Source organism: Triticum urartu, chromosome 2A (assembly GCF_056163025.1).
Source record: "Triticum urartu cultivar PI428250 chromosome 2A, HENAU_Tu73, whole genome shotgun sequence".
Classification (NCBI taxonomy): domain Eukaryota; kingdom Viridiplantae; phylum Streptophyta; class Magnoliopsida; order Poales; family Poaceae; genus Triticum; species Triticum urartu.
The window spans coordinates 747739612-747811700 of NC_141874.1; the positions used below are offsets into that span (position 1 = coordinate 747739612).

At 45.2% G+C, this 72089-nt stretch overlaps 3 protein-coding genes and 1 pseudogene across 4 annotated transcripts; all 4 read left to right on the forward strand.

The window, feature by feature from the left end:
* Positions 1-11389: 11389 nt before the first annotated feature.
* Positions 11390-13135, forward strand: LOC125534519 (isocitrate dehydrogenase [NAD] catalytic subunit 5, mitochondrial pseudogene; annotated as a pseudogene). The gene is made up of 2 exons (XR_015615303.1): positions 11390-11528; positions 11817-13135. The product of XR_015615303.1 is annotated as an isocitrate dehydrogenase [NAD] catalytic subunit 5, mitochondrial pseudogene (transcript).
* A 9833-nt stretch (positions 13136-22968) lies between these two features.
* LOC147987649 (uncharacterized) lies at positions 22969-25833 on the forward strand. The gene is made up of 3 exons (XM_087542466.1): positions 22969-23727; positions 25431-25488; positions 25715-25833. The coding sequence occupies exons 1-3, from the start codon at positions 22969-22971 to the stop codon at positions 25831-25833; spliced, it is 936 nt and encodes a 311-aa protein (XP_087398592.1).
* Positions 25834-43051: 17218 nt separating this feature from the next.
* LOC147987650 (uncharacterized) lies at positions 43052-43908 on the forward strand. The gene is made up of 4 exons (XM_087542467.1): positions 43052-43162; positions 43309-43491; positions 43673-43725; positions 43812-43908. The coding sequence occupies exons 1-4, from the start codon at positions 43052-43054 to the stop codon at positions 43906-43908; spliced, it is 444 nt and encodes a 147-aa protein (XP_087398593.1).
* Positions 43909-53095: 9187 nt separating this feature from the next.
* Positions 53096-59526, forward strand: LOC125540312 (uncharacterized). The gene is made up of 7 exons (XM_048703917.2): positions 53096-54844; positions 57481-57571; positions 57682-57839; positions 57928-57979; positions 58097-58179; positions 58419-58512; positions 58734-59526. Exons 1-7 carry the CDS (start codon positions 53438-53440, stop codon positions 59324-59326), a joined length of 2478 nt encoding a protein of 825 aa, XP_048559874.1. The 5' UTR covers positions 53096-53437; the 3' UTR covers positions 59327-59526.
* Positions 59527-72089: the final 12563 nt, after the last annotated feature.

Genomic DNA, 72089 nt, shown 5'->3' on the forward strand with positions numbered 1-72089 from the left:
TACAATGCTCACATGAGCATTTGCACGAACACGTTCCATGCAACCCAATGGAGGAAGGAGCATAAGATTTGTACATCTCTACGGCCTCGACGTGGGCAGGTCCCATCCTACTGGAATCCGGGTCATCTCCATCAGCATGCCAAGTCCAAGTCGCCGCAAGAAGCTGAAGCTGCACTGCGCAAGCTGAGGGACAGAAGAAGTGCAAGCCATGGCAATTCGTGTTGAGCACGTGCGGCCATGGGAGGTGCAAGCTTGGATGCCGGCGAGAGCTGAACAGGGTCAGGTGAGGAAGTAGGCAGGCAGAGGTGGGAGGTGCGCGTCGCCACAACCCTGCCACAACCTACGTTGCCGCCCTCACCCTACCCTCAACTGAGTTTGGCAACGACGTAGGAGCCGTGCAGTGGCTGGGACAGTAGGTGCCGTTCAGGCGGGTCGTGGGAGACGAGCTTTGGAGAGGATGAGCAGAGCATAGTGTCGGCAGCACCTCATCTCTCGCTGGGCTCGTCACCAGCGTGCCGATGAGCCACGATTGTCGCCGTCGTGCCGAGGAGCTCGCGTGCAACGGGATGGACGCCAGCGCAAGAAGGAAACAAGGGCCGAGCAGGTGCTGGATGCCGGATCTAGAGACGGAGGAGGCGACGGTCGGATCCGGACCGTGGGCGGCGCGGCGGAAGGATCCTGTGGCGGGGGAGGAGCGGCGCTAAGACTAGATCCCGGCGAGTGGGCGGCACGATGGCTGGATTCGGGCGACTCGCTGTCTCGGGGGGGGTGGATCCATGCGCTGGGCGGCTACGGCAGTGCCCTGCGATGGAGGACGTGGGCAAGCGATGTAGACACGTGAGAGGCGCGCCAGAGCCAGGGGCGGTTGGAGGCGCGCCGGAGCTAGGGGCGGCGGCCGAAGGCAGTCTGGTGGCACGCCGGAGATTGGGGCGGCGACGTCTGGAGGTAGGGGAAGCGGGGGGCGGCGGCTCTGGGAGGTAGGGAAAGTGGGGAAGGCGGCGCCGGGAGGTAGGGGAAGCGTGGGGAGGTGGGAGTGCGCTTTTTATTTTCTGCACCGCTTTGGGGGAGTTCGGGAACACCTAATCGGGCCTATATAGGGCCTGATCGTGATTCAAATAACTATTTTAATCCTGGGATTAGACTAGTGTTGTCCTATATATATATATATCACGCACACACACACACAACTTCATTTTAAAATAAAACCAGATAACCGAGTCTTTAGATGGCTAATCTCTTCATAGAAGTTCAGTTGTGGCATATTGAGAACATCTTGGCCTACATACAAAGTAAGTATGTTAGTAACCTTATAAGATAAATATGAATTACTCCCTCTGTCCCATAATGTAAGAACGTTTTTCAAGCTATAAGATAAATATGAATTACTCCCTCCGTCCCATAATATAAAAACGTTTTTCAAGCTCCGTCCCTTGATGGAGCTTGTATATTATGGGACGGAGGGAGTACCTATTACCAACAACTTCGAAACCACAATCTCTCCCATGCTTAGTCTTCTCAAGTAGAATAACAGAGGCGGAACCAGGCTAGCACTGGGCCCCGGGCCTACTTCAGCGCTATAGTGATGAACAGTGTGAAACAATGCAAAACCGCTACAGTGAACGAAGGAACAAATCCTCACGCCCCAGGCCCAGCCCCCCCCCCCCGGCCTGGGGCCTGTCTGCGCCACTGCAGTTTAATGATACTTGCTACCAAGTGAAACATCAAAAGCTAAGAAATATCAAGATGTCCCACAAGATTACTAATAACAGAGAGATTGTTTGCATATAGATCACTGAATTTCTGCTAACAAATAATGGCTGAAACTTTACTTTAAAATGCAATGCTCAAAATGTAGCAAAAAATCATTTTGTTCTTTTCCAAGAACATGCAGGAGAACCGCGTGTGTAAATATATTAAGAAGAGAATAGCACATCAACCTAATGAAGGCCGGCAAGAGCAACGACGCCACAAAGTTTTAAACAACTATGAAACAAAGGAAGACACGACCTGAAACTAAACATTGTTGTCTCTTCAGCAAATTTTTATGGACAAATTGAGCTATAACTTATAGGTAGCAGAACATGACTTTCCATATATTTCAAGTCTTGTCAGAGCACAACAAGAGAGCAATCAGTCTCAGATTGATACTTGGTCAGAAGCAGCAGAGAGGCACTCCAGGAGTGCTATACAGTAACTTCGATATGTTCCTCTCTTACCAACACAAGGTTTAAGCTCAACTCACCCCAAAGAGAAAAGTGAACTATAACCTTTAGGCTACAATATACATGCAAATGTATCTCAGATAAATTGGAATTATGTGCACCGGGAGCAGAAAACTTCATATTGAAGTTATGTTTCTACAGAGAAGAGACACATAAAAAAAGATACATCAGCGTGCATCTCACAATGAGGCGACCACTTACATCATGTTTTTGTTGACAAAAAATTAAGTGTACAAAATCGAACATTGATAATAGTATCATTTTTACACTTTCACCATTAGTTATGCAACCCAAGAGTGTGTCTGTTCATTTCCGCAAAGAGCATTATAAGGATCACAAATTTGACAAGCATGGGCTGAAGTGTTATAACTGAAAGTAAATAAAAGTAATAATGATGATGTAAAGATTTGTTATGTGCCCTCAAGAACTTATTTGCTGAAGCAGACATGACTCCTAAAAAAATCTGATTACCTTTAACCTTAGTTTCAAAAAAATCAATAGTAAGATGTTTTAAATCGTATAGTCTCAACTAATGCTGGTTTCAAAATGTGATATGGACCATTAATGAAGCCGCAAGAATATGGAGTAAAATAGATTTACTGGTTTCAGTGAAGCTAAACCTAAAAATGAAGTCCATTTATTTACTAGAGTTACAAATTGAGCGTGAGGCCTTACCTTGCCGTCGGCTTGGAGGTTGTGACCTCCCACCAATACTTGTTTATTCCTTATTCCACCCCTCGTTGTTTCCTTGAGCTCCTCCCCCCTTTCCCTTTTCCTCTTCATCATCCTGCAACAAAGCAACAGAGTTTGAGATGCATCCGAATTTCACAAATAAAAAGTAACTTTGGAACTTCATATAATAATTCTTCTTTCGATGTAGTAGAGTCCAACATTTATACAGATACAATTAGGATTTGCATAATTACTTTCTTCCATGTAGTAGAGTCAGGCATCTTGCAATCAAACATCTGCATGTTTCAGTGATAAGGTAATAAAAGATTGTTAATTATAATAGTATCATTTTTATGGGGATTATAAGTGTATTATTGCAAGAAGGAGTGCAGGATTAATTGAAGTTTCAATCACCGGATTTATACATATATTATTCAACCCATATATTAGTAATAGCATGAGACTTAATATACCAAGTATGCATTACCTTTGTTGACTTGTCAGTCCATTCATGTACTTTCCAACAGAAAAAAGGATCCATCAACTTCAAAGTTCAAGAACTAAGGATCCATCAGTGTACTAGAACATGAAGACCATGATTCTACCTGACTGATCCAACTGATCGAGCACCTCCATCTCGGTGTAGGACATATCTGTTCTCCTTCATATGTTTATACAAAACATTTTTACATTTCATATTATATTTTTATTAGGTCTTAACTAGATTTCATTGGTACCATTTTTACTCATTATTTTTCTTATTATTCTCTATTGTACCTTTAGAAAATAGTAATATTGCAAGTTTTTCTTAATATGTCATGTGCAAGGCTAATGCACAAAATCTATGTTTGTCAAAGGACATTGTGTTATTTTTTCATATTTTAATGTGGGAGATTATGTGAACTCAAGTCTGCATTAGACAAAGTATAAAGAAATATGACAAATTCAAATTATCTATAACATATATTTTGAAACTTAGATGTATTTTATATTGTGTATATATATAATTGTGTCTATTTAACTATCTATAAATATCTTGATGTGGGTTCTACAATACACGGCTACCAAATACCAAAATAGAGGATCGTTGAATGAAATTGTTTATCTTAGTTTTAACAACTAAATTTTCTATGGTGTGTCATTGCAGTACCTCAAATCCTATAATATCTAACTGGAAAAACTTGTGTGGTTTCTTGCATGTTCGTGCACTTGGATGATAGCACAATAAACTTGATCTATTTGCAATAGCACACCAGTGCAAACACAAAGCATGCTAGAGTTACCAATATGATAGGTACAAGGGTGTCCCAATATTTTGATGAGATGATAGTGAACTCAATTGGAGGAGACTTGACTATCCAACTACAACAGTCACTTGGCGATGCACCTATGCAATCGCTAAACCAACTCTGATATGGTTATATAGAAAATATTGAAAACAAAGTCAATTGATGATGAAGCTCAAACCCATTATGACATAAAGGATCATGGTGATTCTCTATGCTTTTATTGTACTTGGATTAATTGGGCATATGTCCAATAGTAGTTGGGACTGATCTTAATTTAGGTTAATCAATTTTGAGCATTGTTCACCCAAAAATTGAGCATTGTTGCAACTGATCTTGGCTAACAACCAAGAGAAAATGTTGGGGTGCCACCCACCATGCCTCTCTCACATATGACCTAGAATGGAGGTGCAAATCAGCAACCTGGTTTAGGTCCCGTGTCACCATGTGTGTAAGCAATGGAGGGTTCACTTTTTAGCTGACGACTCTGGTAAACGTTCCTCCTAACTCCCGATGTTAAAACAGTGGTGCCGAGGGAGGCTGAGATTGAATACCAATGCCGACCAGCAGAAGGTTAGTGGCGATGATGTCCTTCATGTCTACTATACCAATGTTGTGTAGCTTTACACGTGTGGCCATGGATCTTCCTCTCATGACCTCTATTGATCATTGTTAGTGTTTTTTCTCGAATATGCTTAGGTGTTCTCATACGATATTAATTCCATGTCCATGTTAAACATAAATACTTATGCTGACGTTGATATCACAGCGACATTGATCTCTGTTAGAATCCTAATAAACCTTATTATGATGTATTCTTGATAAAGAAAAATGCCTAAGATATTACAATTTATTCTATTAATCATGTTTTAGTGATTGTCTTTGGCTCAATTCTCGACACTAAAGGCTAATTATTTTTGGTAAATGCATCATCGCTCCTCTCATCTGGGACATTTTTCCTGCATTTTGTGCCTCTCATCCCTGACATAAGCGGAACATCTACCAATGCGCATGGCTAGGATATCTGCAAAGCTAACACTACAAATTTGTTGGAAATATGCCCTAGAGGCAATAATAAATTAGTTATTATTATATATTTCATTGTTCATGATAATCGTTTATTATCCATGCTAGAATTGTATCGATAGGAAACTCAGATACATGTGTGGATACATAGACAACACCATGTCCCTAGTAAGCCTCTAGTTGACTAGCTCGTTGATCAATAGATGGTTACGGTTTCCTAACCATGGACATTGGATGTCGTTGATAATGGGATCACACCATTAGGAGAATGATGTGATGGACAAGACCCAATCCTAAGCCTAGCACAAAGATCGTGTAGTTCGTATGTTAAAGCTTTTCTAATGTCAAGTATCATTTCCTTAGACCATGAGATTGTGCAACTCCCGGATACCGTAGGAGTGCTTTGGGTGTGCCAAACGTCACAACGTAACTAGGTGGCTATAAAGGTACACTACGGGTATCTCCGAAAGTGTCTGCTGGGTTGGCACGAATCGAGACTTGGATTTGTCACTCCGTGTAACGGAGAGGTATCTCTAGGCCCACTCGGTAGGACATCATCATAATGTGCACAATGTGACCAAGGAGTTGATCACGGGATGATGTGTTACGGAACGAGTAAAGAGACTTGCCGGTAACGAGATTGAACAAGGTATCGGGATACCGACGATCGAATCTCGAGCAAGTATCGTACCGATAGACAAAGGGAATTGTATACGGGGTTGATTGAATCCTTGACATCGTGGTTCATCCGATGAGATCATCGTGGAGCATGTGGGAGCCAATATGGGTATCTAGATCCCGCTGTTGGTTATTGACCATAGAGTTGTCTCGGCCATGTCTGCATGACTCCCGAACCCGTAGGGTCTACACACTTAAGGTTCGATGACGCTAGGGTTATAGGGAAAGTATGTACGCGGTTACCGAATGTTGTTCGGAGTCCCGGATGAGATCCCGGACGTCACGAGGAGTTCCGGAATGGTCCGGAGGTAAAGATTGATATATATAGGAAGTATGGTTTTGGCCACCGGAAGTGTTCCGGGCATCACCGGTAGTGTACCGGAACCACCGAAGGGGTCCGGGGGTCCACCGGGAGGGGCCACGGGCCCCGGAGGCCTACATGGGCCAATAGTGGGAAGGGACCAGCCCCTAGGTGGGCTGGGGCGCCTCCCACCAAGGCCCAAGGCGCCTCCTAGAGGGGAAGGGGGCAAACCCTAGGGCAGATGGGCCCTAAGGCCCACCCCAGGTGTGCCTCCCCCTCTTCCCCTTGTGGCCGCCACCCTAGATGGGATCTAGGGCTGCCGCACCCCTTGGGGAGGGAACCCTAGGTGGGGACGCGGCCCTCCCTCTCCCCCTATATATAGTGGAGGCAATGGGGTGGCCTAACACACGAAGTTCTTCCCCTGTTGGCGCAGCCCTACCTCTCTCCCTCCTCGTCTCTCGTAGTGCTTGGCGAAGCCCTGCTGGAGTCCCGCGCTCCTCCACCACCACCATGCCGTCGTGCTGCTGCTGGACGAAGTCTTCCCCAACCTCTCCTTCTCCCCTTGCTGGATCAAGGCGTAGGAGACGTCACCGGGCTGCACGTGTGTTGAACGCGGAGGCGCCGTTGTTCGGCGCTTAGATCGGAATCAACCGCGATCTGAATCACTACGAGTATGACTCCTTCATCTGCGTTCTTGCAACGCTTCCGCTTAGCGATCTACAAGGGTATGTATATGCACTCTCCTTCCCCTCGTTGCTAGATTACTCCATAGATTGATCTTGGTGATGCGTAGAAAATTTTAAATTTCTGCTACGATCCCCAACAAAATTAGTATGATACTACAGTATTTGTGTTCATACACACGCACAATATATACAAGAACATTTCCATGATACTAGCCCTGAACAATCAGTACTTCCAATCACGGTAGATTGTTGTCAATCCACATGCACAATATATACATAAAATTTCTATGCAACTAGCCTCGAACATCTATCCAACGCTACAACTTCTAACCGAAACAGGAACATCAATCAGAAACATGAACCGCTAATATGGATCATAATAAATCAAAAAACAGTAGTCACTTACATTGTTCACCGCCACTAGAGCGGGAGGAGTGAGAGCAGATGGAGCTGAGGCAAACCCGGGCGGTTAAGAAGGCATTAAATCGCTCGTCCTTGTCATTGACACGGAGGTCCTAACACGTATCATGGAACTGTCAGCAACGACAGATGACGCTGGAGAGAACTGGATTGGCGAGTCGGATGTTGCGGACCCTCACCCCTGTGATGAAACAAGCATCATCGTCTGTGAAAGTTTCACTCGCAGCCAGCGCGACCGACGCCTCCCTCGACGGACCCTCAGCAGATGGGGATAAAGTCCATTGTCCGCCTCTGTAGCTCGTCAGGGCTGCACCCCTCAAGGCGGGAGAACCAGGCAGCGGTTGTCGGCGGCGGTGGCTCGAGTGCGGTGGCTAGGATCGAGTTGGGGCATCCAGGACCATCGCTACAAAAGAGATGGGTAGTCGGAGAGGGGAGAGGGGGTGGTCAGAGAGGTGTGAGAGAGGAGATGGGGGTGGCGTATGAAAAGGGTTTGGTCATCAACAATTTTCTCCTGCGCTCCCTTAGGCATGCAGTTGAGTGCCACGCGTGGGTCACTTGAGCGTCCTGGGAAACCGCTTGGCCCAACAGCTAGCAGTGCGATGCGAGGGGGTGACAACCCATAAAAAAAGCCCATTCGAGAGCTCTGTGCAGCAGGAAACAAAAGTTGTTGTCATGACTTTGTGTAGGACGTCGTGTTGCTCCTGAGACGACTGGTGGTAGGCCGTTCGAAGAGTAGGAACAAGACTAGCGATCTTCGTGAGTGGCGACCAAAGACGATGTACTATTTGACACGTTACCTAATCTGTCATGACACCTTGTATGGTGTCAGAAACCAAACTAACATGTCTTCTCGTATGTGGTATGTCGTTAGGTCTCTCGACGATATGGCCATTGGTCTGCCGCGTTACAGGTCCCTCAGGTGATGCTAGTGCGCTTGACACAGTTGGTGGCAACAACATGATTCGATCGTGGCTAACAAAGCTATGGCGTACAATGTTAGTGGCGACAACGTTGTGGCGGCGAACGGAAGGACGTGTCTCGGAGGTGCCACGCGGTGGGCAGAACGACGACCGTTGAATGTTGACAGTCAAAGACAGCAAGCCGTTTAGCCTTTGTGCATGTATGTGACGCGACTAGCTCATAGTCATTTCTCCAAGGGGCCAGTCAGACAAATAAGATTGCCGTGGGGGCACAGATGCGATTAAGTCCAAAATAAGGCCATTTAGGAAAAAATAATACGATATGTTTGACACGATTTTCAAGCTTCGTTGTACCAAAGGGTCTACTGTTGAGATGATTCACGAGGTTAGTCCCCTACGGCCCTCTTTGGTTCATTCAAAGGAGTTTTGTAGCACTATAATCCTTATAATATCCTTTTTCTATATAGTCCACTTTGTTCAAAGGAACAGATCCTCCAGAATTACTATGGAACACTTTCCTACGCTTAAATTTTAGAGGATTCCTAGTGAGAGTAGACATATTGGATAAATTCCTTTGTAATGACAACTATGCCAGTCACATACTGTATTTCCTATAGAAAATTCAGGTATTTTTTTCTACGGTGCAACCAAACAACTTTAATTACTGATTACCTTAGGATTCTAAGTGTCATGACATCATATTTATTTGTGTTCCCTATTCATGTGTGTTTTCAAATCATGTGAACAATAGAAGCCTTACATGTGTCTGCAGGTACTCTAGTGGCTGAATGACTTAATGTGTTGTCCATTGCCAACGCTCAACGAAACCTATACTGACTCAACGGTGATTTAGTTGCGTAACTGGCTAGAATTTTGAGGAATAGGAATCTTTCGTTTTGTTTAGGGCCGCACTACGTGCATTACGTTTCGGCCACATGATGTTTAGATAAGATCCGCCACCTCGGCAGTCGTTGGATGGCAAGCTCAGCAGCCTCCGACCTCCGCCAGCCTTTTGCAACAACAATCATGTTGCGCTTGGCGCTTTGCAACACGACCCTTGTTGTGCTTTAGTCAGCCCTTTACATCATGACCGTTGTCGCGATCCAGTTCGAACCTTCTACTATCTTTGCAACATGGACGCAACCGCAATAGGATCCATGTTTGCAAACTTACCATTGTGCACCTTGTTACAACATGAGCCTATTGCGATTGCCTCCCATGCAACATCCATTCGGCAAGTCCCGGCCGACGCAGCATTCGCAACACCCGGTTGGTCTCGTTCGGCTGCATCAGTCACATCACCCCTTTGTAGGCGCGGCTATGGCGGCGGCGACGACGATTTTCAACAATGGCTTGCAGTAGATGGTGGTGTTGTAGCACAGTGGTCCACGGAGAGGGTGCGGGGTCGCGCTACTTGGAGGCTGTAGTGCTTCGTCGGATTTGGAGATGAAACAACTTCTGGGAAGAGGAGCATCCGGGAGAAACAATAGAGAGGAAGGATAAAGGGGGTGCCCTATATCTCGCCTTCAGCGAGTCCGGCTTTAGACTCGTTGAAGGGACGAGCGAGATGGGCTGGCCCGCGTGCATGGCAGGCCACAACCTCTTTTTTCTGTTTTTGTTTTTTGCTTTATTTCTGTACTTTCGTTTATACTTTAAAATATTAAATATATACATAAAATACTCTACAAAAACACATTTGAAAAATGTTGAACAAATATTTTAAAATTATTGAATGTTTATAGAAAAATTGTTGATGATGTATTACAAAATGATAATGTTTTATCATATATATAAACATGTTAATCAAGCATTTAAAAAAATGTTGAACAAGTATTTGAAAATTTTTAATCAAGCATTTTCAAATGTTAAATCTGTATAGAAAAAATGTTGACCATGTTTTAAAAAAATTATGAAATAATTTGATCATGTATATAAAAGGGTTAATCAAGCATTTGTAAAAATGTCAATAAAGCATTTAGAAAAATGTTAAACGTGTACAGAAAAATGTTGACCATGTGGTAGAAAATGATGAAACAATTTGATCAAATATATATAAAAAATAATCAAGCATTTAAAAATATAAAAATTAATCAAGCATTTAAAAATATCTTAATCAAGCGTTTGGAAAATATTAAATGTGTATAGAAAAAATGTTGATCATGCATTATTTTTTTAAAAAATTTATTTGAAAACTATTAATCAAGCATTTTAAAATGCGTAGAAAAGAAATGTTGATCTTGTATATAATTTTTTTAATCAAGCATTTAAAAATGTGTATAGAAAAAATATTGACCATATATTAAAAATGATTTTGACATATACAAACAATGTAGAATGAAAACAAAAAAATTAAGACCGAAAAAGAAACAAGATTAAACCAAATAAAAAATAAAATGGAAAATAGAACCGAAGAAAAATTAAAAAATAACAGAGAAACGTAGTAGAAAAAGAAAAGATACACGAAATGAAAAAACCCGATGAAAACCGAATAAAACAGAAGAAAATGGAGAAAGGAAAGAAAAACAGTAAAAATGGGGAAAGAAACAAAGAAAAACGGATGAAAAACATAGGAAAACAAACAACAAAAAACCTGGGAAAAATGATGAAAGACTAGCTCTTTTTCCCTATAAGGAGGTTGTGCCCTAGTAATCAACACGAATGTGGTGCTTACCCAGTGGTTAGCTTTGCTACTACTCACCTAGGAGACCTAGGTTTGAATCCTAGGTGGATCCTCGTGTGCGCTTCAAAAGGACCACGTTTTTTCCCTTTTCGAGCTTGCTTCTCGCGGAAGCAAATCCATGGCTCCCGAAGGGAAAAACGCGTTTTTTCGCGCAATTTTTTCCGAGAAGCTAAGAAAGACCGGTGAAAAACGAAGAGCCGAAAACCCCGAAAAACCATCTAAAAAGCTAAAACCGCGTGCGGAAAAATGTAAATAAAATAAAATCCGGAGGGAGCGCCCAGGGCCCACTCCCAAGTGATTGTTGGGTGGCTCCCGAAGGAGCCCTCCTCAACTAGTTGCCTAGGAAACATTTCTCTTTTGCTTAGGGCCGTCTTTGTGTTTGTGGGCTGTATCTCTTGACCTAAAAGCCCAGTTTGATAGGCTTACACGATCACGTTGGATTGCCTAAAAAAACATGATCACGATGAAACGCACTTGGAGAAAAACATGAGTCGAGAAGATTTATCTGTTGTAGCCATCCATAAATAACCCTAGCCGTCTCTCTCATCCCTTCCCTCCCTCCCTCTCATCGTCGGCCGCAGGAGCAGGATCCCATCCGCCTCCGCCGCCGTTGACACTCGCCGCGAATCTCCTTCCGGTACGTTCCTCACCGTCGCTTTCCCTCGATCCGGCCTCCCTCCTCTCAATGTCACTGTTTCCTTGGCAAAAATAGAACGAATTATTTTTTCCGCGGTTCCGATCGGGGACCATGGGGCGTGGTCTTCCGTGCCCTATTAGCCGATCGATAGATCGATCGATGATTATCGATGCATGCATGATGCGCGTTTATTCTATCCAGTTCGATCGAGTATGTGGAAATTCGCCTAGAAATCTGGAGTCTAGCTAGGTCGTTTGATTGTTGTTTTTGCTTGTTTGCCTGTTTCAGAGTCGTTCCGTGGATAGGAGGCATGGCAATGCGGAGGCTGCTTCAGGGGGTCGTTCTGCCGCGGGCGACGGGCCGGTGCGTCGGGGCGTCCTCCTTCTCCACGTCCACGGAGGCCATCCGCGCGACCCTCTTTCCCGGCGATGGCATCGGGCCGGAGATCGCCGAGTCGGTGAAGCAGGTGATCAACATTGCAGGCGTGCCAATTGAATGGGAAGAGCATTATGTGGGCACGGAGGTTGATCCCAGAACACAGAGCTTCTTGACATGGGAAAGCCTGGAGTCGGTGCGCAGGAACAAGGTTGGCTTGAAAGGCCCCATGGCCACACCCATCGGAAAAGGCCACCGTTCGCTGAATCTCACGCTGAGGAAGGAGCTTGGGCTCTACGCCAATGTCAGGCCTTGCAACAGCCTCCCGGGGTACAAGACCAGATACGATGATGTGAACCTGGTGACAATCCGTGAAAACACTGAAGGGGAGTACAGCGGCCTCGAGCATCAGGTCGTGAAGGGCGTCGTTGAAAGCCTGAAGATCATCACCCGCCAGGCGAGCCTGAGGGTCGCGGAGTACGCCTTCCACTACGCCAAGGCCAACGGCAGGGAGAGGGTCTCGGCGATACACAAGGCCAACATCATGAGGAAGACAGACGGGCTCTTCCTCCAGTGCTGCCGCGAGGTGGCCGCCAAGTACCCTGAGATCAAGTACGAGGAGGTCGTCATCGACAACTGCTGCATGGAGCTCGTCAAGGACCCTGGCACGTATGATGTGCTGGTGATGCCGAATCTGTACGGCGACATTATCAGTGATCTGTCCGCTGGTTTGATCGGAGGCCTGGGCTTGACTCCGAGCTGCAACATTGGTGAAGGCGGCATTTGTCTGGCAGAGGCTGTTCATGGCTCTGCCCCTGATATCTCCGGCAAGAACCTCGCAAACCCGACTGCTCTTATGCTGAGTGCTGTCATGATGCTGCGCCACCTGAGTTTCAACGACCAGGCAGACCGCATCCACAATGCCATCCTCCGCACCATCGCCAACGGCAAGTACAGGACGGCTGATCTTGGTGGCAAGTCGTCGACATCAGACTACACAAAAGCAGTTTGCGGTCATATCTGATTGAGCACCACCTCTTGCTCTTTCTTTCTCTTTTTTATTCCCCAAATTTTGTTTGCTATCATATTTGGCACGGTTTAGTTAAGACCGTCGAAGAATAATCGTCACATTCCTTGTTTTTGGAAAAGTTTTACCAACTTTGTAGTCAAGGTCGTCCATAATAATCATTGATTGGCAGCATCAGCGCATATAGTTTGTTCGTTCAAGTTGTTGAAGAACTGGGTTTCGATCTGTTACCTCTACTGCTGTTCCCCTCTCTTAAGTGTCTAGCAGACATTGCGGCCAGATCAAGCCTGCTCTCTAATGCCCTCCTACGTTCTCCTAGTGAATCACCAAACCGTATCCTATCCTTCCTCTCGTCTTGCATCCACTTATATAGATTTCCAAAGCAAAGAATAGTTCGTTAGCCAGGCGTATGTGTCGAGTACTGAACTTTGAAGTTAATCGTTAATAATAATCTACTCTAGTCTGTACTCAACGAACCGGGAAGCGAAAATTCGTCCTGTGCTACACAACGCCCATCCACAACGGCGGCGGCATCGGCATGACTCGCATCTGACTGCGTCATCGACAACACCTCTGATAAACTTGCAGCATGTGCATGTGTGTGGATTCCGTCTGTGATTCTGTGAGAGCATTGTTAGTGAACAGCTGAAGCTAGATCAGAGTTCAGGAAGGGACTAATCATTCGTGTGGTTTCTAGTTTGCAGCCTGGACTCTACTACTTGGACTTGAATTTGGTGGGCCTAGTTGATGAAACCGTCGGTGGACTCCTCCTCCTCCGTGACACGCGATGCGCGATGGCGCGTGCGATACGCGTCGGATTTGGCGTCGGTGCGCACCGTACATCTACGTGACGGCGAGCTCCTGCTCCGTGGAGATGCTCTGCGTCTCGTTCTCTTCGACGACGAGGACAGAGTGATCGACGCGCGGACTCTTCGTGAGCACGAGTTGGTGGATATTGGTTTCATCATCTCGTTCCCGTGTTTTTTTGCAAGGGTGATGGACAGGATTCCGGCGATCACCGGAGCGAATCCATGGCGGGCTGATGGGGGATCGGACAAGTACAACGTGACGGTTCCTGCGGTACACGGCATGGTGCGTCGCACCGCTGTACCCGACTCGCCACGCATGGGCCCAGGGAGCGGGAGGCGCCACCAATGGCGGATGCCCACCACGTGGACGGCGATCCCTGGCGCCTATCACCATGCGAGGCGTCGGAGGGGAGTACAAAAGCCAGATCTCATCTCCCCCTTGACCTAGACACTGCCCTCTCGCACTTGTGGGCGGCGCAGAAAAACCCTAGATCTGATCCCCCTTCTTCCTTCTCTTGGTGGCAGGGAAAAATCGGCGGCGATTGCAGATCGTTCGCCGAGATCGTCGCATCTCCTCCGCGCCCGCCTGATCCCATGGATGACAAGGCGGGGCAAGGTTTTCGCGGCGACCGCAGGGAGGGTTTCGGCGCTGGACGCGCAGGCCGTGGTGCGGGTTGTTTCGACCGCGGCGGCGGGCGCTTCGATCGCGGTGGTTGTTTCGACCGCGGTGCGGGGAGATTCGATCGCGGCGGTGGCCGTTTCTCATGGCGGAGGGACTCCAACAACAACAATACCGACAACAACGTCTCCGACAAGTCTGAGGCCTCGCGTTGGGAGGCGGCGGCGGCGGCTGCGACAGAGCTCCAGCTCCGGGGGTGTGTGGGTGGAGAAGAACAAGAGCCCGGCGGCTTCGGGTGGAGGGAGCTCGCACCAAGCTACAGAGCCAGTCCTGCCGACTACTGCTCCTTCGACCTCAAGGGCCATGGCCAAAAATCAGGTGCCCCCTACCAATCCCGGAGATCTCTGTCCCATCTGCAAAAATGTTGGTCATGCTCTGATTCGTTGCCCGTTAGCTTTCTGTGAGAGATGCAACAAGTTGGGCCACCTAGCTTCTATATGTGTAACGCCCTCGATGCGACTATATCTCCCACGTGTCGAGGCACGACTTAGAGGCATAATCGCATTGAAGGCATATGTCGCAAGTGAGGTAATCTTCACACAACCCATGTAATATAATAAGGAAAGAGAGTTACATAGTTGGCTTACAATCGCCACTTCACACAATTACATGAATAAAGCATTACATCATCCAGATACAATCAAGGTCCGACTACGGAACCAAAATAAAAGAAGAACCCCAAATGCGACAAAGGTCCCCGATCGACCCCAACTGGGCTCCACTACTGATCAACTAGAACGAAACAACACAAAGGACAAGATCTTCATCGAGCTCCTCCTGAGCTTGGTTGCGTCATCTGCACGGACTCATCGGCACCTGCAAGCTGGTTTTGGAAGTATCTGTGAGCCACGGGGACTCAGCAATCTCGCACCCTCGCGATCAAGACTATTTAAGCTTATGGGTAAGGTAAAAGTATGAGGTGGAGCTGCAGCAAGCGACTAGCATATATGGTGGCTAACATACGCCGACATCCTGATGGGAGCTAGGGTAAAACTAAACCAGCAACACCGCCCGATGCGCCGACATCCTGATGGGAGCTGCACATATCTCGTTCTCAGGGCAACACCGGATAGGTCAAGCTACGAGTAAAACCAGCCCTCAAGTTTTCCCGAGGTGGCCCCGCAAGCTGCCCATTTCGGACCAACACTTAGACAAGCACTGGCCCGGGGGGGTTAAAATAAAGATGACCCTCGAGAGAGCGACTCCCAAGGGAAAAGTAGGTGGTAGTGAGCCAAATGGTAAAACCAAGGTTGGGCATTGCTGGAGGAGCTTTACTTAAGGCGAACTGTCAAGGGGTTCCCATTATTACCCAACCGCGTGAGGAACGCAAAATCCGGGAACATAACACCGATATGACGGAAACTAGGGCGGCAAGAGTGGAACAAAACACCAGGCATAAGGCCGAGCCTTCCACCCTTTACCAAGTATATAGATGCATTAAGTAAATAAGATATATAGTGATATCACAACAAGTAAATAAATGTCCCGACAAGGAACGGTCTCCAATCTTCACCTGCAACTAGCAACGCTATAAGAGGGGCTGAGCAAAGCGGTAACATAGCCAATCAATGGTTTGCTAGGACAAGGTGGGTTAGAGGTTCAACATGGCAATTGGGAGGCTGGCAAGCAAAAGGTAGGCATTGTAGCATTGGCATAGCAAAAGAGCGAGCAAACTAGCATAGCAAAGATAGTAGTGATTTCGAGGGTATGATCATCTTGCCTGAAATCCCGCAAGGAAGAAGAACGAGTCCATGAAGAAGACAAACGAACGAAGTCGAACGAATCCTCACAACTCGACGTTACCGGACCCAACCCGAAGAAGCAACACCGGAAAGAAAACAAACAAACATAGTAAAAAAACCACGACATGAACATGGCATGATGCACAATCAAGTATGATGCATGTCCAGTTTAATGAACCATGGCATGGCAAAATGCACAAGCAAAAACTACAAATTAAGTGGAAGCTCAATATGCAACGAGTTGCATATTGACGGAGCACCACATCAATTATTTATTTCGATCTCGTTTATGTACCCAACAATATTAAATGTTGTTAAACATGGCAAGAGGGGAAACAAAAAGAAAACTACCTATCTAGTCAAGGTTAAATGAGGCCGGGAACAACAAACAACAAATCCGGGACTCCTCATGTGCATATATTAGGTTAGGTACTGTTCTGCCCTAAACATAATTTTAGAGTTGTTAAACATGCAAGATGAGTGCACCATGTTAAACTAGACATTTTTCTACCCCATTTACATATAAATTTTATTAAATTCGGAGCTACGGTTATTTAGTTATGAAACAAATCATTTTAACATGGCATAGGAGCAAATTAATGCAAACAACATTTTTAACATGGGTGAAAGTTGCATATTATTAATCTACACAAAATTTTGAGCAAGTTTCATATATAAAACATTTTAATCCGATGCACGGTTAGTGAGTTATTAAATGCATGAACAAAAGGGTCTTTTCTGTAAAACTGTAATTCCCCGGTTAAATAGCAGAATCGCAGAACTAGGAAAAAAAACTACACTGGGCCGAAACTGAAGGAAATATGCCCTAGAGGCAATAATAAAGTTATTATTTATTTCCTTATAATCATGATAAAGGTTTATTATTCATGCTAGAATTGTATTAACCGGAAACATAATACATGTGTGAATACATAGACAAACAAAGTGTCACTAGTATGCCTCTACTAGACTAGCTCGTTAATCAAAGATGGTTATGTTTCCTAACCATGAACAATGAGTTGTTATTTGATTAACGGGATCACATCATTAAGAGAATGATCTGATTGACATGACCCATTCCATTAGCTTAGCACCCGATCGTTTAGTATGTTGCTATTGCTTTCTTCATGACTTATACATGTTCCTATGACTATGAGATTATGCAACTCCCCTTTGCCGGAGGAACACTTTGGGTGCTACCAAACGTCACAACGTAACTGGGTGATTATAAAGGAGCATTACAGGTGTCTCCAAAGGTAGATGTTGGGTTGGCGTATTTCGAGATTAGGATTTGTCACTCCGATTGTCGGAGAGGTATCTCTGGGCCCTCTCGGTAATGCACATCACATAAGCCTTGCAAGCATTGTAACTAATATGTTAGTTGCGAGATGATGTATTACGGAACGAGTAAAGAGACTTGCCGGTAACGAGATTGAACTAGGTATTGGATACCGACGATCGAATCTCGGGCAAGTAACATACCGATGACAAAGGGAACAGCGTATGTTGTTATGCGGTCTGACCGATAAAGATCTTCGTAGAATATGTAGGAGCCAATATGGGCATCCAGGTCCCGCTATTGGTTATTGACCGGAGACGTGTCTCGGTCATGTCTACATAGTTCTCGAACCCGTAGGGTCCGCACGCTTAACGTTCGTTGACGATATAGTACTATGTGAGTTATGTATGTTGGTGACCGAATGTTGTTCGGAGTCCGGGATGAGATCACGGACATGACGAGGAACTCCGGAATGGTCCGGAGATAAAGTTTGATATATGTGATAATAGTGTTTGGTCACCGGAAGGGTTCCGGAAATCACCGGAAGGGGTTCCGGATGTTTCCCGAAATGTTTGGGTACGAGAACACGTTATTTGGGCCAAAGGGGAAAGCCCACAAGGTTTTTGGAAAGCGCAAAAGGAAGTTTTGCGGAGTCCAGGGGCCAGACGCCAGGGTCCCTGGCGTCGGGGTCCAGACGCCGGGAACCCTGGCGTCTGGCCCTGGAGTCCGAGAAGGACTCTTGCCTTTCGGGTGAAACCGACTTTGTGGAGACTTTTACTCCAAGTTTCGACCCCAGGGCTCAACATATAAATAGAGGGGCAGGGCTAGCACAAAAGACACATCAAGAAACACCAAGCCGTGTGCCGGCAACCCCGTCTCCTCTAGTTTATCCTCTGTCATAGTTTTCGTAGTGCTTAGGCGAAGCCCTGCGGAAATTGTTCTTCACCAACACCGTCACCACGCTGTTGTGCTGCCGGAACTCATCTACTACTTCGCCCCTCTTGCTGGATCGAGAAGTCGAGGACGTCACCGAGCCGAACGTGTGCAGAACTCGGAGGTGCCGTGCTTTCGGTACTTGGATCGGTCGGACGTGAAGACGTACGACTACATCAACCGCGTTGATATAACGCTTCCGCGTGCGATCTACAAGGGTACGTAGATCATACTCTCCCCTCTCGTTGCTATGCATCACCATGATCTTGCGTGTGCGTAGGAATTTTTTTTGAAATTACTACGAAACCCAACAGAAACTAGTTGGCCCAACAACCGGAAAAAAAAAGATGGGCGATGGGGGAGTTCTCACCATGGGCCAAGCCCAGTCGGTGAGGAGGAGGAGGTAGCAGGCCGGGTGAGGCCGGCGCGATCTGGGCCTTGGGGAGGCGTTGGGCCTGCTGGATCTGGCTTGACGCCAAGGAGTGGGCGACGTGGAGAGGGGCCGGCTCGGGAGGAGCTGGGCCTCGGGCGAGAAGACCCAGGCGCGGGCGACGTGGATCTCGTCCACGCTAGCGCTGGGACAAGTCAACGAAGGTGCGGCGCCGGTCTTCTCGTTCACGAAGCAGGGGATGCAGGCGACTTGGGCAGCGAGGGCGCAGAGGAGTGGCGGTGCTGGCGGGGGCTCTTCCTGGATCCGCGCGACGAGGAGGAAGACGGGGCGCTCGTGCCCGAGCTAGCGAAGCAGGACGGTGGCGGGCTGCGTCGATCCAGCCGGGGTCCAGGTCGAAGTGGCTCCATGGTGCGGCGGCCATGGCGTTCCCTGGTGAGGCGTCAGATCCGGCGGCTTGTGTCCTGCTGGGACCGAAGAAACAGGGGGGGTCGGCGACGAGTGTCGAGGAAGGAGCTCCGGCCATGCTGCGATGCGGCTCCTGCGCGAAGAAACAGAGAGAGAGGGAACTGGGTGAGAGAGAGAGAGAGAGCAACGAGGGAGAGAAAATGGAGGCGAGGTTGGCCTGGCAGGGGAGCTCGGCTCCTGGATCGAGAGGGTGGGCGCTGGTTGGTTGGTAGCTGAAATCGAGGAGGAGGGGATTCGGTGGCTGGTTCGAGTGGATAGATCGGGAGGGATCCCAGGGGAACCAGAAGAGTGGCGGCGGAGGTGGGACAAACCTCCTGGATCTTAGGGTTGGACTGATACATATATAGCAGGTGGATATTAGGTTAGGGGCTATCTCGACCCTACGATCACAAACGGACGATCGCGGATAAAATAGCTAGGGAGTCCAAATAAGAAAACGGAGACGTTTTGTAGATGTTTGGGGATGTTCCGGACACAGCGGTAACGACTGTTCGAGTCGGGTCCGGGACAGCTTTCGGACGCGCGCGAGGGGGGCTGCGGGCTGACGAGAGAGGTTAGGCCGGGCCTAGGTGGACTGCGAGGGGGAGAAGAGAGAGAGAGGGCCCGGCATCTGTTTCCAGAGACCGAAAACGTCCGACGTTTTGACCGACTATATTGTCGCTATAGTTAACGGTTCGGCTATCAAACGGGCTCCGAACGAGATGAAACTTGGCAGGCGGCCTATCTACAACATAAAAACACCGCATGCCAACTTTCATCCCATTCCGAGAACATTTTCTGGCCACTTATAAAATAATATTTCGGACATGCCGCGGGCGCGTGCAAGTGTGGTTGGGCTCAGAACGGACAATAGAGAGAACGAGGAGACCGGAACAGATGCAAGTTTTGAAAACATGATGATGCAATGCACATGATGACATGACAAGATGTAACACGCAAGCAAATGACAAGGCAACAACAGCGAATAACTGGAGGACACCTGGCACATCGGTCTCGGGGCGTCACAACATGTGTGGAATTCTTGCCATGGGAATGTATCGCTCCTATGTGTGCATTTCAAGCTAGGGGTCAAGGGTTTTTCTATGTGCATGATTATTGTTCAGCAGAACAGGCCAGGGAGAGATCATGCAACGTTATTATTACTGTGCTGAGAGGGAACCCTACTGTGAAACAGATGAACGATGCATTTTTCCTTTATCTAGGTAAAACCTGGAGGTGCTCTGCCAAATTAGTGGAACCTGGGGTGTTCCTAATGCGATTCCCGGATACTAGAGAGGTTGAAAAAGCTTGCTATAGTGACCGCATGACCATGAAACCTTGCGGGACAGTAGTGAGGGTCACTAGATGGAACCATGATGATGGTGCCAAAGGTATTCTTGAAAAAGCCTGGGTCAAAGTGGGTGGAATCCCAATGGACAAAAGATGTGAGAGGAATGTCGCTTTTGTTTCATCTCTGGCAGGAGTCCCGCTTGAGATAGACATGGCTACATTGCACCGTCCTAACTCTGTTAGAGTGAAGCTTGGATGTCGCAATGTGGATGAGATCATACTAGTGGCTGAGTCACTCCTGGGCGATCGTTTCTATGATTTCACCTTTCATGTGGAGCAAGTACTGGTAAGAGATCCAGACAAGAAAGAGCTACGCAATAAGGCCCCTGCTGATCCTGCTGATCAGAATGGTCCTTCGGGCAAAAAGCAGAAGAGATTTAATGGGAATGATGATATAATGGAGAGCTCATCAGGAGGGAGGGGAGAAAAAAATGCTCATCTGGAAAAGCAGTGTGCTGCTAATCCAATGGAGTCCCCTGCTTCTGTTACATCTGATAGTTCTGCACATGATACCTTGTTGATACACAGCATGGAACAAGAGGCCATTGCTGCTGGGATTAATTGTGATGAGAAAAATAGTCAGAATGATCCTGAAAAAGTTACTCAGAATGCTAAATGTGGTGGGGATGCACATAACATGAAAAAATCCTATGCTGAGAGTGTGAAACAGAATATCGAGGTAGTTGAGATGGAAGGTCCTTTTATGAACAATGAAGAAAATACAGTTGAGTACAGTGTTCAGTCGCCTGACTCTGCTAATGCTTACTATGGCGAGGTGATTCCCACACCACCTCTCTTACCTGAAAATATGCTCAGGTTCAGCACCAGGAATACACTGCTCAATCTGGAAAGGGTGGAAGACAGAGCAAGAGCGGCCTGCAAGAAGCGAGATTTGGAAGGTAACACTTCTGTTAATTCTTTTGCAGCTCTATCTAACCCTGAATCGATGCTTAGAGCTAGGAAAATGGGTGTTATGATACCTGATATGGAATTCTCTAAGATAGATATCCTTAGAGAACTTGAAAATGTGAGGAATAATGCTGTAGAAAAACCTACACCTCCTGATGAGGTTATGCTTCTCACTAATGAGAATGGAGAGGCCATCCCTGTTGATATGAGATGGGGGTGATCTTGAGGGGGACACTTCTGATTTTACAGTGGTGGGACCCAGGAAAAAGCGTAGTTCCAAAAAAATATAGACGCCTTTATCTAGGCCTAGAACTAGAAGTCGGAAAGCAATGGAGTCCATTGCTCATACTGGTAATGCTGCTAAAACCCCTAGCAGAGTAACCAGGGGGAGGGGGGAAGAAAACGTTCCAAATGAATGGAATCTTCTGGAATTGCAGAGGAGCAGGAAAAAAAGGGATGATGACCTGCTTCTCTGATCTCATAAAAGATCATTCCCTAGATTTTTTGTGTCTGCAAGAAACTATGAAGAAGAAATTCTCTTCTAGTTTTATTAGGAATATTGATCCTTATAATACCTTTGAGTGGAACTGGATTCCCTCAATTGGTAAATCAGGTGGTATGCTTTGTGGGGTAAAAAAGGAAAAGCTAGAAATAGTTGCTTTGTCTATGGGTACTTATATCCTGCAAGTGACTATGTTTGATGTAGTTAAGAAATGTGTGTGGGCTCTACTTAATGTTTATGGGGCTGCCCATGATGAACAGAAGGGTGAATTCCTTTCTGAGCTGGCTAGTTTTTGTAGTCACCTGACAATACCCTACATTATTGGGGTGACTTTAATATCTTAAGACATTGTGGAGAGAAAAATAAAAAAATGATGGCCTCACAATTATATCTGGCCATGGGTCGGGCCGGGCTGGGCTTGGGCCGGGCCTAAAAAAGCCCATGGCAGAAAACTGAGGCCCAGGCCCTACCATCGGGCCTACTTTTCAAGCCCAAGCCCGGCCCATCTCGTAAAAAGCCCTGAAAAGCCCTTAGGGCTTAGGGCCGTGGGCCGGGCCTCTTCCTTAAAATGCCAATATGACAAGCCCAAGCCCGTCCAGGCCCTGCTGATGGGCTCAAAACTCAGGCCCAAGCCCGGCCCACGGATAAGCCCATCGGGCCTAGGCCCTGGATTTAGGGCCGGGCCTGGGTGGGCCGACAGGGCCGGGCCTGAGATGGCCAGGACTACTCACAATATACAGACAGATTCAATGCCATCATTAACACTATGTGTTTGCGAGAGATTTATGTGGAGGGGGGAATCTATACCTGGTCTAACAATCAAGCCCATCCTACTCTAGAAAAACTAGGTAGGATCCTGATGAATAGTGAGTGGGAAGATCTATTCCCTTTGGTCACTACCAGAAAGCTGGTTAGAGACATATCAGACCATAACCCCCTTCTGATGTCCACCAATAGTGCTTGTCCTCAAGCACCTAAACCTAGAGAGTTTAGGTTCGAGATGAGCTGGATGACCAATGAGGAATTTTTACCCTTGGTCAAGAAAATCTGGCAAAGGCCTGTTAGATCCTCTAACCCAATTGATGTGCTTAACATCAAGCTAAAACGATTTAAGCACTTCTTCAAAGGATGGGGGTCAGACAAGTTTGGCCATGAGAAAAAAAGGAAGAAAGTTATTAAAGAGGAGCTTGAGTATATTGAACTTATGGAAGAACATGGTCCTCTTGGACCTGACATCCTGGATAGGCGAGCTACCTTGAGTGGTGAACTACAACCGCTCATGGTCAATGAGGAATTCTTCTGGCTCCAGCAATCCCACGAGACGTGGTTGTTGAAGGGAGACCAGAACACTGCCTTTTTCCATAGGATTGCCAATGGAAAAAAGAGAAAGAATACTATCCACTCCTTTTCATGTGGTGACACTATGATTGAAGGGACAAAAAATCTGATGAAACATGCCACAGACTTCTATAAGGAACTTTTCGGACCTGCCCCGGGGAATACTTTTCATTTAGATCCTGACACTTGGGGACAGGATGAAAAATTAACAGCTGAGGAAAATGAGTTTTTGACCAGACCCTTTAGTGAAGAAGAAGTTAAGACAGCTTTGTTTTCCATGAAAAGCAATAGAGCACCTGGCCACGATAACATTCCAGCAGAATTCTATCGATTTTGCTGGGATATTGTCAAACAGGATATTATGAATCTGTTTGCTGCATTTCATGAAGGCTCCCTGGACGTTGAAAGACTGAATTATGGGGTGATTACCCTAATTCCTAAAGTCAATGGGGCCAAAAAAATCCAAGAATTTCGGCCTATCTGTTTGTTGCGGTGCCCTTACAAACTCATTACCAAAGTGTTGGATAATCGAGTGGCGATGTTTGCTGATAAGCTCATCAGCTGGCACCAAAACGCTTTTATCAAGAAACATAATATTATGGATGGGATACTTACTTTGCATGAGGTGTTACATCACACACATATTAAAAAGAAATGTGGGGTGGTCCTAAAACTTGATTTTGAAAAGGCATATGACAAAGTGAATTGGGATTTCCTTTTGGAATGTCATAGATTGAGAGGCTTCAATGAGAAGTGGTGCGGCTGGATTAGCCAAGTTTTACGAAATGGCACTATTAGTGTCAAGATCAATAATACTGTAGGCCCCTATTTCCAAAGTAGTAAGGGGGTGAGGCAAGGAGATTCTATATCTCCCTTTCTCTTCAATCTAGCGGCTGAATGCCTTTCGAAAATGATTTTCAATGCCCAGAAAAATAATCTGTTTAAAGGACTGGCAGCAGACCTCGTTCCAAATGGTGTTGCTGTCCTGCAGTATGCAGATGACATTGTTCTTTGCATTGAAGATGATATAGATAAAGCTGTTAATCTCAAACTTCTGCTATACTTGTTTGAACTTATGTCTGGCTTGAAAATCAATTTTCTTAAAAGTGAAGTGCTGTGTGTGGGGGGGGATGATATGACTCTCCAAAAGTATTTCTGATTTGTTTGGGTGCCAAATAGGGCATTTTCCTATGAAATATCTGGGCGTACCAGTTAGCTATTCTTCCTTGAGAAATTCTGATTGGGAGTATATGGCTATTCGATATCTTAAATGTTGTGACTCGTGGATTGGCAATTCTGCCTCGTCTGGTGGGAGATTAACTTTGTTGAACTCATCCCTCTCAAGCATTGCTTATTATTATATGTCAATGTTCCTGCTTTCTAAGACATTTATCGAGAGACTTGATAAATATTGTTGTAAGTTTTTTTGGTGTGGAGGGAGGGGTAAAAAGCGTTACTATCTGGTTAAATGGACCAGGGTGTGCCAGTCTAAGAATAAGGGTGGGCTGGAGGCGAGGGGCTGTGGAAAGACGTGGTGAGGGCAAAATACCTTAAGAACAATTCACTAGCTACTGTGAAAGTGAAATTCCATGACTCCCCTGTCTGGAAAGCGCTGCTTAAAGTAAAGGAGATGTATATGGCTGGAAGGAAGGTGATTGTCAATAATGGCAACATTGCCAGGGTGTGGCATGACCCCATTGGCACTCACCAGCCTTTGGGGGTTGCTTATCCGACCCTGTTCAGTATCGCTAACTATCAAGACGATACTATTGCTCACTTTACCAAACGCGCTAGTGGAGATGTGTTCAGACGCAGGCTGAATGCAGATCTGAGCCATCAGCTTAGTGAGGTCAAAAAAATTCTTGCTGGCATTAACACGTCGGCTGGTCCAGATAAGATTGTGTGGGGCACTGGGCCCAACGGCAAATATACCACTAAATCCATGTATTCTTACCTGGAGAGAGATCTTGCTGGTTGTGACTTTAGATGGATTTGGAGGGCTAGATTACCTACCAAAATCCAGATTTTCCTTTGGCAACTCTTCCAGGATGCCGTTCTGACTAGGGACGTTATGAAGCGTCGGAACTGGGCTGGCAACCCCAGGTGTTCTTTCTGTGATTGCAGAGAAACCTATTTACATCTGTTCTTTCAGTGCCCAGTGGCAAGGATTGCCTGGCGCACGGTTGGGGCGGTGTTTGGGACCGATTTATGTCCCAATAACCTATGTCAATTTTATTCTTGGTGCTATACTCTTCTTCCTCAAGGGGAATGGTGCTTCACTATGGGGCTGGCGGCTGTATGTTGGGCCATTTGGAATCGTAGAAACCAGGCTACTTTTGAATTTAAGAAAATGGCATCTCCTTTCAAGATTGTTTTCAACGCTTGTATGCACCTATCTTATTGGGCAGGTCTCCTGAAGGGCGAAAGACGAGTGGAACTGGAGCGTGGTGCGATGATTCTGAAGGAGAATGCTAAAGAGATGATGAGAATCTGCGCGATTGCACACACGGGCGAGACCGTGGAGTGATTCAGCTGCTGGGATGCCTGAGACATTGCAGAAGCCTTCTGAAGTGATCGATTTGAGACACCAAAGACTCTGGAGAGTGTTTGTGTGGAGTTTGTTTCTTTTGTTCTGCATAACTGTGATGCCTTGGTGCGGGGTTGTATTGTGATCTGAACTTTAGTTTGGTTCGCTGCGTGTTGATGGTGCTTCAGGGTTTTCGCCTCGTAGTGGGCGTTTCGATTGCGAGCGCTCACAGCGGGTTTCCCTGAAGTGCTTGATCTCGCTTTTTCCCTTTCCCTTGTTTGAACTCGGAACTGGCTGTATTTCCGTTATTTCTTTAATGGAAAGGGGATTAGCCCGGGTCAAATTAAAAAAAAACTTGGTCTTGAATTTATGTGATGCACCAGGAGTACAATTTATTGCTCCAGTTTGGGATATGAAGCTTGTTGGCCATCACTCTAGGACTAATTGACAATGAAAAAATAGCGTGGCGTTTAGAATATGCTATTAGGTTGCTATATCGCGCTATAGCGCGTAATTAGCAAGACATTGTACATTGAATCTCATGAAATTGTACGAGGGTGAGTGCGGTGGAAAATCAAAAACTGATTATATATGTTCATGGATTTAGATCTTGGCGGTATCCGGAGACATTCTACTGTTGCCCGGTACATACGAATCCATCGCCCGTGCGTGGATGGAGCCGCCTTGCGTCTGGATGGAGACGACACACACCTAGACACCATGCTTGCCTCACGCACACATGAGCCAGATCGTTCCATCCGTCTTTTAGGTCCATCTTTAGAGTAGTTTTTTTTTGTACTTCACAATTTGGAAGCAAAATCGTGTGAGTTATCTATTAGAAGTTTAGAACTAACATACAGAGAGAAATACATGTTTAGAAATTAGATTTGCCACGAGACAAACAAATACAGCAAAGTCATCGTGAATGCAGGATTCTCTCTCAATAATTCCGACTGAACTTTTTACTTGTTCCAACTCCCAAGCACCTATAGATGTGAAACCACGGCAACAGGATCAGTGACACTAAATTAAGCTATGACAAATGAAATAGCTTGTGTCAACAAGAAGAGAAACTTCGTGCAGCTCCACGAGCTGGCTGGGGCAGCCTGGTTTCCTCCTCCACGTGTGCGAGGTCTGCACTGTAATGTACTCCTTCCGTTCGGAATTACTTGTTTCGGAAATGGATGTATCTAGAATACGTCTAGATACATCCATTTCCAAAACAAGTAATTCCGAACGGAGGGAGTATGTCCGTTACAACAACGAGGATGAGAAGGTTAACTTGGTTTTATTAGTTGCAGTGTCATTGCCTTTGTTTCCTCTTATGTTTCTATGATTAGACTTTTGGACCGGCGATTTGCAGGGTCGGTCCAGTGCCGGTGACCAGATTAACAGTGTCGTGGGCTAGGGGGTGCTAACCACATCCCCCCCCCCCCCCCCCCCCACCACCACCACCACCACCACATTCATGGCCGACGAATGGGCCATGTTTACCATGCCCCCCCAGCATACTCAAGATGAAATTCTCCAAAGACTTGACGCACACTTCAAGACATATTTATCCCTAAACGTAACCAACCCACATGTAATCATAGGTGCCGCCGGTGCCTATATAAGCAAGGGAGTTTAGTCCGTATGGTTAAGTCAGAGACATTCACATATGATTTCAATTTAATGGCCAAATTGAGCTTGCACTCTATATTCTCGAGAACGTACGATCACTCGAATCCATGATGATCGACCCATTTGGTCTTAAGCAAGCTCGATCGAAGGAAAACCCAAAGTGGTTATATGATGTCCGAGTTGGCCGAGAGTTTGCTCATGAGTTTCTGGACCTTGAAAAATATCGTCATGTATTAACGATATTATGATTGCAACCGAGCAAGGCAGGTGGTGTGGAACTATTCATGGTCGCAACTGAGCCAGTCAGGTGGTATGGTGTTAATTTGGAGCTGTGCTCGTAGAAGATGCTTGGCAGGCACAAGAGTATAAGTCTATAGAATTTGGAGATAATGTGGGATCTAGGGTGTGTGTTGTGTGCGTTGCTTGGAAACTAATTAAGCAGGAGCACCGGTAGGGAGTGTACAGACTTATACATGAGTGTATGTATGTATGTATGCATTAGTTGCACGTGAGAGTATATATGATGAGATATATAACACTTGCAGATGACTAGAATAGATGTGATAAATATTATCTTCACCTTACACATGACTAATGATATCAGACTAACTCGCAGACAATTAAGCGATACAAGGATATCAAATTTTCCACATAGAGATGACAAATGTATATAATGATCATTCAATTCAAAAGAAAAACATTCAATATATAACTAAACGCAGAGCATTTGTGACCGACAATCAGCTTTCATTTATTCCTCTTATTACTATCTGGGACTGCAATGGGGTGTGAGCTGCATGTATCGATCATATGCCGCAGCCAAGAAGCCTGGGCTCGACCCCCATGGCTTCGAGTTGGTCAGCTATACGCTCGATCTCTCGTGTTGCAGTCTCAACAATGTCTTGAACCTCCCTGCGCGCGTTGGCCAATTCCCTTCTGAGCTTGTTCCGGGCCTCCATCTTGAGGATATCTGCGCGCTCGGGATACGGGTGTAGTGGGTGAGCACCATATCTTTCGTCTAGCTCCTCTTTGTAACGCTCGAGGAGATCGGCGGTCGCCTGTTTCTCTGCGGCGGCACGATCACCCGAAGCAGCGTTGTCACCGGGGTGGCACGGGTCGTAGCACTCGGCTGGTCCGAAGATGGCGTCGTGCTTCCCCTTGTCGAGCAGCAGGAGAAGCTCGTGCGCGTCCCCATACCGCCTGGCGTCGAGGTGCGATTTCAGCAGCCTTTCCCGGGCGATCTTGCCGTCGCCGCTCCCCGTCCCTAGCCTGCGCCACTTGTCCGCCGGAAGGAGTCTCCTCACCGTGATCTCCATCTCAGTGCCAAGCTGGCGGCACTTGTCCGCTTCCTCGTTGAGGGCGGCCATGTCTCTCTTCTTCCACAGCAGCATGTCGTAGTTGGCTATGTCGATCTTGGCGTACCCAAACTCGGGATACGCCACCAGATCCTGGAGCTTGTCGCACGAGTCGTGGTCCGCGTAGGGCATGATGACCACGGTGAGCCTGGCGTCGTCCTGCTCCTCCTGCTGTCCCGGGGCCGCCGGCGCCTCGCAGGCTGCTTCGAAGGCATCGTAGTTGGCGAACTTGATGAGGTGCCGCCCGTCGGCCTGATTGGTGACCGTGACGTGGTCCTCCACGCCGTGGAGATCCGGGAAGCCGTCCGGCCCGTCCACCGCGTCCACGTAGCAGCCCTTGAGCACCACGTCGAGGGGAACGCCGTGCGCCTTGGCCACCGCCCTCGCCGTCTCCAGACGGAGACCGTCGCCCATGGGAACCCAGTTGGCCGCCGCCGCCATTGCTAGGGTAGGTAGGGTTTCAACTTCCCTGACGAACCACACGGCTGAAAATACTCACAAGCTTGTTTCCACTTTTGAAGAGGGTACGTGCCAAGCGCCGTGAATTAACCCAGTGGGCCGCGGGCTTGCACATGCCAAGCAACGCATATAGCATCATAACACGAAGGATCTCGGCCCTCTCGTTTTTACGGCCCGCGAAAGCAAACTGGGATGGGAGGAGTATGTTTGCCGGTTGCCAGTTTAATAGCCGTGAAGCTGATTCCCGTCAAAAAAAAAAACAGCCGTGAAGCTGATTGATAATTTTTCTAATGGAGATATAGTACAGTCGCAGGCACTCACGTACATACACACATAATCTTGAAATATGCTTTCCTTGCATAAAGCAACACGACCGAATTGATACAAGGTGATGAATGAACGCTCTTACAAAGTAGATCAAAGGTACTAACATGAAAGTTCATGAATGGTCACACACAATCAAGAGACACCCGAGACTACTCACTACAAGAGAAACCACACGTCTCCTTGAGAAACCATCGGACAATCAGCCCTCTCACTCCGGCCCATGGAGCGCCTCTCCAGCCTGCAGACAATGAGGACCGAGAGTGGAGACACCAAAGTCACGTGTAAAAGATAAGAAGCAATCGAGACGGTCCCACGTCAGAGCCAAAGGAGCTTTGAGACAGATCCAAGCTAGCCCGCCAATGACGATATGTCACGGCCAGAGGGTACCTAAGCTCCACGGCAGCGTCCCCAAGAGGGTGTCGACGCTACACACAGCCACCGAGACCGAAGATATGGTGAAGGAGTTTCACTCGGAGCTCTGGTGATATATTAGGTTCATGAATGGTCACCATGCATTGTCGGCACCGGCGTCGGACAATTTAGATTAGCATACCCGCGTTCTACTCATATAAGCATCTTTGATATATTGAGCATGCATATCTTGACATTATTGAGGTTATCACAAGCAATGGCGGAGCCACCAAAAATATGTTGGGCAAGCCGGATAGTAAAACAGTGCTACCAAATTAAAAATCAATACATTATTGTGGGAAAAACTTCTTATAAAACTTTGTTTTGCTCCAGCCTGGGTGGGCCATGGCCCTTTGAGCCTTGCCATAGCTACGCCAGCCCTGGTGGGCATATTTCCATGAACCTAAACAGCTGAGGTATACTCAGTGTGCGGATTGATATTCCCTTATGTACTATCACAATATATATTCCTTTGTAGGTAATAAAAATATTATTATTTGTAGAATGTCATGTAAGAATAAATCAACTATTCGAGCTAACAAATTATATTTATCCATCTAAATCACACTGATAGTGTCCTTTAGTGTGGGCTTGGAATTATCTATCTGTAAAATCTTCGCTGAATTCCAAAGGCACATTTTTACTGGTATATACAATAATATATCACCAGAGATAACAAACGACAACAGATTGCATGGTAGTAGATAGTAAAATACAAGAATAAAAAGTGTATAGGTGTAGTTTTATACACACACATATATACCATCATGGAAATGATTCTTTCTTCATATTTCCTTCTAATAGTAGTTTCGGGGAACTTTTGTAGAGTGATCTCTTTCGGTTAGACACCCTGAGGAGAAATCATGAACTTCGAGAATGCATATTTCCTCTATGATATAATAACAGTTGATACATATGAATCTATCTTTTACACACACACAAAAGAAAGAAAGAGGAAACTAGCAAGCAGCAATTGTACCTATTACTCAACTACTACTTGATGATGAGGGAGAAAGGAAGCAGGTGCCTATGGGTTCAAAGAAATCGGATGACAGCTACCAGATAATGTTACACTTACAGGATGATCTACCTAAAGAGGTGCCAACTAGGCAAATACCAATACCACCTATGTTGTTGGCGTTTCCTGTGCTCAAATTCTTCTTATGTAAAACTTCACTCCTGCTAGGTATTTGAAATTGATGATGCAAAATCCCGGGCATCGGTTTCAATATCAGTTACTCCATACTTCGTATGTGTTTGGTTTGTTCTTGATTTCAAAGGCTCGGCGTGGATGCTACAACAATGACCAGGGTAAACACTCTTTCCCTCCCAACCTGCATATGTCCCCAATGGATGTGCTTGAACATGTGATCTATACACGATTTAGTTAATGTTTGAAGTTCTTTTTTATCATAGGCCATGATTGTGCGCTTAAACCATAATTTTTGGTAGACTTAGTGCGTATTTGTGGTAGTGAGCAGCTCCCAATCTTGGTTGGGGGCGATTTTAATATTATTTGAAGACGGGAGGAAAAAAACAATGATAATTTTGACGGAAGATGGTCGTTTATATTTAATACAATCATTGAAAGCATGGATCTTCGATTTTCGATAGAAAATTGACTTGGGCCAACACGTTACCAAATCCAACGTATGAGAAGTTGGATCTTGTCCTCGCCAGCGTTGAATGGGAGCAGAAAATTCCTCTGGTGACGGTCCAAGCGTTGTCACGCGCGATCTCCGATCATACCCCACTGCTTGTCGACTTTGGAGAAGCAACCCATGTGGGTAACAAAAATACCTTCTCGTTCGATTAGCTTGGTTTGAAAGAGAAGGGTTCTTGGATTTGATAGCATGTGAATGGAGTAAAGATTCAGGAGGGAGGTCGAATGTAGAAAGATGGCAGAATAAGATTAGACACCTAAGACAGTTCTTACATGGTTGTGCCAAACATTTGAGTGGGATATATAAGGTCGAAAAGGAAAGGCTCCTTCTCCTTATTGACTCCCTCGAATTCAAAGCCGAATCCTCCTAGATATCAGGGAGTTGGAAACTAAAATGGAGGCGGAAATGAGACTGAAAGAACTGCTTCGTGAGGAGGAATTGAAGTGGGCACTAAGAGCTAAAGTTCACAAAATTGTCCAAGGAGACGATAACACTCAATTCTTTCATATGATTGCGAATGGCAAGTATCAAAAGAAGAGAATCTTTCAGCTTGAGCAAGATGAGGGAACGATTGTAGGACAGGAGAACCTAAAAATATACATCATCAATTACTATAGGCAGCTTTTTGGGCCACCTGAGGATAATTGTGTGTCCTTAGATGAGTCGAGGATTGAGGATATCCCTCAACTAGCAACGGATGAGAACGATATTTTGACCGCCCCATTTTCAGAGAAAGAGGTGTTTGAGGCAATTTCACAAATGAAAAATAATAAAGCGCCGAGGCCGGATGGTTTTCCGGCTGAATTTTATAAATAGTGCTGGCACATCATTAAGGGTGACTTGCTCCCGATGTTCCATGATTTGTTTTATGGACATTTGCAGCTATTTCACTTGAATTTCAGAATGATTGCGTTGCTTCCTAAGAAAACAGAGGCCGTGCGGATTGAGCAGTTCAGGCAGATCTGTCTTCTTAATGTCAGCTTTAAAATCTTCACCAATGTTGGAACTAACAGGCTTACGCAGATTGCGCATTCTGTGGTGCAGCCATCCCAAACTGCTTTCATGTCGGACAGAAACATCCTAGAAGGGGTTGTGGTCCTACATGAAACGCTTCATGAAATCCACACGAAAAAACTAGATGGGGTGGTTTTTTAAAGTGGATTTTGAGAAAGGGTGCGATAAGGTAAAATGGCCATTTCTTCAGCAGGCCTTGCGAATGAAAGGATTCGATCAGTCGTAGAGAAACCAGGTAGATTCTTTCACGCAAAAAGGAAGTATAGGAATCAAAGTGAATGATGACATAGGTCATTATTTCCAAACACACAAGGGTCTGAGGCAAGGAGACCCGATGTCTCCGATTTTGTTCAACATAGTGGTAGACATGTTGACGATCCTAATAGGAAGAGCTAAAGATAATGACCAGATAGACGGTCTTGTCCCGCATTTAGTGGACGGAGGACTGTCCATCCTACAGTACGCTGATGATACTATCATCTTTTTTTTGAACCTAATGATACTATCATCTTTATGGAGCATGATTTGGCAAAATCAAGAAACATGAAGCTTGTGATATGCTTATTTGAACAGTTGTCGGTGTTAAAGATTAACTTTCATAAAAGTGAATTGTTCTACTTTGGAAGAGCTAAATACGAACAAGAAGCTTACAAACAATTGTTCGGGTGCGAATTGGGGTCTTTGCCCTTCACGTATTTGGGTATACCAATTCACCATCGCAAGCTTACCAACAAAGAATGGAAGTGCATTGAGGATTGATTTGAAAAGAAACTAAGCTGCTGGAAGGGCAAGCTTATGTCATATAGAGGCCGACTAATTCTCATTAGTTTGGTTTTCATGAGTACGCCTATGTTTCTTTTGTCCTTTTTCAAGGTACCAGTTGGAGTTCGGAAAAGACTAGATTTCTATCGATCGCGCTTCTTCTGGCAGAGCGATGAGTTAAAATGAAAGTACAGACTCGCTAAATGGGATATTATTTGTAGGCCAAAAGATCAAGAGGGCCTCGGCATAGAAAATTTAGAGGTGAAGAACAAATGTCTTCTCAGCAAGTGGCTGTATAAGCTATCTGTAGAGACCGATGCCACATGGGCCCAAATTCTACGTAATAAGTACTTCAATTCCAAAACCTTATCCCAGGTGATGGTTAGACCGAAGGACTCACCATTTTGGAAGGGACTGATGAGAGTGAAATCAGTCTTCTTCAACAGGACAAAATTCATAGTTGGAAATGGTACTACCACGAGATTCTGGGAGGGTACATGGTTAGGGGAGACGCCCCTTGCACTCCAATATCCTTCTCTTTATAATATTGTTCATCGAAGAGACATTTATGTTGCAACAGTATTACAGTCCAACCCTCTCAATATTCAATTCAGGAGAAATTTAGCGGGAAACCGTTGGGAAGCTTAGCTCCATCTTGTAAGGAGATTGGTGTATGTCCACCTCTCTCAACAGCCAGATCAGTTGCACTTGAAACTAACTAAGAATGGAGAGTTTTCGGTTAAATCCATGTATTTGGATATTATAAACACTGGCCCTATCTCTCGTTTGAAACATGTTTGGAAAGTCAAAGTGCCTTTAAAAATTAAAGTGTTTATGTGGTTTGTCCATAAACAAGTCATTCTAACTAAGGACAATTATGTAGCTTCTGTGCTCATGATGAATCCATCAAACACCTCTTTCTTGACTGCCCAATGGCAAAAAAATTATGGCGGTCTGTCCACATAGCATTTAATATTACTCCTCCGAATACTATCAACACGTTATTTGGAACGTGGTTAGATGGAATAGATTCAGAAACGGCGAGACATATCCGTGTAGGAGTATGTGCTTTATTATGGGCAGTATGGAACTGCATGAATGATTTGGTTTTTAACAGAACAATAAATATTCATTTTTTGCAGGTTATTTTCCGGGCCACTTCACTGATCTGTATGTGATCGCTACTCACTCCGACGGATGCCAGGGAGCGTATGGTTATTGGGTCTATCCGGTGGGAGGTGATAGCACGGGCTATCTTCAACCGGTTTGGATGGCGGTCATGTAATAAGATGAAAGAATTCCTTATTTAACACTCTTTAAATTTCGTCTCCTTATTTGACACTGAAAACATTTTTCTTCCCTATATAACAATGAGTCTAAATTTTATGCCCTTTATGACACTTTCGTCTATTTTGAGCATAAAAGACACTTGAAAAGACCCTTTTGCCCCTCATGTAATATGTGCGTGTGCGGGACAGTAGCAAACACAACATCAGTACGGGGCAGTATCGCGCGCACACACGCAGCAGCACATACATGCACAACAACACACACGCATGCGCGCACACACAACAGCACACAGTGGAGAAGCCACGTTATACGTGTAGTGGCTTGACTACACAGGATTTTGGTACGTCGTTCCCGCATACCACGCTAGTGAATGAACGAAAATTGGAATTTGACTACACAGGCTCATGCATCATATGCTATTCTGCTTGCAATTAGTTGGGCCACGGGGCCATACAGTAAGAAGAAGGCCTAAATCACGTGATCTCCTACATGCCTCTCCAATGGCCGGGTACAACCGCCGCACCGCAGCGTATTCCCATCCTTTGGCCTGCGCTGGCGATCTCCAATCTGGCCGTGAGATGTGAGGCACGACCACCTCCGGCCGTCCGGCGAGCCGCTGAGTGACCACCGCAGGCAGATGCACGCACGCAGCACACACAGCAGCACACATGTACGTGGCAGCACACACCGAGCAACACACGCAACAGCGCACACGCGCGCGCACACAGAGCAGCACACACGTACGCACGAGCGTGCACACACGCACGCACCCACAAACACACAGCAACACATGCACGCACACGCGCATCATCAGTAGCACAGATGTGCGCACGCGCACGGCAGCACGCACCCGCTCACGCACAAACATACTACATGAGGGGCAAAATGGTCTTTTTAGACGCCATTTAGGCTAAAAATGGATAGAAGTGTTATAAAAGGCATAAAATTTAGACTTCTTGCTAGATAGGGAAGAAATCATTTGTCGATGTCAAATAGGGCATAAAATTTAAGCACGGTGTTAAATAAGGAGTTCTCTCTAATAAGATAGGGGTGGAGTTTCCTATCTTCTCTTTTGCCTGCCGGTTGTGGCTATCATGTTATTTTGTGTTTTTTCTCTATGTGAGCATTTTTTTTCCTTTTGAGACTTGAAGACTTTGTTGAACCTTTGCTTATTAATAATATGGCCGTATACATCGTTCTGATGCAGAGGCCGGGGTTAACCTTCTTTTTCGAAAAAAATGATTGTGCGCTTAAATGCTTTCAAGGAACAAGCCAGTGGAGGATATGGTTGAACACTAGCCTTTTTGCCTTTAATCTACCCTTATGAACCTCGGAGATTTAAGCATGTTAGTCATCACGCCAAGACAAATATGTATATGTATATACCTCACTGCATAATTACCTCCAATAAGGTCCAGGTGGTCTTACTTCCGATCAAGTTAATTAATGGCTCGATTACTACTCGCTATTACTTCGACTTTTTTATGTTCCCCATTCATGCATTGCACTAACAAGAAGACTCATGCACCACATTGTGCACATATCCATATGTTGGAATGCTGAAACCAATTTTTCTAATAATACTTTGTTCGTTGTTGCCCTTCACATGCCAAATTCCATCATGTATAAATATATAAATACATATGGATTTGTCATTTAGCAATTCTCAAACATACTTCTGGTAACCTGAAAGCCTTAAACATTTCCAACCACATTCTACTTTGGCCATTCAAATTCTTACTCTTGCCATAACCCCAGGTTGGTAGATTACAACATTTGTGATCCCGGGAGGAGGATCGACGGGAGGGGGCGGCGGGCAAGGCTGATTTATCGGAGGAACAAGGATGATGGTGGTGTTGGCAAAATCTATCGGACGCTCACTGTGTCCAATCACCCAAACGCACAGGAGAGGGAGGCGAGCACTATGGGTGTTTAGCGTAGCTTAGTATTCCCAGACCTCCTAGAAGAGATTTCATTATAATTATCGGTCAAAGGAGTTACTTTGTATTTTCTTGCATCTTAGATCCAAATCGGTGTACCTGTAATTGTTATGACGATGAATAAAATTACAGGTATTTCCAAAAAATGGTTCCTGGATCAGTATTCTTCTCTCTCTATTTTATTCGTTTTCATTCCTATTTTTCCTTTTTTTTTCTTTTTCCTTCTCTGTCTTTTTCTTCACGTTTTATATTCTTCAAAATTGTTCCAAAATTTCCAAATTAGTTTGAAATTTAAAAAAATGTGTTTTCTAAAATTTTTAAAAAAAGAAATCAAGTTTTGTACATGGTTTTTAAAAAATGTCCAAAATTTCAAAAACAAACTTAAGAATGTGATTTTATTTTTTTCAAAAAAAATTGGAACATAAAAAAAATCATGTCTTCTAAACATTGTTCGCTTTTTTCCCAAAATTGTTGGCTTTCATAATAAATATTCAGATTATAAAAAAATTGTTCATGTTTTCAAAAAATATTAAAAAGGAAACCTTTCTTGAAGTTCCAAACACATTTTTTAGAAGGAAACAATTTGAAATTCGAATTTTTAAAAGTGAACAAATTTTACAAACAGAAACTCTTTTTAAAATTTGTGAATAAATTTTGAAAAAAGAAGAAGATTTACTGAAATTTCTGAAGATTTGTTTTAAATAAACTTGAAAAAGGAAACAGTAAAAAAACAAAAAGGAAAACAAAGTAAAGAACAGAAAAGAAATAAACCGGTAAAAAACCGTTTCAGGAACCTTCTAGAAGATTCCAAAACTTGATTCACCGCTCGCTCGCTTGCTCGCTTCGGCTCTACTTATTCAGTAGGTCGACAAAACAGGCCAAGTGGGTCGTCGCCAGAGTTGACTTCGTTACTGCTGCGTGAGCTGGATCGCATCATGAGAACTTCACCGCTTCCTCCAGTGAAGGACAAGGACGGTTGACATGGCGGCTTCCGGCGGCTCCGATGGAGCACCCAAGGGCAGAGACCTTCCTCAGCCCTCCAGATCCAGATGCCGCTTAGTACATCTAATCTGCTTCTCACTTGTTTCATCTTCTACGAGGAATACTTTGATCTTGTTTGCTCTACCTTTTGACTTTAGATTAGACAAGTTTTATTAAATTTTGAGTATATTAACTACGCAAGTTAGAGAAGTACCTAATACTACTATTTCGCATGGAGGCAACATTATATTTATTCCTCTAACACTTAATGTTTCAATTTCTCTCAGCATAAACAGTACCCTGGGTACCAAGTTACAAAATGCAAAGAGAATATCAACAGAACATTTGGAAGTCATCACGGATAATTTCTCCCCTGAACGAGTAATTGGTCGAGGCGGATATGGAACAGTCTACAAGGTAATTCATTTACGGCATGTTTTGTTTTTAGTTGTTTATTCATACACACGATATAAACAGTTTAATGTGTCAAACAAAACAGAGTTTGATACTTGCATATTCTGTGCTTTTCAAATCTTGAACAGGGGGTGAACAGCGACGGAAAATATGTTGCTGTGAAGGTGCTCCATAAAAACACGACAGGAACAGACAATGGTGAATTCAAACATGAGTTTGAAAGTCTGATGAGCCTCAAGCATCGCAACATCATCCAGTTCGTTGGCTTCTGCTACGAAACACGACATAAGCCAGTGCTGCAAGATGGAGAAACCATTTTTGCTGAAGATATATACAAAGCGCTCTGCTTTGAATATATGCAAAATGGGAACCTTAAAGAGCATATTACTGGTATGGGGAGAGGCTTTGTCCAGTTAGAGTATATATATATATATATATATATATATATATATATATATATATATATATATATATATATATATATATAGACCGGGCACTTCGTCATCAGGTGGAGAAGAACGAACGGACATTTCCGATCTTTTGTATTCGATTCGGATCTCTATTTAATGTGTTTTCAATACCCTAACCTCCAAGGGATGAGACGCCCATGATACCCAATAGTGCCAGCCAAACCAAGCTAGTACACCATCCAGCCGGTCTATTCTGATAATATTATCAGAATAGATATTCTGATAACACTTTGGCACTGCCTGCTCAACGGAAGCGAACTGCATCTTCTTTACGTTGCACACTGCAATGCTACACGGTAGAACTGCTTCATTTTCTGGTGGTCCACCCGCGTATTCTGTGTGGAATCGGGTGTTGCGGGATGATTTAATTTGTTTATGCATGTCAGTTGACCTTTATTATTTGTAATTTACAGGAAAAACGACTAAAATCTTGGTAAATCGAGGGATTTGGCAGACGGGCTTTCTCTGTTCGTCCGTGTTCGCTTCAGATGCGATTTTTTTGTGCTCGTATGTTGTTTTTTAGTAGGAATTGTTTGATTGTGTTCGTTTTAATCGGTCCGTTCACTATAATTTGTTAATTTTTAGGAGTTTGTTTTCAATTTCTGTTATTTTGATTGTGTGGGCGGGAGAGCTTCGTCCGCTCCTCTGTTCTTGACGATTTTTTGGATTTTTGCGCGCCCATGCGTGTTTGAATATTGTAATTAGTGTTGCTATAGGTTTGAATTCATTGTATTGCGGGTATAATTGTAATTTTGTAATTGCAATTTTTAAACGAGAGCTGATGATGTTCGTCGAGTTGCCGTGTCTTCCATGTAATTTTTTGCGGGAGTATTTTTTAGTTTGTTTAGTGGTTGGACAATTTCTAGGCATACGTTGTTTCGGGAGTATTTTTCGATAGTCTACCACATGTCTGCAGTTCTACTGTTTTTAATTTTATTTGTTGTAGTTGTGGCATACGTTGTTGTGCACTGCATTTTCATTAGTAGTGTATTTCGTTGTAGCTACTTTACAGTGGTTATTGCAATTTATGAGATTTCTGTTTTCTTAAACTGAATTCTGTGTTCTATAGGATTTCATAATATGCACTTCCGTACTGCATTAGCAGTGTGGTTAATGTTTCTATTGTGGTATTAGAATGGATGGTCCGTTTTATGCTTGTGTTAGCTGAACAGTTATTATAAGAATTATTTTAAACTGCATACTATGAGAATTGTTTTTGAACATCGTATGTTAACTATAAAGTTTCAACCATTCGCATTTCCTTGTTACTGTTCAGAGGACTGCTTTTTTATTATTAGGACCACCACTACACCATGACACTTTATTCCCTACTGATGTGTGTTGGCAAAAGTCATTTTCGCTGACCGGCAGTTAGTTGAAGAAACTTCTAAGTGATAGTTGGTTGGGAAAACATTTGTACAGCGAGACGGTCGGTCGGGAATACAAAAGTCTCTGCTGTCGAACAGTCGGTCAGGAAAGATCGTATCCTCATCTGACGATCGGTCCGCAAATAACGCCGACCAACAGCAGGTGATAAATGGGCCTGCGCGCGCGGACGAAAACATTTAGCACGGCCCAGCCCGCGATTTTTTCTTTTTTCTCTCAAAACCTAGAACTACCCAGGGCGCCTCACTCGATCCCCTTTCTCCCTCATCTCAATCCACCCCTCTCTCGTACGGTGCCGCCTAGGGTTGCGACTCATGCCACCGCCGATGGCCATCGCAGGGGCCATCCCTCCTTCCACCACCAGCCACCCCAGTCGCGAGTGTCCACTCCCCCTCCCTTCCATGGCGCCACTGCCCCGACCCATGCCCAGCTCCCTCTTCCCACCTTTCCATGGCAGCAGATCTGAGGGGGGGCAAGGGCCCTTCGCTCCCAATGGTCTGAAGCGAGGCAGGCGACCTTTGCTTCCTCCGCGTCCAGCGAACTAGGAATAGGGCGGCAGGTGGCCCCATCTCTCCCACCTACTTTCAGTGACCATGAGTAGCCACCCATGGCGGCAACAATATGGGTAAGATCTTTCTCCCTCATATGGTCTCCCTCCTCTCCTTTCTGCCTGTAGTATACAGATTTCAAACCCCAGCGATGGACCCAGGCACCACATTGGCCCAGCAATTTTATCTTAAGTAAACTAACTCTGCTTTGATTCATGGATTGGTTTTGCTATGAGCAGTAGTGTTTTGCTATGATTCATGGATTCATCTCCCTTTTTGTCTTTCTTCTTCTTCTTCTTCTTAAATGTAGTATTCTGCTAGATAGAGTTCTTTCCCTTGAACTTGTGAAAGTTCTTCTGCACCACATTGGCGCTAGAAGAACCCTCTGCCCCGTTCACGTGCGAGTCCTTTACTCTTGAGTTCTGCTCAACACTGAGATGACCAATGACATCCTCAACAGAGAATTCACGTCTCAAGTGCTTGAGAGAAGTAGCAAAGTTCCTCCAACTAGGAGGGAGTTTTGCAATAATGCAACCCGCGACAAACTTGTCCGGTAACTCACACTTCGGGAGCTCCAGCTCCTTAGCAATGCACTGTATCTCATGAGCCTGGTCCAATACAGAACGGTTATCGACCATCCTGTAATCATGGAACTGCTCCATGGCATACAGCTCACTGCCAGCATCAGTTGCGCCGAATTTGACTTCGAGCGCATCCCACAAGTTTTTGGCAACACCCATATGAATATAGGCGTCAACCAACTTGTCTCCAATCACACTCAGAACTGCTCCCAGAAAGACTGTGGTTGCCTCCCTAAACGCCTTCTCCTGTTCAGGAGCAATCATTTCTGTGAGGGACACACCACCAACCCAGAACACGTTCATCGCTGTGAGCCACAAGGTGGTCCTAGTCTGCCAACGCTTAAAATGCGTCCCGGTAAACTTTTTCGGTTTGAGAATAGCAGCAAAGCCTTGAATGGCGATTCCTAAAATAAGGTTTTTGGATTGTTGGAAATATTAGCACTTTTTCGATTAGACTTATCCACGAGTTAACAGTAAGCATGACATAAAAGGTATGCATCTCATAGCGATACCTAAGCATACTAGCACGTACAGAACATAGAATCGAACCTTCTATGAGCAGCACATATACGACTAGCATATGTACGAGTAAACGAGGGATGAACAGATCATACCCTCCGGTTGGCCAGGCCAACGCAGTGGCTGCAGCAGCAGCCTCGGCGTCGTCCGTGGCCTTCTTAGCGGCAGCGTCGTCGGCCATGGTGTCGATGCAGAGGAAGTAGTGGAAGCAGAGGCGAACATAGTTGGAGACGGGTCGGGAGCAGTCGCGTCGAGACGCTCCCCAAAAACCTTATTGCCGTTCTCCCGGGCAGGATCTCGAACGACAGGGTTCCGGAGGCACCTGCTCTCCCGACCAGCCGTGCACGCGGTCGTCGGGATGGGATCGCCGGAGACAGCACAGAGTGAGGAACAGTAGATGACGGCTAGGTCACGCGAGAGGGAGTGAGTGAACCGAACTAGGTTACTTCACTAGCCAGAGCCTTCTTATATAGTCCGTAAGGAAGGAAGTCGTGGGCCTTGCCGAGGCCCACGACCGAGATGGCCCACTCCCGGCAAGGGAGTCGTTGTTCCCGGCAAGGGTCGCACTCCTAGCAAGGGAGTCGACGAATACGCGGGTCCCGGCAAGGGAGTCGACGAATCCCGGCAACACAAGTCAGCCCACCGTCCAACGTCTTGGACAGTGGCCCACATTTTAGCGACTCGTTAATTAATCCCTGATTAATTAATTCATTCGTGAGCGGCAAAAATAAGCTTCGGCTCATTCCTGCAACTCGCGGCGCGCGCGCGTCGAGGCGGGCGGCGGCGGAGGAGGAGCGCGCATGTACCACTTCTTTTCCCAAGCTTCCAATGGCAAGTGGTAGAGCAACCCTTATAAAAGGGTCTCAACTCTCCTCAACTAGCAAGGTGGGACTAAACTTCCCACCACCTGCCATCTCATACATGGTCCTCAAGATTAACTAAGGATTAGTGTCTTATATGGGCCTAAGCCCATCCATAATCCAACAGAAACATGCGTTATATCACCTCGCCCAACCACCAAGTATGAGTTCCCAAAAAAACAAATAAACAAATAAAAACACCAAGGCCTCCTTTGGTTTGCAGGAATTTTGTAGGAATTTCATAGGATAAGATTTCTATAGGAAAAATTCCTTTAGAGCCCTTTGGTTTGTAGAAATAGAATCCTATTTCTGTGGAGGAATTCTTTTTATCCTCCACATTTCATAAGAAAATAAACATTAGCCTAGACTCAATGGAAAAAAATTTATGATGTGAATCAAAGAGCATCTTCTTTCATATTCCTATTTATAGGATTTGAGATACATGTCATCTTATTTCTTATAACTTTTCTATTTCTATGATTTTTCTATCCTATGAACCAAAAAGGCCCAAGTATGAAGGCTGGTGCGCTCCAAAAATTGTGCTCCCGTCCCTGTGATGCATTCCGCGTCCCGCTCGTCGTGTTTGAGAGAGACCAGCAGGCCGGGCGGCCGGCATGGATCGAGCTTCAGGGTACGCGCAGGAGACAACACGGCAGATGTACGCGCTTTGGAGGGTCAGCATGCACCTGCCGGCCGGGGACAAGGGCGGCGGCGGCGGCAGCACCGTAACTCGGCCGGCTTTCGGTTTCGGTCCGCGGCTGCGCTAATTGTACGGTGCTGATCGATCGGCGTAGGCGCGCACGCCGTCCTGCTCCTGCTTGCTTGATCGGCTGCAATATTGTGTGCTGACCTTTTGTAATCAATTTCACAGGTGGCTGCAATATTGAAAATTGCAAACAGCAAAGACATACCTGATATGCCAGATCATCTTTCTTCTGAAGCAAAAAGCTTTCTGAAACTCTGTTTGCAGCGTGATCCTGCTGCGCGTCCGACTGCTGCTCAATTAATCGTACATCCTTGGGTGAAAGACCAAGCATCAGTTACCAAGTCTCCTGTCAAATAGTGGTTTATATTAGGAAATCTGCTTGTACTCTGTATGATAGCCCGTTATGGGTAGATGACATTATCTCTCATATTGGTTACCCTCGAGATCGAGTGTGGTGTCCTATAATTTCTTACCGCTATGATTAAATGTCAGGTAAAGAGAAGTGTTGAGTTGTTGATAATAATCTCAGGATGAGAAACTTAGCAGTGCCAGTGAGATATCAACTCGCAGGGTCTCTGCCATGTATGTTCTCGTTTACTACTGCTAAAAATATGGTAACTTACATCTCTTCCATTGTCTAACAGAACCTGCTAATCTGATTTCTACAGCACCGCATCCAATGTGCGGATGAACATGTCCCTGCCGGTCTTGCCATATACTACAACTCACACGGTTCAAGAAACAAAGTGTGTACCATGCAAATAATACAGCACACGTTACTCATGGTGGAACCGTGTATGATGTACAACAAAAGTACACATAAAAATAGAACCGTGGGTGATACACTAAAGATAGCACACACTTTGAAACAACAGCAAGTGTGTGATGGGTTTTTTTTAAATCGTATGCGGTAGCACCACATCTCAAACGTGAGCTTTAAAGTCAACGTGTCCGATGTGGCAATCCCACTTGAAAATTGTACGTGAACCGTGTTCGATGATATCATACATGGCAGACATTAACAATCGAGACATCACGCAAAGTTTTCTTGTGAAATTCGTGTGCCATAGGTAATATTTCACAAATGTTTTGCGTTGATTCTCTATCTGGTTTCTATGAGCAATTACACACGCTTAACTCGTATAAGACGTGTGTGATGGATGACCAATCCCGCGTGTCTGTCGCAACTATAGTGTGTGCGATAGGTTCCTGCATAACATATGATTGCTTTTACCAGAACGTCTGGGTCATATGCGATGAACCTCTCCTATCGCACACCTTAGCAAGGTGACGGTTTGAAACTGTGTCATCGAAAGGCGTTTAAACCGTTTGCTTAGGGCCTGCGTGCACTAGCGGAACGCCCCTAGTGGGCAGGTTTGTGCATTTCTTCACTTTGTTTCATTTGTTCCTCTCGTTTTTTTCTTTACTTTTTTATGTTCTAAAAAACCTAAAATACATATATTCAATAAACAATTACTTAAATTTTAAAAATAATATTTGCGCAGTGTTAAAAAATTGCAACTCCAAAAAAAATGTTTTGACGCGTATTTCAAAAATTATTTAACACATATTTGAAAATAAAAGTTAAAAAACATGTCTTTGAAAAATGTAAACATATATTTGAAAAATATATAACGTGTATAAAATAAATGTTCTTATGCATACAAAATAATTACAATATATATGAAAAAGTAACATCAAAAACATTCTCCCTCTGTCTGGAACTACTCTATATACATTCATTTTTATCCATTTCTCTGACAAGTATTTCCGGATGGAGGGAGTATATTTCAAATACTATTAATCATTCATATGGAAAATGCTAAATGTGTATATAAAATGTACAACTTGTATGAAAAAAATAGGTTAACATAAAAAATATAAAAATGTCAATCATATATTTAAAAATAGTTAAACATGTACAAAACAATTCTTGAAGTGTACAACAAATGTGGATATCAAAAACATATATTGTAAAAAATGTTAATAGTGTATTTTTGAAATTTTAAACATGTATAAGAAATTGTTCTTGATGTATACAAAAAAAATTGCATTGTGTGTGAAAAAAGTAGACATGTGTTGGAAAAACAAAAAGAAAAAAACTGTGTAAACCGAAGAAACAGTAGAACAAAGTGAAGATCAAAGAAAACCGATGAAAGCTGAGAAAGAAACAAGAAAATAAAAAAAACCAACGAAACAAATGTAAAAACAGTCAAAACAATGCTACAGTACCAAGCCAGGCAAATAACGCGCCATGTAGATGACACATAATACATCTCGATACGGGCGAAATATAGCTCCCACGAGCAAAGGTATACATCGCCTACTACGACCTGTACATAGCATCACACGGTTTTGTTCCGCTTTTCCTCCAGTTTTCTTTTGGTATTATTTTTGGTTTTCAGTGACTGTCCATTGCTAATATTTGGATGGATTTTTTTTACAAAGAATGAATTTTATTATTTCAAATTAAAGCATCAAATGAATATAAACACAATTAGCACACACTCAAAACCCGGCGTCTGCATGGTTAGAATGCACACAGCCAACACACAACATCCTAGCAAAGAGCAAAGTTATGACTGAACGGGCGATCAAAACAATGATGCTATATCATAATCAATGGGGCAATATTTGGATGGGCCAAAAATTAACTCGGCCAGCTTTCGGTTTCGATCCGACGTCAGTCCGCGGCTCCGCTGATCGTACGTACGCTGCTGGTCGATCGGCGTAGGCGCGCCCGCCGTCCTGCTCCTGCTGGCTTGATCGTCCGGCCCGTGCCCAAGGAATCATGTATGGTCTTGTTTGGGTGAACAGGTCATGGTCACGTACGATACGACTCGAGCCACAGTAGGCGCGAGGCCTCGCTGCTGCTGCTGCTACGGCGGCGTAGTTCAGTAGCTCCAGCAACCGGACGACACGTGATTCCCACTGTGCAAAACTATATATGATAGTATGAATAGGGTTAGGCCCGGTCGCCGTGGGCTCATGGCTAGCAACGTACTGTAGGTCCAAGAATGAGACAAGCGACATGGGCGCGCCGTCCGCAGTCCGTACAGTGCATGGACAAGCGCTGTCGTTTCGAATGAATCACGCGGCGGCGTGGCGATGCAGTGGTGGTGGTAGGGGCCGGCCTGACACGTACTCCTACGTACGTACGTACAGTACCACCGACGGCCGTTTGTAGAAGCAACAAGGACGCGCGTCTGCCGGCCGGGCTCCTGCGTGCGTGCGTGCGTGCGTGCATGCTCTGCCCTTCTCTCGCGCTCCAGCTAGCCGGCACCAAATCAGTCGGTTAACTCGGTCGGCCTTGGGTCCTACTCCGACGCGACGCGCGTGCCGGATGCGTGTCTCGGATCGATCAACTAATCCGCACAGCACTGCATGCTGATCGGTCAGCCAGCGTACGCGGTTGGTCGGCCGCGGTGCCGTGCGTTACCAGCAGGCAGCAGGCAGCAGGCAGCCAATCAATCATGCAGCTGCTTCTGTTTTGAGATGGATGCATCTTGGTGCTTGGATGAAGGGACCTCGGCCGGCCATGGTCGTGATCCACGCACGGGGCGAGGAAAGGTTCCCGCTACACTACTACTGGGACGACATTGCATGGCTTATGTTAATTAGCATCTTGGTGCTTGGATGAATGGGTCTCGCTCTCGGCCATGGTCGCCATCGGCTCACGACTCGCATTCGCAGCCGTCTCGCACGGGGCGAGTTAATGGTTCCCGCTACAGGGACGGCATGATCCCACATGCAAGGCTTATGTTAGCACGGACCTAGGTAAGCTAGGTAGGTAAGCCAACGTAGGTCAAAGAATAAGACAAGCTTGCGCCGTCCGTCCGTACAGTGAATGATCAGGGCCTGTCGAATCGAATCGCGCGGCGTGGAAATGGTGCTCACTGGTAGGGGTCCGGCTGACACACGCCGATGGCCTACACCATTATAGGAGCTAGCTCCGGCCAGCAGCGGCAAAATTTCATGTTTTGACCATTTCTAAAAGCTATTCGAGATCTGACTCTTTTACTATCCCAGAGCCTATGTTGATAGGGTATAACAGCCTACCGTCAAGGTCCCTGTCGGTAGGCTTGCATGCCCTACCGCAAATTCTTCCTAAGTATTGAAACATAGTGCGTGCTCGTGTCTACCGCCAAGCACCTTGCTGGTAGGGGTGTACAGGCTACCACCGGTCTGTTTGGCGGTAGGGATGTTTCCTACCGCCAAGGTCCCTAACAGTAGGCTGTTACACCCTACCGTCATGGACCCTGACGGTAGCAAAAGGGTCATATTTTGATATATTTTTTTTAAACTAGAGTCAGATCTCGAATAGGTTTGAGAAAAGGATCAAAACACGAAATTTTGCCGCTAGCAGCTGGGAGATCTTGAACCTGGACTGTACGTACAGCTGCTCTTAGAGCTATCTAGTGATCAACCTACAACTTTTTTTCGAAATTGCTCTTTTGATCCCTAGCTCATATGCTCCCATACAAACAGTAAAATCAGACAAAATAGTAAAAAGTTTGATTTTTTATGAACATTGATGAATGTTCTAACTACATGCAAAATTTTAGGTCGAAATGGCATTCGTGGAAGTCTGGGCAAAAATAACAAAATCGGTGCTCCAAAATGCTTTCAACAATAGTCTTTTTCGACCATCGATTTTTCTTTCCCAAACCTCCACGAATGTCATTTCAACATGAAATTTTGCACGCAATTAAAAAATTTATCAATGTTCATCACAAAAAGATCAGATTTTGATGAACTTTTTTTCTATTTTTTTTATTTTACTGTTCATGCGAGAGCATATAAGCTCGGGATCAAATACTCCATGTCCCTTTTCTCTCTCTTTTCTAAAAGAGAGATCAATTCAATTTCAACCTATCTAATCCGTGCCTGCGTAAGTAGTAGCACTCTTTGTTGCCGGTGTGAATCTGGCATTAGCACTCTTAAGTGATTGATTAATGGGCACGGGGGGTCGATTCAAGCCAGCCTTGCTTAATTTGATAATGGTGGCATGCACGTGCCGATGAGCTTAGCTAGGCCGTGAGCAGCATGCCAGTCGTTGTTAGAGAGGAAGAGGAGGATCAAATAACTTGTGAGGAAAAAAGCCGCGGATGACGGCAGGTGATGCGCCGCGTGCGTGGCCAAACTTGGTATCGGACCGTACGTAGTGTTCACGCAAAATAGTTTCTGCTCACCAGATGGGCACTCAACGTATATATACAGGTACAGGTACAGGTAGGTACAGGCATGTATGCGTGCATGCATGTCAGCTAGTCCACCAATCATTGGGTGTCTTGCGCTTAACTCTGACGCTAACACGCGCATGCATGCAACTTGATCGCATCAACAACAGCTAGCTACTAATATAACCGGCAGTGCTAGTTCTAGAATGTACAGACAGAATCAGTATAGGTGCGTGCATGTGTGTCAACAGAGGTCCGTCGATCCATCGTCCATCGATACCAACTTGGCGAGCTTACAGCTAATGACTAGAGCGCACGTTCGATGGATATACGATCCCTCTCGGATTCCTCCCGCTCCAGTGGCGATTAACCCTCGTGGTTAGCTAGCTAGCCGTAACGATCTACCAATCTAGGTTGGAATCTAATCCCAGGCCATCTCGTGAAGGATCGACAGGTGTTAATTAACTAAACGATTGTGTTAAGCCAAGAGCCAAGAGGCAGGTGAGCCCCCGTATTCTAATGCTGCCGCTTCCGTTCCATGTAGCTGGTGGACATGGATTAAGTAAGCCGAAGCTACGGATCAACTAGCCACTAGGAGGATCAAAGTAGATGGAGTAGGAGTCGTACTGCTAATAGTGCTTGTTAAGTGTGCTGCCAGCTGGGCTGGACTCTCCCCTAATCCTGATCATTTTGTTAATCCCCCTATGCCAAGATCCATGAGCCCCATTGGCGCTGAGGAAGCGCATGATCGTCCATCCATCAGGCAGAGAAAGCGTCCGTCCCAGCTGCCTGCCTGCCTTTGACTCGAATCTCATCTACAATCTCTGCTGCTAGAAGAAGAAAGAAAGAAAGAAAAGCTATAGCAATGGATGGCAACGTGCCTCCGACGCGCGCGCTCAATTATTGCGGTGCATGCACGTAGTAGATCCGTCCATGGAGATCAATGGAATCAACGTGCACGTAGGAGTAGAGTATATGATGTATTTGGCTGGTTCCTTGTCACATTATGCATTTTGAGACAGGTGTTGCAAAATGCTTAAGGCGTTGGACGGGAGGGAGATCGTATGTGCCGTGACGGCCGGCAGCAACCTGGATACTTCCTCCGTCTCCGTGGTAACATGCATGGCCTGGGGGTGGGGGGTCGACGATCATATACGAATGCAACGTTCCCTCAAAAATAATATATACAAATGCAACGGATCAACTTCCCCTAAAAAAAACACACGGTGGATCAAGCTAGCTAGCTAGGAGCCCTCCTGGGACACGGACGTGCTGGTGGCGATCGGAAGTGTTGGGTGGGTCGCAGAGACATACTAGTAATCTCCCTCCGGGTCCGGGGACAAGCAAAGCAATGTTCAGCTAGCTAGATGGCGATGGAGGTCGATCCATCTGCAGCTGCGTGCGTGCCTGCTTTCCTTTCGGTAACGCGTGAACTCCCCTCCACGTAATGCCGTCCACACCCATCGATCGCCGTCGTGCCGGCACGGCGCCAGACACGCCCGCCGCCCGCGACCGATGCCTTGCCTAATCCACACGGTTAGCCAGCGTGCCGCTTGAACCGTATACAAAACCTCCACCAACACCAGGCACTGAACTGAAGAAAAGAGCGTCGAATATCCACTCAACCAGGCACAGGGTGTGGTTGGTTGCCCGCAACGATTTTTCCTGCACCGCATGTGCGTCTCAGATGGGCCTGCCTATGGTAAAACAGCCCCAAAACCAGCAGCTGCATATAGTTTGATTGTCCGCATCTAGATTGGCCGCATGAGCGAACCAACACTGACCTCTCGTTTGGTTGCCTGCATTTCACTGTGCACCCAAACTACAAGGTGTTTGGTCGCAAACTGCATAAGGTGTTAATCATCACTTTTCATTAGCGGTGAGCTTAGAGTATCTACAGCCGGACGCCTCAAACAATGTCTCATACGCCTGCGGACGGGCCCGGTCAGTGACCGGACAGAAGAGAGAAAAAAAAGTGACCCAATCGGATCTCTCATATCATCCCTATAGGTTCGGGCTATTCGCAAACCCTCATATATCCATCTCAAATATGGGAAGGATATGAGGACTCGCGGACGCACCCGGTCAGTCCGCCACGTAGGACGCGGCCCCACCCGAACCACATTTTCTCTTTCTTTATTCATTCTTTTATTTCTCTCTCTTCATCTTCATCAATCACGTGTAAGTGACCGGACATATCTCTACTCTTATAAAAATAGAGTTGGTGATGATGGTGTGCCTGCCATCCTGCAATATAGGCCGTTTGATTTATATCTGACGGATAGGAAGGAAACTATGACAATTTTGCAAAAAGATACCCACATCATCTCCACATTTGCAAATAAGGCATTCCCTCGTTCATCATTTTCTTCCATAAGATAAACTACTCATACAAAATGCATCTTGATGTTCCGTACAACGCACGTGCATCTTGCTATAGAGGAAGAAAATAAGGAGTGTGGTTGCATGGACGGACAAATATGAGCTCAAAACGAACACGCCCGGTCATTGACTGGGCGCTTCCGCGTGCGTTTAATGGGTCATATTTGCTATGTTCGGTTGTAGATGCTCTTACCACACACGATCTGAACATAGTTTCAGCCCTAGCTAGGAAACAAACCACAGTTCATCATATCTACTAACAAATGGCAGTACCAATATAATAGTCAAATGGCTAAATAGAGGAAAGTTCATAGATGCCGAACTAGTGGCAAGTCCATCCTCGCCCTCTTCTCATTGTTGTTGTTGTTGTTGTTGTTGTTGTTGTTGTTGTTGTTGTTGTTGTTTCTTCTTCTTCTTCGGCTTCTTCTTATTATTATTCTCCTCATCTGCTGCTCCTTCTCCTCTTCTACTGCTCTTCTTCTTCTTCTTCTTCTTCTTCTTCTTCTTCTTCTTCTTCTTCTTCGGTTTCTTGTTTGACCTTTGTTTTTCACATTCCCTGTGCCCATTCCATCCTTTTGTTCTTTCAGACTTCATTGTCAAATGCCTCCATACCATGGCTAGAGCTAACAACATCGTCAGACGTCACATCTTCCTCCTCCGGTACCAGTTCATCCCAACCCCATTGCAGGATCCAGTTATGCATAATACAACAAGCAAACAATTCAAGCGACTTTCAAACCGAGAATCTTCAACCTTGGTGGCAAACAATTGAAGTGGCTTGTCTTTCGATTAGGTAACATTTTTCTTGTATATCTCCCAATGCAAATCCTAGGTGATAGGCATACTCTTTAATCGAAATTTTGATCCAACTCCAACATCATGCCCTCCTATTAGTTTAACATCATCGTTAGGGTCCCTCCAGTTCAACTCATTTCTCAGTTTTTCAGCATAACTAGGGCTTGTATCGAATAACATGACTTCCTCATCACTGTCAACATCCTCGGCAGTGTTACACAAGAATGCCATTTTGGTCAAATAATGAACATTAACGAGTCTCTCCATATAAAAAATGTGAATAAACTTAAGGCATCAATGACAAGGCTAATGTATTACATCAGGAGCTATACTTGGATAATGTATTCATTAGATATTGCCATTAATTAACACATACACTAACCTAAGTTTTGCCTAACCAATATACTGACCCTAACCATAATCTTTCTACATGCCAAGTATTCTCCCTACTACACACCATGTATATCCTATTACTACCACAATTGATCAAAGGATTCAAAGAAATCAGATACACTAGGATTTGGAGAAAAACACGAACTACGGTTCCACATTAATGTAAAAAATGGTAACCAAAATAACAACATTTTACTGTTTTTTATTTCCTCAAGCAACAAGGAGAGGGAAATATCCACCGAAAAGAAGCACCTTTGAAGTGGATTTGAGGGGGCTTGAGGTGGGGTAGAGGGGGCGGGGGACAGTAGAGTTCTTCCAGCTCGGGTTGGGAGTGGGGTGGGCCCCACCGACTCTCTCGTGGGGCTTAACCCTCTCCAAACGAAAACACCACGGATCATGGCGCTGCATGGGTGTGTGTTTGTGGGGGGGAGGGGTCAATGCGTGGTAGGGATCCTGGCGTTTGACCCTTTGGCACGTCGGGCGGTCAACCAACCGGTGCAGAGGGTGGGGTAGGGGAAACACTATGGCTCCTAGTGTCTTGCGTGCTACCAAAAGGCCGCATATGTTTTTCTGGGTACCTTTTTTAACACATTATAACGTAGATGTCCACATACACACACATATATGTAAACTCATTCATATGAGCACATTAAAGATATTGAGCCGGCACAACCTATGTTAAATTTGGCAAAGTCAATATAGGTGTCATCATAATGGACGGGAACGCCTGCTAATACTGAACAAACATCACCGAAAAGTCTAACCCTTGCATTTTGAAGGGTGAAAAATATTGCTAGTGTCATGCAGCTGATTGTGATGCTTGGGCCGGGTCCCCACCGGTCATGGTCAGGCACAGGAGGAGATCTGGACCATGGATATGCACCGGTTCCCTTCCGGATACTCCCTCCGTCCTTCAAAGAATGTACTTCCAACTTTTTTGGAAAGTCAAACTTTTTTATGTTTGACTATATTTATACAATAATACACCAATGTTTATGCCGTCAAATTAGTAGCATTCGATTCATGATATAGTATATTTTCATGATATAGTTATTTGGTTTCATAAACATTGATATATTTTTGCATAAACTCGGTCAAACTTTCAAATAATTTGATTCTTTAATAAAATTGGAAGTACACTTTTTTAAGGACGGAGGGAGTACCAGGGAAACACGAGGAGGTTGGGCTGTTGGTCTCGTGTTGGTGGCCACCCCCGCACCGGCAGCCTCCCAAACAAAACACCGCACACCCCTGCGACAAACCAATGCCGCAGTGCTCCCCCTCCCCCTCCCCCGCCTCGTTCCCGCTGCCGGCCTCCCACCTCCATCCAGCTGGACGAAGACGCGCGCCGCACCACCACCACCACCGGCAGCGCTGACAGCAACGGGAGAGCAACAAACGCCACGGCGCCGAGGAGTGGAGGGCCAGAGCCCTGCTCCCGCGGTATAAAGTCCTGCGCTTTCACCCGGGGCGCCGCCGAGCACCACTCCGACTCGCCGCGCGCTCGGGGAGGGAAAGGCGGCTCTGGTGCGGGGGTCGGGGCAATGCCGGAGGCGGCGGCGCCGGATCCGGCGGTAAGGAATGGGGAGGAGGGGCACGAGGCGGAGGAGGAGTTCCACGAGTCGCTGGATCGGATCCTCTCCTCCTCCTGCTCCTCCACCTCCGCCTCCGACGACGACGCCGACCTCCTCCTGCACCGCCACCGCCGCCGCGGGAGCCAGCACCAGCACCAACAACAGCAAGGGGCAGCGGACCCCGCGTACGACGTCTGGATCTCCGAGCCGACGTCCGTCTCGGAGCGGCGACGGGTGCTGCTCAACCGCCTCGGCCTCTCCGCCTCCGGCTCGCTGCAGCCGCCCGCCTCCCCCGGCCGCCGCTCCATGTCCATCTCCTCTCCTCTCTCGCCGCCGCCCCGCTCCCGCTCCCCCTCGCCGCCGCCCGCCTCGCCTCCACCGGAGGAGGCGGGGCCCGCGGAGGAGGACAGCCTTCCCAGATCCGTCGGGCTCGGCAAGCCGCCGCTGGCCCGGAACGCGAGCATTGGAGGCGGCGTTGGGGGCGGGGAGCAGTGCCGGATCCGGAACCTGGACGACGGCACGGAGTTCGAGCTCGGGGAGGTGCACGAGGAGGTCGTCCGCGAGGTCGGCACCGGCCGCCAGCTCACCCTCGAGGAGTTCGAGCTCTGCCTCGGCCGCTCCCCGATCGTCCACGAGCTCATGCGCCGGGCCACCACCGCAGGCGGCGCCTCCTCCTCCGCCTCCGACCACACCGGTGCCCCCGCATCCTCCAAGCCCCGCAGGAAGTCCGGTGGGTGGCTGCGCGGCATCAGGCACCTGGCCGGCACCGTCGCCTACGGAGGCCGCCGCGGCAGCGCCGAGGTGAGGGACAGGGAGAAGGAGAAGAAGGAGAGGGAGGCGCGGCGCCTCAGCTCCGCCACCGACGACAGCCTCGACGGCAGCAGCACGCGCAGTGCGGGCAGGGTCAAGGTGCGGCAGTACGGGAAGACGTGCAAGGAGCTCACCGGCATGTTCATGACACAGGAGTTGGCTGCGCACTCTGGCTCTGTGTGGTGCATCAACTTCAGCCTGGATGGACGGTACCTTGCAAGCGCCGGCGAGGACCGTGTCATCCATGTCTGGGAGGTCTCCGAGGGTGAGAGAAAGGGGGAGTTGCTCGGGGAAGGTGCGGTTTCGAAGGAGAGCGGTGGCGGAGGCAGCCCATTTGTCGCGGTTGCTGGAAATGGGTCGCCGGAGGTGGCAATGCTGCCGCTCAACAGTGCAGATAAGGGCTATGGGGAGAAGAAGAGGAGGCCAAGGGTGCAGAGCAGCCGGAAGTCCGTCGGTTCTGATCATCTAGTTGTGCCCGAGTGCGTGTTTGGGTTCAGAGATAAGCCATTTTGCTCGCTCCTGGGACACGCCGCTGATGTTCTTGATCTATCATGGTCCAAATCTCAGGTACAGACTCCGTCTGATATTTAATTGAAAAAATAGCCAACTGCTTAGTCTTACTTTTTCGGCACTTTGTTAGACATTCCGAAAATTTAGAATCGACAGTTGCACTGCAATCTTCTTTAGAACAAAACCGAGTGGTAATTTTCAGTTTTGATGGTGTATAATACGGCTATAAGGACCATGATCACCAAAACAACTAAAACTATGTCATGTACTATAGGGAAAACATTACACTTCCAACTTTTATCACTTGGCTGCACTAACTGGTCAATAGGCCTCACCGCCCCAGCATGCAACATTGCACTACATCCTGCCGATTGAACCAAAGGCTTGTCTGTTGTGTGCTTCAGTTTTTGCACTGCTGTAAGATTCACTTCTTTTGTATGAGTAGTGAATCTGTTGCAATTTGATTTGTTCATCGTGTTGTCATTTTCATGCTCTGTAAACTGGTAAATAACACTATTAGTTAGAACCTGCATGATTAACTATAGTTAGAACCTGAATATCGGTAAACTGGTAAAGAACACACATAGCATTTGGTTGAAAATGGTCTGTACATATTCCGTGTGTAAACGTTTGTCCTTAAGAAAAATGCTTGCCAGTGTATATGATTTACAAATCCCAAATGGTGTGTACAATCTTGTAATTCATGATCTGACAAGTAAGATAGTAGGCATAATCATAAACGATAGCCTTCCTGTCTTACTATTCAGTTTTCCTTCCCACGCAAAATAGTTGGCCTTTGCATCTGATCATGTCAAATATAATTACGGGTAAATGCCTTGCCAGTGTATTGATCGGCACTCTACTTGTTTGCAAAAATTACCAGTGACACTTCATCTACTGGGTCCCTGTAGTGTTCAAATGCACGAGCAGCAAATCGACGTTCTATGGTACAGATTTTGGGACATTCTGGGACATATAATTGAATAGCCAACCGCTTAATCTTACGTTTTTGGCACTTTGTTAGACATTCTGAAAATCTAGGATCAGCAATTGCACTGCAACCTTCTTCAGAACAGAACTGAATGGTAATTTTTAGTTTCGACGGTGTACGTCTGTAAGGACTGTGATAATCAGAATGACTAAATCTAAACCACGCACTATATGGAAAGCCACTTTCAACTTTTCACCTGGCTACACTAACTGTTGGGCAATAGGCCTCAGCATGCAACAACACACCGCATCCTGCCGATTTAACCAAAGACCTGGCTGTTGTGTGCTTCTGTTTTTGCACTGCTTTAAGATTCACTTCTTCTGTATTAAGTGGTGAATCTGTTACGGCATTCAAATGATTTATCCATTGTGTCATTATTTTAATGCTCTGTAAACTTGTGAATAACACTATTAGTTAATCCTTAGACTGCAGATCTAAAGATAGTTTAAATAGTTGTTTATGTGTGATTAACTATGGTTATGACCTGAAAACCAGGTACCATTTTCATATTCGATAAACTGGTAAAGAACACTAATGGTTGCATATGATTGAATGGTACGTTTATATTCGGCTCGTAAATGTCTGTCCTAAAGAAAAATGCTTATCATTTATACATAGCTTAGATATCCCAAAGGACGTGTACAGCATATGATTGTAGTTCATGATCAGGCAAGCAAGACAGTAGGCAGTCATAAACAATAGCCCTCCTGTCGTACTATGCACTTCTCCCTCCCACGCAAAATAATTGATCTTCTTTGCATTTAATAATATCAAACATAACATATTGGGACCCTACATGTTTGCAAAATAATACCAACAAATGCATCACTAGTAAATTGACCTTCTGTGTCCACTGTGAGCTTTCTTTGGCACTCATGCATGCTATACTTCTGCATATTTTGCACGCTGTCTCCTTTTGAATCCTCCCAGAAGCCATTTTGCATTTCCGTCAGCAGGGATGCCTTTTTGGTTCCCGGGAGCATATGAACAGTATAACCATAAAAAAATATTTTAAAAATTTAAAAATTCTTAATTTCTTTTGACAACATACATGTTCATATCTTCTATCTGCGTGCAAAGTTTGGTCAAGGAATGGCATAAGCTGTGATCTGGGCCCAAGGAAAAAATGTGTTCTAAAAGGCCATTTTCAAAGCAGTATATTTGTTCTTTTTATTGGTACAGGCCACAATATTTGTATTTTCTGTTTTTACCATAATATTTGGCAGACAACCAAAAGCACACAAGCAAAAACACATGCCTATTTTTCCCTGATTCGTTTGACATTTGCAAAATTGTTTATTACACTGGGAGCGTATGCTCCTGGGAGCCGTTTTGCATTTCTGTCAGATGTAGTTATAAAGTGACTTAGGTTTGACATGTTCACCATATGCATATTTATCTTGTCCTCTGCTTCATTTTGGCTTTCAATCGTGCAGCATGGTCAGTATGGCTTGTGTTCAGATGTGTTCTCCATTCCAATATACAATTGTCATGATTCAGTCATAGTTGAATATAACCCATGGTGTTATTAACAGCTAAAAACCTTTTATGTGAACAATTTCTTGAATACATTTTTTTGCCCAAACTAAAGTAGTTAAGTCTGTTAAACAAACCCCAGTCTAGACTTGACCTTTGTGGGGCCCCGGTTTAAAATGAACAGTATTATGTAAAGGCACTAACCAGTTGTTTGTCTCTCATGCAGTACTTGCTTTCGTCCTCAATGGACAAAACTGTTAGGCTATGGGACATCACATCCAGTACCTGTTTGAAGACATTCTCACACACGGACTATGGTCAGTCTAGTTGCAGGATCATTTCTGCATAACACCTTTTTGGCCATTAACTATATATGCTTGGTGAAACCAGACAATTGACTTCCTTCTGTGCACCCATTTTGTTGCAGTGACTTGCATCCAATTCAATCCGGTAGACGATAACTTCTTCATTAGTGGGTCACTGGATGAGAAAGTTCGCATTTGGAATGTCCATGACCGCAAGATTGAAGATTGGAATGATCTACATGAGATGGTTACCGCTGCATGTTATTCCCCCGATGGACAGGTATGTTTATTTTCATTATGGTAGTGAACATGTGTAGTGACCAACTGACCATGAACCTAGATGAGCTTATGCTCTGTTACTTTTAAAGGTTGCAATGGTGGGATCTCACAAGGGAAGCTGCCATTTGTTTGATACAACTGGTATGCCACTCTAATCGTAGTTAAAAGCATCTGTTTATCTTTGTAACAGTATCCTGATATAAAAAGTAATCAGATAAAGTAACCTTACCTAGTGTTCTGTTTCATCGATGACTGCAGAAAAGAAGCTTCTGTACAAAAGCCAAATAGACCTAAGAATCAGGAAAAAGAAGTCTGGCCAGAAGAAGATTACTGGCTTCCAGGTACATATTTGCACAGTGCAAGCATTTTAGGGGACTTGATACTTTATTTAGAAACACAACATGCTTATGGCATTTTAAAGATTTGGAGTATAAAATTCAATAAATCATATGCTTATTCTAGAAAAATAATTCATATGCTTATTCTAGAAAAATAATTCATATGCTTATTCTAGAAAAATAATTCATATGCTAATGTGATGCAACCAATACCACCTAAGTATCTGTGTTTCATGCAACAGTTTGCTCCAGGAAGCTCCTTGGAAGTCCTGATTACTTCTGCAGATTCAAGAATCCGTGTTGTTAATGGCGATGAGCTTGTTCACAAATTTAAAGGTAACATTTCATTCTCCTCCCATTGTAAATTGTCTACGATATGTTTGCTGATAACAATGAAGTTCTGTTTTGCACAAATCTAGAGCACATGTTCATTCTGTGTAATGTGATTTGTGCTAACCTGTTTCCCTTGGAGGGAGTAAGATCCTTATTTCTGTGATCCGCAGTACATTAGTGTTAGTTTGGGCCTTCATTTACTTGATGTTTGATATTTTCACCAGGGTTCCGCAATACTAGTAGCCAAATCTCAGCTTCTGTAGCTCCAAATGGAAAATATGTAGTCTGTGCCAGTGAGGACTCTCATGTGTATGTCTGGAGACATGACAACAGTTCTCATCCCAGCAGAAGCAGGAGTGCAGTTGATGTAACCAACTCGTATGAACATTTCCACTGCCGTGATGTAACTGTGGCAATCACATGGCCCGGTGCTGAAGCCCGTGGATCGCTCGGGTGTCGTAGCAGCAGACACAGCGATTCGGATGGTGCAGTGAACTCTGTCCCTGAAACTCCTATACGAAACAACGAGCATGGATCGAATGGAACTGCTCACAGTCACAGATACATTGAGAGCCCAGTTTGCGAAGGTGGTGCAAGCACAAGCACCAGCAATCATCCGGTTGAAGCAGCGTCCCCATCCTTGCCTGACGAGCAATTACCGTCTGCGAAGAGCAGTCCTGGCCACAGTTCATCGGACCTTTGCATCGGAGCTATGGATGTCCAGCGCCGGTCCGCGTGGGGTTTGGTGATCGTCACGGCAGGACAGGGAGGAGAAATCAAAGTGTTTCAAAATTTTGGTTTCCCAGTTCAAGTGTAAAGCAAAGCGTTGAGAGTGGGGAGTTGTTGGTTTCATTACTGTATAGATATCTTTAGTTCCTGAGCAGTTCACCTAGGATTTGAACTAGTTGAAAGTTTTCTCTGTTTTGATGCCTTGAGAGCTCACTCAAAAAACCACACTATTCTTTGATACAAGCTTGTGTAATTGTGTGGTTAACGGCCAATACATTTATTTGTTCATATCTTGGTTGTTTCCTTATACAAGAGACGAGATAGATACTGTGAGTTGATGGTGAAAAATAGTACTCCCTCCGTTCACTTTTGTAAGATGTTTTAGATATTTAAGACATCTTCTAAAACAGTTTAATTTGAGCTATCTTAAACAACTTACAAAAGTGAACCGAGGGACTATATGTGTCTGCTCCTCCTAGTTTTTCCCACAGCCTTGTCTAGTGTGGCTGTGGGAATTGGAACAATCTTAATTTTATTGTAAATATAATAATATATGCAATACGATTTTAGTGTGTGTGCCTGAGATCGAACTACGGCAGGAAAACGTAATGAGTGTGGAAGCTAACTGTATGCTCAATACCACAGATCGGGCACCTACCTTGCTTATACTTAAGTTGATTTTTTTTTTGAAACGGAGGCAAAAGATTTGCCTCATCGATTAATTAAGAAGAAGAAAATTGCCCAGTTAATTAACGGAAAACCGGGCAAAAATCGATACGTAAAAACCACATGCGGACTACTCGCTAAGAAAGAAACTCCATGACCCCAGATCAACCAACAAACACACATAACACGCAACAACCATGATCCCTCGCACTCCTATGTCGCAATGAAACCCCCAACAAAATCAAGGTTTGAATACAACGGACACCACCAAATCCACGGAGACGAGCCAATCAGAGATGGTCGAAGAGGTTGAGTATCATCCATTAAGCTGCCGCGGACGCTTTACCAATGGCGCCACTCTTCTTGCCTATGCTCCTGAGAGGCTTCTTCACCTTCTTGATTTTGCTCGTAGAAGCCTCCTCCGCTAGGAGGCCGGCAATCGCCTTGCCAGACCCAGGGCTACCTGCCTCCAAACCAGGGGGCAAGTGGCAAAGCTTTTTCGTGAAGATCACCTCGTCAATGCGTGCCATCGCACTTTCATGGTCAAAGACCAGCGATCGGATGGTCTTCAACGCCTCATAATTAGGTGCCTAAGCACCTACCTCATCAATCTCGGCAACCACAAATGCCACCTGGCCAACAACCACATTTGGGACAACAATAGCAGCATCCAAACCCCCATGGTCCACAAAGGTGATCGGCTGACTGGGCTCCAACGACGGCGGTGAGGTCGCAATCGGCATTGCCAAGGCCCCTCCAAGCGATTCCATCTCCTTAGGAAGCACCATCGAATAGGCGAAGTGGGCTCCTCACAAAGCTTCTGCAGCCAGGCATAATCTGCAGCACCGGAGCAATGACCTCAGCAACGGTTTCACTCCCAGAAGCAAGCAATCGGCACGACAGGCTGCGACGACGAACGAGATGTAGCACGAGGGGAGAGATCTCCCTACATGCCCGCTTCCCCATCGGCAGAACCAACTTGGATATCGGGCAGCAGAGACACAACGGACACAACCTGAAGCTTGGCGAGAGCGGCCTCTGCACTTGCCAAAACACTCACAACTCGCGCTATGTAGTTGCGAAGCTCAGCGCGGAGTAGCTCAATCTGCTCCAGAAGGACGGGTTGCAACGCTACATCAACCAGTGTTGCATCGACATCTGACGCTGGCACTAGAGGAACGTTTGCCTTCTACAATAGATAGAACCCCATAATTATCAGTCCCCTTCTAGGTGGGTGCTGGATGCCCCTCCAGTAAAAATGTCATAATGTGCTGCAGTAGCTAGATTATATGCACTATTAACAGAAAACCAGCCAACTTTTTCTGGAAACCATGCAATGAAATCTTGTTGGTTACGAGGCGAGGACTGAACTGGGGAAAGTATCAGGTGCTACTGGCCATTAGGTGCTACCATGATACGGACTCCTGAACCATTGGATCTCAGATCAGATGGTTCCCGGAAGCTCTTGAACATTTTACGAAAACGTCATCCTAAAGTCTGAAAATTACACGTAGATACAATAGCTTCTCAGATGCCATTGGATATGAGATCCAACGGCTCTCGGATGCCCGTATCACGGTAGCACCTAAGAGCCGGTAGCACCAGATATTTTCCCGACTGAACTGGCCGTAGGGCAGCCTACATCTTTTTTTGGTGTTATTGCTCGGAAATCGACAACGTGGGGTCCAGGGGTCACGCCAAGTATGAATCGATAACGTGGTGTCCCTAGGAAGCAGCGAGGGCGTGTCTCACTCGGCGCCGTTTAGAACAGCCTGTCATGTAGCACTTGCTCGCCGGTCACCGCCGTTTCCAAGAATTGCCATTCTACAAGTTGGTTGGCGTCGAGGCGGAGCCCCAAAAGCAGGACAGGAAAGTTGCAGGCTCGAGCACATTGCCCGGTGTCGCGAGCGCCAGGTTTTCGGGGCGTCCCTGCGGTGATTTGTTTTGACATGCATTAGATCGGATCGGAGGTAGGAGATGAAGTTGTATAGCGAGATTAAGACATCGCAGGGGTTATCTGTCAAACCCCTTTAAGTGGCTAAGGGGAATCGCACCTCTCATATAATTTGTTCATTTTAGATCTCATGGATAGGAGGGAAAGTTTTCAGATTTTCACCGAACAAGCGTTTTCACCCGATACGTTGCCACATATATATATAAACACTATTCTGATCACGGGATCAGAATAATATTCTGATCACAACATGAACTTTCCGAGTAACGCGCCCGACCTTCCCCGAGTAGTAGGTTGAACTTCAGCTAAAAGGTGTCCAAATGGGGCTTGCGCTATACTGTTGGAAAGCTATGGACATCAGTCTCATGACCCAAGTTAAATTTTTGGCAAAATATAAGTGGTTTAAGAGCAGTTTTGAAAACCGTTTTTTCTTCATACAAAAAACATGAATCGTATTTTCGATCGCATTTTTAAACCGTTTATCGGAATGAGGCAAATAATATGGCGTTGGAAAGCTGCTGAAAAACCGCTCCTTCCACATGTTGAAAGTTTTCTCTAATTCCCTATGGTTAAAGAGTAATTCAGAAAATCGTAGAATTTCGCAAATGGAACACCCGAGTTTGTATTTTCGATGCCATTTCTAAACGGCTAATCCAATTGAGTCAAATAATATGGCGTTGGAAAGCTTATGAAAATGCGCTCCTTTTTCATGTTAAAAGTTTTTTCTAATTTGTAACGGTTTAAAAGTATTTAGAAAACGGTACAAGTTCCATCGAGTTCGTATTTTTGAGCTAATTTTTTAACCATACGTCCAAATGCAGCAAATGATATGGCGTTGGAAAGCTTGAAGAAATGCGAAACATTTTTGTATATATTGTTTCTCCTAATTCATTACGGTTTTATGTCAGTTTTGAAAATGGCCAAAAACGTATTTTTACCGTAATTTCTACAAACTTTATCGGAATAGGGCAAATAATATACCGTTGAAAGGCTACAAAAAATTCGAAACTTTTTCATGTTGATGGTTTCTGTGTTTCCTTGCCGTTTTCAAGTAATTTCGAAAATGGCGAGATTGTTCGTTCTGCCTTTATTGCGAAACAGATTCTTCGAAAATGCACCGCGTGAAGAACTCGAACTTCTCGGCATGTCTACTTGAACTTCACTCTGTTTTTCACGTGCTTTTTTTGCCCGTAGCTCTCCATCCACAGCTCGTAGCTCTCCATCCACTTACCGGAATTGAGCAAGTGATATACCGATGGAAAGCTGTTGTAAACACGCAACTTTCCCGTGTTGATCGTTTTTTCATACTCGCGACAATTTTAAAAGTTTTTCATCTCAAATTCATTCATTCATCATCGTAGTCGAACTTCCTGTTGTTTTCACATTAAACTTCTGTGACGTATTTTCGTTTGTAATTTTCTCATTCAATCGTCAGTGTTACATAAATGATATTATTTTTGTACAAACCCCTCTCACGATAATTTTTTTAAATTTCTCCGACGAGGACTTGAACTTACACAAATGATATTCCAGCTGTTTTGAAGTAAATTAGAAAATGACGAGATCATAATTTCTGCCTTCATCGCGAATGGAAATGCACCGTGTGAAGTAGTTGAACTTCCCGGGCTTGTCTGTTTGAACTTAACTCTGTTTTTGACGTGATGTTTTTGCCTGTAACTCACAAACCACTTACCGGAATTGAGCAAATGATATGCCGATGGAAAGCTGTTGCAAACACGCAACTTTTTCGTGTTGTTTAGTTTTTCATACTCGTGGCGGTTCAAAATATTTTTTTGAATGCGTAAAAATGTGTTTTTAAAGGTATACATAAAACTTTTAAACCATTCATCGGAATATAGCATATAATATACCATTGGAAAGCTTATGAATAGGAGCATCTTTTTCATGTAGACACACGTTACAAATTTTTATCGTTTAAGAGCAGTTTTATAAATGGAAAAACCAACGTTGTGTTTTGTTGGGAACGTAGTAATTTCAAAAAATTTCCTACGCACACGCAAGATCATGGTGATGCATAGTAACGAGAGGGGAGAGTGTTGTCCACGTACCCTCATAGACCGAAAGCGGAAGCATTAGCACAACGCGGTTGATGTAGTCGTACGTCTTCACGATCCGACCGGTCCAAGTACCGAACGCACGACACCTCCGAGTTCAACACACGTTCAGCTCGATGACGTCCCGCGAACTCGGATCCAGCAGAGCTTCACGGGAGAGTTCCATCAGCACGACGGCGTGGTGACGGTGATGATGTTGCTACCGACGCAGGGCTTCGCCTAAGCACCGCTACGATATGACCGAGGTGGAATATGGTGGAGGGGGGCACCGCACACGGCTGGGAGAGATCAACTGATCAACTTGTGTGTCTAGAGGTGCCCCCCTGCCCCTGTATATAAAGGAGCAATGGGGGAGGCCGGCCGGCCCTCTATGGGCGCGCCAGGAGGAGGAGTCCTCCTCCTAGTAGGAGTAGGACTCCCCTTTCCTGTTCCTACTAGGAGGAGGAAAGGAAGGAGGAGAAGGAGAAGGAAGAAGAGGGAGGAAAAGGAGGAAAGGGGGGCCGCCCCCCTAGTCCAATTCGGTTTGGGCAAAGGGGACCGCGCACCCTGCCTCCTCTCTTCCACCACTTGGCCCATGAGGCCCATTACTTCTTCCTCGTATTCCCGTAACTCCCCGGTACCCCCGAAAATACCCGAATCACTCAGAACCTTTCCGATGTCCGAATATAGTCTTCCAATATATCGATCTTTACGTCTCGACCATTTCGAGACTCCTCGTCATGTCCCCGATCTCATCCGAGACTCCGAACTACTTTCGGTACATCAAATCACATAAACTCATAATACAATCGTCACCGAAACTTTAAGCGTGCGGACCCTACGGGTTCGAGAACTATGTAGACGTGACCGAGACATGTATCCGGCCAATAACCAATAGCGGAACCTGGATGCTCATATTGGCTCCCACATATTCTACGAAGATCTTTATTGGTCAAACTACATAACAACATACATTGTTCCCTTTGTCATCAGTATGTTACTTGCCCGAGATTCGATCGTCGGTATCTCAATACCTAGTTCAATTTCGTTGCCAGCAAGTCTCTTTACTCATTCCGTAATACATCATCCCGCAACTAACTCATTAGTTGCAATGCTTGCAAGGCTTTAAGTGATGTGCATTACCGAGAGGGCCCAGAGATACCTCTCCGACAATCGGAGTGACAAATCCTAATCTCGAAATACGCCAACCCAACAAGTACCTCTGGAGACACCTGTAGAGCACCTTTATAATCACCCAGTTACGTTGTGACGTTTGGTAGCACACAAAGTGTTCCTCCGGTAAACGGGAGTTGCATAATCTCATAGTCATAGGAACATGTATAAGTCATGAAGAAAGCAATAGCAACAAACTAAACGATCAAGTGCTATGCTAACGGAATGGGTCAAGTCAATCACATCATTCTCTAATGATGTGACCCCATTAATCAAATAACAACTCATGTCTATGGCTAGGAAACTTAACCATCTTTGATTCAACGAGCTAGTCAAGTAGTGGCATACTAGTGACACTCTGTTTGTCTATGTATTCACACATGTATTATGTTTCCGGTTAATACAATTCTAGCATGAATAATAAACATTTATCATGAAATAAGGAAATAAATAAGGGAAAACTTTGTTTTTGCCACTCTAACTTTTGCCCACTTTACTTATGCCACTCTAGAATTTAACATTGCACTTTTGCCACTCTTAGCTTTTGACAATATATCACTTTTGCCATTCCGTGGCAAAAGCAAAATTTTCAGAGTGGCAATTGTGATACTTTGCAAAAGCTAAGAGTGGCAAAAATGAAATGAAAAATTATCATTTTTGCCACGGAATGGCAAAAGTGATATATTGTCAAAAGCTAAGAGTGGCAAAAGTGAAATGTCAAATTCTAGAGGGGCATAAGCAAAGTGGGCAAAAGCTAGAGTGGCAAAAACAAAGTTTTCCCAATAAATAATAACTTTATTATTGCCTCTAGGGCATATTTCCTTCAGTCTCCCACTTGCACTAGAGTCAATAATCTAGTTCACATCGCCATGTGATTTAATACCAATAGTTCACATCACCATGTGGTTAACACCCATAGTTCACATCGACATGTGACCAACACCCAAAGGGTTTACTAGAGTCAATAATCTAGTTCACATCGCTATGTGATTAACACCCAAAGAGTACTGAGGTGTGATCATGTTTTGCTTGTGAGAGAAGTTTAGTCAACTGGTCTGCCACATTCAGATCCGTAAGTATTTTGCAAATTTCTATGTCAACAATGCTCTGCACTAAGCTACTCTAGCGAATTGCTCCCACTTTCAACATGTATCCAGATTGAGACTTTGAGTCATCTGGATCAGTGTCAAAACTTGCATCGACGTAACCTTTTATGACGAACCTTTTGTCACCTCCATAATCCAGAAACATATCCTTATTCCACTAAGGATAATTTTGACCAATTTCCAGTGATCTACTCCTAGATCACTATTGTACTCCCTTTGCCAAACACAGGGCAGGGTATACAATAGGTCTGGTACACAGCATGGCATACTTTATAGAACCTATGTCTGAGGCATAGGGAATGACTTTCATTCTCTCTCTATCTTCTGTCGTGGTCGGGTTTTGAGTCTTACTCAACTTCACACCTTGTAACAAAGGCAAGAACTCCTTCTTTGACTGTTCCATTCTGAACTACTTCAAAATCTTGTCAAGGTATGTATTCATTGAAAAACTTATCAAGCGTCTTGATCTATCTCTATAGATCTTGATGCTCAATATGTAAGCAGCTTTGCCGAGGTCTTTCTTTGAAAAACTCCTTTCAAACATTCCTTTATGCTTTGCAGAATAATTTTACATTATCTTCGATCAACAATATGTCATTCACATATACTTATCAGAAATGCTGTAGTGCTCCCACTCACTTTCTTGTAAATACAGGCTTCACCGCAAGTCTGTATAAAACTATATGCTTTGATAAACTTATCAAAGCGTATATTCCAACTCCGATATGCTTGCACCAGTCTATAGATGGATCGCTGGAGCTTGCATATTTTGTTAGCACCTTTAGGATTGACAAAACTTTCTTGTTGCATCATATACAACTCTTCTTTAATAAATCCATTAAGGAATGTAGTTTTGTTTATCCATTTGCCAGATTTCATAAAATGTGGCAATTGCTAACATGTTTCGGACAGAGTTAAGCATAGATACTGTTGGGGAACGTAGTAATTTCAAAAAATTTCCTACGCACACGCAAGATCATGGTGATGCATAGCAACGAGAGGGGGAGAGTGTGATCTACGTACCCTTGTAGATCGATAACGGAAGCGTTAACTTGGTTGATGTAGTCGTACGTCTCCACGGCCCGACCGATCAAGCACCGAAACTACGGCACCTCCGAGTTCTAGCACACGTTCAGCTCGATGACGATCTCCGGACTCCGATCCAGCAAAGTGTCGGGGAAGAGTTCCGTCAGCACGACGGCGTGGTGACGATCTTGATGTACTACCGTCGCAGGGCTTCGCCTAAGCACCGCTACAATATTATTGAGGACTATGGTGGAAGGGGGCACCGCACACGGCTAAGAATATGATCACGTGGATCAACTTGTGTGTCAAGGGGTGCCCCCTGCCCCCGTATATAAAGGATCAAGGGGAGGAGGCCGGCCGGCCCTCTATGGCGCGCCAAGGAGGAGTCCTCCTCCTAGTAGGAGTAGGACTCCTACTAGGAGGGGGAAAGAAGTGGGGAGGGAGAGGGAAAGGGGGGCGCCGCCCCCCTCTCCTAGTCCAATTTGGACCAGGGGGGGAGGAGGCGCGTGACCCACCTCTGGCTGCCCCTCTCTCTCTCCACTAAGGCCCATGTGGCCCATTACTTCTCCCGGGGGGGGGTTCCGGTAACCCTCCGGCTCTCTGGTTTTCTCCGAAATCACCCGGAACACTTCCCGTGTCCGAATATAGCCGTCCAATATATCAATCTTTATGTCTCGACCATTTCAAGACTCCTCGTCATGTCCGTGATCACATCCGGGACTCCGAACTAACTTCGGTACATCAAAACTCATAAACTCATAATATAACTGTCATCGAAACCTTAAGCGTGCGGACCCTACGGGTTCGAGAACAATGTAGACATGACCGAGACACGTCTCCGGTCAATAACCAATAGCGGAACCTGGATGCTCATATTGGCTCCTACATATTCTATGAAGATCTTTATCGGTCAGACCGCATAACAACATACGTCGTTCCCTTTGTCATCGGTATGTCACTTGCCCGAGATTCGATCGTCGGTATCTCAATACCTAGTTCAATCTCGTTACCGGCAAGTCTCTTTACTCGTTCTGTAATACATCATCCCGCAACTAACTCATTAGTTGCAATGCTTGCAAGGCTTAAGTGATGTGCATTACCGAGAGGGCCTAGAGATACCTCTCCGACAATCGGAGTGACAAATCCTAATCTCGAAATACGCCAACCCAACATGTACCTTTGGAGACACCTGTAGAGCTCCTTTATAATCACCCAGTTACATTGTGACATTTGGTAGCACACAAAGTGTTCCTCTGGCAAACGGGAGTTGCATAATCTCATAATCATAGGAACATGTATAAGTCATGAAGAAAGTAATAGCAACATACTAAACGATCGGGTGCTAAGCTAATGCAATGGGTCATGTCAATCAGATCATTCAACTAATGATGTGATCCCGTTAATCAAATAACAACTCTTTGTCCATGGTTAGGAAACATAACCATCTTTGATTAACGAGCTAGTCAAGTAGAGGCATACTAGTGACACTCTGTTTGTCTATGTATTCACACATGTATTATGTTTCCGGTTAATACAATTCTAGCATGAATAATAAACTTTTATCATGATATAAGGAAATAAATAATAACTTTATTATTGCCTCTAGGGCATATTTCCTTCAGTCTCCCACTTGCACTAGAGTCAATAATCTAGATTACACAGTAATGATTCTAACACCCATGGACCCTTGGTGCTGATCATGTTTTGCTCGTGGAAGAGGCTTAGTCAACGGGTCTGCAACATTCAGATCGTATGTATCTTGCAAATCTCTATGTATCCCACCTGGACTAGATCCCGGATGGAATTGAAGCGTCTCTTGATGTGCTTGGTTCTCTTGTGAAATCTGGATTCCTTCGCCAAGGCAATTGCACCAGTATTGTCACAAAAGATTTTCATTGGACCCGATGCACTAGGTATGACACCTAGATCGGATATGAACTCCTTCATCCAGACTCCTTCATTTGCTGCTTCCGAAGCAGCTATGTATTCCGCTTCACACGTAGATCCCGCCACGACGCTTTGTTTAGAACTGCACCAACTGACAGCTCCACCGTTTAATGTAAACACGTATCCGGTTTGCGATTTAGAATCGTCCGGATCAGTGTCAAAGCTTGCATCAACGTAACCGTTTACGATGAGCTCTTTGTCACCTCCATATATGAGAAACATATCCTTAGTCCTTTTCAGGTACTTCAGGATGTTCTTGACCGCTGTCCAGTGATCCACTCCTGGATTACTTTGGTACCTCCCTGCTAGACTTATAGCAAGGCACACATCAGGTCTGGTACACAGCATTGCATACATGATAGAGCCTATGGCTGAAGCATAGGGAACATCTTTCATTTTCTCTCTATCTTCTGCAGTGGTCGGGCATTGAGTCTGACTCAACTTCACACCTTGTAACACAGGCAAGAACCCTTTCTTTGCTTGATCCATTTTGAACTTCTTCAAAATCTTGTCAAGGTATGTGCTTTGTGAAAGTCCAATTAAACGTCTTGATCTATCTCTATAGATCTTTATGCCTAATATGTAAGCAGCTTCACCGAGGTCTTTCATTGAAAAACTCTTATTCAAGTATCCCTTTATGCTATCCAGAAATTCTATATCATTTCCGATCAGTAATATGTCATCCACATATAATATCAGAAATGCTACAGAGCTCCCACTCACTTTCTTGTAAATACAGGCTTCTCCAAAAGTCTGTATAAATCCAAATGCTTTGATCACACTATCAAAGCGTTTATTCCAACTCCGAGAGGCTTGCACCAGTCCATAAATGGATCGCTGGAGCTTGCACACTTTGTTAGCTCCCTTTGGATCGACAAAACCTTCCGGTTGCATCATATACAACTCTTCTTCCAGAAATCCATTCAGGAATGCAGTTTTGACATCCATCTGCCAAATTTCATAATCATAAAATGCGGCAATTGATAACATGATTCGGACAGACTTAAGCATCGCTACGGGTGAGAAGGTCTCATCGTAGTCAACCCCTTGAACTTACCGAAACCCTTTTGCGACAAGTCGAGCTTTGTAGACAGTAATATTACCGTCGGCGTCAGTCTTCTTCTTGAAGATCCATTTATTCTCAATTGCTTGCCAATCATTGGGCAAGTCAACCAAAGTCCACACTTTGTTCTCATACATGGATCCCATCTCAGATTTCATGACTTCAAGCCATTTTGCGGAATCTGGGCTCACCATCGCTTCTTCATAGTTCGTAGGTTCATCATGATCTAGTAGCATGACTTCCAGAACTGGATTACCGTACCACTCTGGTGCGGATCTCACTCTGGTTGATCTACGAGGTTCAGTAGTATCTTGTTCTGAAGTTTCATGATCATTATCATTAGCTTCCTCACTAATTGGTGTAGGTGTCACTGAAACAGTTTTATGTGATGCACTACTTTCCAATAAGGGAGCAGGTACAGTTACCTCGTCAAGTTCTACTTTCCTCCCACTCACTTCTTTCGAGAGAAACTCCTTCTCTAGAAAGTTTCCGAACTTAGCAACAAAAGTCTTGCTTCGGATCTGTGATAGAAGGTGTATCCAATAGTCTCCTTTGGATATCCTATGAAGACACATTTCTCCGATTTGGGTTCGAGCTTATCAGGTTGAAGCTTTTTCACATAAGCATCGCAGCCCTAAACTTTCAGAAACGACAACTTTGGTTTCTTGCCAAACCATAGTTCATAAGGCGTCGTCTCAACGGATTTTGATGGTGCCCTATTTAACGTGAATGCGGCCGTCTCCAAAGCATAACCCCAAAACGACAACAGTAAATCAGTAAGAGACATCATAGATCGCACCATATCTAGTAAAGTACGATTACGACGTTCGGACACACCATTACGCTGTGGTATTCCAGGTGGCATGAGTTGCGAAACTATTCCGCATTGTTTCAAATGTACACCAAACTCGTAACTCAAATATTCTCCTCCACGATCAGATCGTAGAAACTTTATTTTCTTGTTACGATGATTTTCAACTTCACTCTGAAATTCTTTGAACTTTTCAAACGTTTCAGACTTATGTTTCATTAAGTAGATATACCCATATCTACTTAAGTCATCTGTGAAGGTGATAAAATAACGATATCCTCCACGAGCCTCAATATTCATCGGACCACATACATCTGTATGTATGATTTCCAACAAATCTGTTGTTCTCTCCATAGTACCGGAGAACGGCGTTTTAGTCATCTTGCCCATGAGGCACGGTTCACAAGTACCAAGTGATTCATAATCAAGTGGTTCCAAAAGTCCATCAGTATGGAGTTTCTTCACGCGCTTTACACCGATATGACCTAAACGGCAGTGCCACAAATAAGTTGCACTATCATTATCAACTCTGCATCTTTTGGCTTCAACATTATGAATATGTGTGTTACTACTATCGAGATTCAATAAGAATAGACCACTCTTCAAGGGTGCATGACCATAAAAGATATTACTCATATAAATAGAACAACCATTATTCTCTGATTTAAATGAATAACCGTCTCGCATCAAACAAGATCCAGATATAATGTTCATGCTTAACGCTGGCACCAAATAACAATTATTTAGGTCTAATATTAATCCCGAAGGTAGATGTAGAGGTAGCGTGCCGACCGTGATCACATCGACTTTGGAACCGTTTCCCACGCGCATCGTCACCTCGTCCTTAGCCAATCTTCGCTTAATTCGTAGTCCCTGTTTCGAGTTGCAAATATTAGCAACAGAACTAGTATCAAATACCCAGGTGCTACTGCGAGCATTAGTAAGGTACACATCAATAACATGTATATCACATATACCTTTGTTCACCTTGCCATCCTTCTTATCTGCCAAATACTTGGGGCAGTTCCGCTTCCAGTGACCAGTCTGCTTG

Coding starts and splice junctions, on each gene's coding strand:
- LOC147987649 (XM_087542466.1), top strand. CDS start 22,969: ATGAGCTGGATGACCAATGAGGAATTTTTACCCTTGGTCAAGAAAATC. Junction 23,728..25,430: donor TTGAAAGACTGAATTATGGG/GTGATTACCCTA, acceptor CTGTGATTGCAG/AGAAACCTATTTACATCTGT. Junction 25,489..25,714: donor CAAGGATTGCCTGGCGCACG/GTTGGGGCGGTG, acceptor CTTATTGGGCAG/GTCTCCTGAAGGGCGAAAGA.
- LOC147987650 (XM_087542467.1), top strand. CDS start 43,052: ATGGATCGAGCTTCAGGGTACGCGCAGGAGACAACACGGCAGATGTAC. Junction 43,163..43,308: donor GCGGCGGCGGCGGCAGCACC/GTAACTCGGCCG, acceptor TCAATTTCACAG/GTGGCTGCAATATTGAAAAT. Junction 43,726..43,811: donor ACTCGCAGGGTCTCTGCCAT/GTATGTTCTCGT, acceptor TGATTTCTACAG/CACCGCATCCAATGTGCGGA.
- LOC125540312 (XM_048703917.2), top strand. CDS start 53,438: ATGCCGGAGGCGGCGGCGCCGGATCCGGCGGTAAGGAATGGGGAGGAG. Junction 54,845..57,480: donor TATCATGGTCCAAATCTCAG/GTACAGACTCCG, acceptor TCTCTCATGCAG/TACTTGCTTTCGTCCTCAAT. Junction 57,572..57,681: donor ATTCTCACACACGGACTATG/GTCAGTCTAGTT, acceptor ATTTTGTTGCAG/TGACTTGCATCCAATTCAAT.